General features: G+C 41.4%; 2 protein-coding genes and 1 pseudogene across 5 annotated transcripts; 1 reads left to right on the plus strand and 2 right to left on the minus strand.

Moving 5' to 3' along the window:
• Positions 1 to 11,785: 11,785 nt before the first annotated feature.
• Positions 11,786 to 46,001, minus strand: ELOC (elongin C). 4 transcript variants are annotated; one of them, XM_012450907.3, is made up of 4 exons: positions 45,934 to 46,001; positions 25,292 to 25,347; positions 21,285 to 21,428; positions 11,786 to 12,511 (listed from the first exon to the last, which is right to left on the minus strand). In XM_012450907.3, the coding sequence occupies exons 2-4, from the start codon at positions 25,293 to 25,295 to the stop codon at positions 12,321 to 12,323; spliced, it is 339 nt and encodes a 112-aa protein (XP_012306330.1). In that variant the 5' UTR covers positions 25,296 to 25,347; positions 45,934 to 46,001; the 3' UTR covers positions 11,786 to 12,320. The 4 variants fall into 4 exon arrangements, with proteins under 4 accessions (XP_012306330.1, XP_012306329.1, XP_012306331.1 ...); XM_012450906.3 differs by lacking the exon at positions 45,934 to 46,001 and adding an exon at positions 45,766 to 45,855; XM_012450908.3 differs by lacking the exon at positions 45,934 to 46,001 and adding an exon at positions 40,814 to 41,210.
• Positions 41,363 to 45,470, minus strand: LOC105716341 (heterogeneous nuclear ribonucleoprotein A3-like; annotated as a pseudogene).
• Positions 46,002 to 49,940: 3,939 nt separating the features above from the next.
• Positions 49,941 to 59,637, plus strand: TMEM70 (transmembrane protein 70). The gene is made up of 3 exons (XM_012450904.3): positions 49,941 to 50,227; positions 52,900 to 53,005; positions 59,002 to 59,637. The coding sequence occupies exons 1-3, from the start codon at positions 50,018 to 50,020 to the stop codon at positions 59,454 to 59,456; spliced, it is 771 nt and encodes a 256-aa protein (XP_012306327.2). The 5' UTR covers positions 49,941 to 50,017; the 3' UTR covers positions 59,457 to 59,637.
• Positions 59,638 to 66,438: the final 6,801 nt, after the last annotated feature.

A 66,438-nucleotide genomic window follows, 5' to 3' on the forward strand; every position in this document is an offset into this window, starting at 1 on the left:
GGGGGAGATACTGAGATAAACACTATCTCAAAAATAAAAATAAATAAAAAATAAGGTCGGGCTTGGTGGCTCACATCTGTAATCCCAGCACTTTGGGAGGCCAAGGTGGGTGGATCACATGAGGTCAGGAGTTCATGACTAGTCTGGCCAACATGGCAAAATCTCATCTCTAATAAAAATATCAAAAAAAAAAAAAAAATTAGCCGGGTGTGGTGGCAGGCACATATAATCCCAGCTACTTGGGAGGCTGAGGCAGGGAGAATTGCTTGCACCTGGGAGGCAGAGGTTGCAGTGAGCTGAGATTGAACCACTGCACTCCAGCCTGGGCAACAGAGTAAGACTCCGTCTCAAAAACAAACAAACAAATAAACAAACAAACCCCACCCCTACTCTCATTCCTGCTATCTTACAATCTAGTCTTCAAAAGATATCCATAGGACAAAAGTTGCCACTAGGCAAATAATGAAAACACAGTTACATTTGAAAACAAATAATGTAACTTCCAACTGTGGTTTCATAAGCTTTTGGCCTTTTATGATTCAAAGTACAGCCATTCCACCAGTCCATGTCACTTCATGGATGCAAATCTTTAGGAATAGGTTTTTGTAGATCCTATTCTTGTCCAGAACAGGAAAATCATATTTCAGTGTGATGTGGCAAAAACAGCAACACGTTGGAAGCACAATGTTTAAACCCTGTCTACTGTGAATGGAGTAACAGAGATGTTTTGCATTGTAAGAGAGCAGTTTTATGAAATCCATTTGAATTACAATTTTGATGCAGCTGTTTTCTTCAAAAAGCAAATGCTTGATGACTGCTTTACCAAAGAAAATTGAATAGAGGCTACCTTGTGAAATTACTGTTTTCACAAATATACCAGAAAGAAATATTTGAAGTCATGTTAAAGACAATTTGATTACTTACTTTTGTTTCCAAGGTTAGGCTTGCAACTTAAAATTTGGTTCTGTGACATGCCGGTTTTAGTTGTGCATCTTCTTCCAACCCAGCCTAGCCACTCATCTCTATTCAGTAGGTGTGGATAAAAAACATTTAGTGACTATTCAAAACACTGAAAGAAAAGCATCTCCTACCACCGAGGCTATTTAAAAGAACATTTATTACACGCTCTAAAGGCAGTTCCAGAAATGTTTGGAGCAACAACAGCCCTATTAAATGAAGGATGATGTTCATTTATATAGAAATATTATATATATTTCTTAAAAGATTTATGTTACAGGCACATCTCATGCATTAATTTCCTACCTCAATTTGCCATTTCAATATTCTGTATATTGTATATTTGAATACTTTAACAAAGATGACTTTCACTTCTTGATGTGGGTCTCTAAAATCTCAGCACCACGTTTGTTCTAATTAACCTGAACTACGATACGGATCTAGAATCTCACTGCAAATCAGCTTGTGACCTTAAACTCTCATGGGTTTGTCTTGAACATTTGTTTTTTAAAAAACCTCTAAACTGAAAATCAAAAGGGAATATGATGGGATTCAAATGGTGGCTTTAAGACACTAAAGAAACCTGAATTTTCAAAAATCGTTGAATGAAATTATGGAAAGACAAAAATTGGTTTTGATGGTCTGAAGGATTGCACTTTCCAATTCAAAATTATACTTCATGGAAGCACATTCTTGCAGTTTTCTAGGGCAAAAATGACACTACACTGATTTAAAAGACATTTGGTAAGTCTACATCAAAATTTAACATGCCTATAGTTAAAATACTACTGATGTATTAAAAAAAACACTAACAGTGGATCTAGGCCAGTTAGGATGTGTAGGTTGGATTAACCACAAGCATTACGTCACGTAAAAAGGAGAATCTGATGAGATCTTAGACAATTCTGATCACACCAAATTTGAATTATTATTCTTATTCTTTTTTTTTTTTTTTTTTTTTTTTTTTTGAGACGGAGTTTCGCTCGTTACCCAGGCTGGAGTGCAATGGCGCGATCTCAGCTCACCGCAACCTCCGCCTCCTGGGTTCAGGCAATTCTCCTGCCTCAAGCCTCCCGAGTAGCTGGGATTACAGGCACGCGCCACCATGCCCAGCTAATTTTTTGTATTTTTAGTAGAGACGGGGTTTCACCATGTAGACCAGGATGGTCTCGATCTCTTGACCTCGTGATCCACCCGCCTCGACCTCCCAAAGTGCTGGGATTACAGGCTTGAGCCACCGCGCCCGGTCTATTATTCTTATTCTAACCTGTCATCTTATGCATGATTTTCTAAATAATAAAGCAACAAAGCCTAGCTCAAATCTTACCATATAAAGTACATGTAGATCAAATGTAACAAGATATTTTTGTATTAAAATAACTGCAAGCATCTAATACTATAAAGAGGGTGATATGGTTTGGCTGTGTCCCCATGCAAATCTCATCTTGAATTCCCACATGTGGTGGGAGGGACCCAGTGGGAGGTAATTGAATCATAGGGGGCAGGTCTTTTCCTGTGTTGTTCTCATGATAGTGAATAAGTCTCATGAGGGCTGATGATTTTAGAAAAGGGGGGTTTCTCTGCACAAGCACTCTTCTCGTCTGCTGCCATGTGAGATGTGCCTTTTACATTCTGCCATGATTGTGAGGCCTCCCCAGCTGCATGGAACTGTAAGTTGATAAAACTTTTTTTTTTTTAATTGCCCAATCTCAGACATGTCTTTATCAGCAGCATGAAAACTGACTAATACAGTACATTGGTACCAGGAAAGTAGGGCGCTGCTGAAAAGATATCCAAAACTGTGGAAGTGACTTTGGAACTGGGTAACAGGCAGAGGTTGTAACAGTTTGGAGGGCTTAGAAGATGACAGAAAAATGTGGTCAAGTTTGCAACTTCCTAGAGACTTGCTGAATGGCTTTGCCCAAAATGCTGATAGCAATGTGGACAATAAAGTCCAGGTTGAGGTGGTCTCAGTTGGAGATGAAGAACTTGAGAACTGGAGTAGAGACTTTTGCTATGTTTTAGCAAAGAGACTGGAGGCATTTTGCCCTGCACTAGATTTGTACAACTTTGAAGTTGAGAGAGATGACTTAGGGTATTTAGCAGAGGAAATTTATAAGCAGCAAAGCATTCAAAAGGTGACTTGGGTGCTGTTAAAGGCATTCAGTTTTATAAGGGAAGCAGAGCATAAAAGTTTGGAAAATTTGCAGCCTGAAAATGTAATAGAAAAGAAAATTCCATTTTCTGAGGAGAAATCTAAGCCTGCTGCATAAATTTGCCTAACTAGGAGTGGAATGTAAATTCCCAAGACAATGGAAAAAATGTCACTAGAGCAAGTCAGAGGTCTCCACAGCAGCCCCTCCCATCACAAGCCTGGAGACCTAGGAGGAAAAGTGGTTTTGGGGCCGGTGTAGTTGCTCACACCTGTAATCTTAGCACTTTGGGAGGCCAAGGCAGGTGGATCACTTGAGGTCAGGAGTTCGAAAACAGCATGGCCAACACAGCAAAACCTCATCTCTACAAGAAATACAAAAATTAGCTGGGCATGTCAGCACGGAATGTGCCTGTCATCCCAGCTACTCAGCCAGGAGGCTGAGATAGGAGAATCACTTGAACCTGGGAGGCAGAGGTTGCAGTGAGCCGAGATTGTGCCACTGCACTCCAGTCTGGGTGACAGAGCAAGACTCCATCTCAAAAAAATGTGGTTTTGGCCAGGCGCGGTAGCTCACGCCTGTAATCCCAGCACTTTGGGAGGCCGAGGCAGGTGGATCACGAGGTCAAGAGATCGAGACCATCCTGGTCAACATGGTGAAACCCCGTCTCTACTAAAAATACAAAAAATTAGCTGGGCATGGTGGCGCATGCCTGTAATCCCAGCTACTCAGGAGGCTGAGGCAGGAGAATTGCCTGAACCCAGGAGGCGGAGGTTGTGGTGAGCCGAGATTGCACCATTGCACTCCAGCCTGGGTAACAAGAGCGAAACTTCGTCTCAAAAAAAAAAAAATGTGGTTTTGGGGTCTGGGCCCAGGATCCCTGTACTGTGTTCAGCCTAGGCACTTGGTGCCCTCTGTCCCAGCCACTCCAGCCATGGCTGAAAGGGGCCAATGTAGAGCTTGGGCCGTGACTTCAGAGGGTGCAAGCCTCAACCCTTGGCAACTTTCAAGTCGTATTGAGCCTGCAAGTGCACAGATGTCAAGAACTGAGGTTTGGGAACCTGTCTAGATTTCAGAAGATGTATGGAAATGCCTGGGTGTCCAGGCAGAAGTTTGCTGCAGTGGGAGGGCACTCATGGAGAACCTCTGACAGGGCAGTGTGAAAGAAAAATGTGGGATCAGGGTTAGGTATGGTGGCTCACTCCTGTAATCCCAGCACTTTTGGAGGCCGAGGTGGGTGGATCACCTGAGGTCAGGAGTTTGAGACCAACCTGGCCAATGTGGTGAAACCCTATCTCTACTAAAAATACAAAAAAAATTAGCCAGGCATGGTGGTGCATACCCACCTACTTGGGAGGCTGAGGTAGGAGAATTACTTGAACCTGGTGGAGGTTGCAGTGAGCCAAGATTGCACTACTGCACTCCAACCTGGAGAGTGAAACTGTGTCAAAAAACGAAAACAAAAATGAAAAATGTGGGTTCAGAGCCCTCAGAGTCCCTACTGGGGCACTCCTAGAGTAGCTGTGAGAAGGCCACTGTCCTCCAGACCCCAGAATGGTAGATCCATAGACAGCTTGCACTGTGTGCCTAGAAAAGCTGCACACTCAGCACCAGCCCATGAAAGCAGCTGGGAGGGAGGCTGTACCCTGCAAAGCCACAGGGGTGGAGCTTCCCACACCCATGGGAAGCCACCTCTTGCATCAGCATAACATGGATGTGTTTGACATGGAGTCAAAGATCATTTTGGAGCTTTGACTGCCCCACTGGATTTCAGACTTGCATGTGGCCTGTAGCCCTTTGTTTTAGCCAATTCTCCCATTTGGAATAGCTGTATATACCCAAAGCCTATACCCTCATTGTATCTAGGAAGTAACTAATTAACTTGCTTTTATTTTACAGGCTCATAGGTGGAGGGGACTTGCCTTGTCTCAGATGAGACTTTGGACTGTGGACTTTTGAGTTAATGTCGAAATAAGACATAGGGGGACTGTTGGGAAGGCATGATTTATTTTTTTTTATTTTTTTGTTTTGAGACAGGGTCTTGCTCTGTCACCCAGGCTGGAGTGCAGTGGTACAATCTCAGTTCACTGCAACCTCTGCCTCCCAGGTTCAAGCAATTCTCTTGTCTAAGCCTCCCAAACATCTGGGATTATAGGAATCCACCGCCACGCCTGGCTAATTTTGGTATTTTTGGTAAAAAAGGGTTTTCGCCATGATGGCCAAGCTAATCTCAAACTCCTGACCTCAAGTGATCCTCCCACCTTGGCCTCCCAAAGTGCTGGGATTATAGGCATGAGCCACTGTGCCTGGCCCATGACTGAGTTTGAAATGTAAGGACATGAGATTTGGGAGGGGCCAGGAATGGAATATGGTTTGGCTGTGTCCCCACTGAAATCTTGAATTTCCACATATTCTGGGAAGGACTCAGTAGGAGGTAACTGAATCATGGGGGCAGGTCTTTCCCATGCTGTCCTTGTGATAGTGAGTAAGTCTCACGAGATCTGATGGTTTTAAAAACGGGGAGTTTCTCTGTACAAGCTCTCTTGTCTTGTCACCATGTGAGATGTGCCTTTCACCTTCCACCATGATTGTGAGGACTCCCCAGCCATGTGGAACTGTAAGTCGATTAAACCTTTCTTTTGTAAATTTCCCAGTCTCAAGCATGTCTTTATCAGCAGCGTGGAAATGGACTAAACAGAGGGGAAAAAATCTAATTCTGACGTACCTGTGTCTGTCCTATAAGAGAGTACCATCATACAAAAATAGTAAATTTATAGAATAATTTGATGATTAAGACCATGAGACCTATCTCAAAGCAACTTTAAAATTTCCCTAGCTGGGTGAAGAGGTGTGTGCCTGCAGTCCTAGCTATAGGAGGTTGAGGCAGAATGATTGCTTGAGGCTATGAGTGGAAGGCTGCAGTGTGCTATGATTGTGCCTATGAATAGCCACTGCACTTCAGCCTGGGCAACACAGTGGAGACCATAAAAAATTACCAATTAAAAACTCTAGGGTGAAGGAACCAAACAAGAGAATAAGGATGATGTAAACGGAATATTCCAAAGGGCATTAAAAATTTGTCTTCTGTTTTCAGCTAGTGATCCACAAAGGAGGTAAAATATGTATGTGCCTAATTCAGGAGGTTAACGAAGTTAGTACATGAATGCAAAATAAGCTGGAGGTTCACTTGGCATTAAATATATTGGTATGAAATAGCACATACATCTTTTTTATTTTTTGAGATGGAGTCTCGCTCTGTCGCCCAGGCTGGAGTGCAGTGGCATGATATTGGCTCACTGCAACCTCTACCTCCTGGGTTCAAGTGATTCTCCTGCCTAAAGTAACTGGGACTACAGGTGCCTGCCACCATCCACAGCTAGTTTTTGTATTTTTAGTACACGGGGTTTCATCATATTGGCCAGGCTGGTCTCAAACTCCCGACCTTGTGATCCCCCCACCTCGGCTTCCCAAAGTGCTGGGATTACAGCCGTGAGCCACCGTGCGTGGCCCATACATTTCCTTTTATATCAGCAATTACTGACAATTGCTAAAACAGGGTTTTCTCTGTATAGCAGGCAATAAAAACTACAAGAATTCTAAATTCATTTAGCTAATATATTTAATAATGACTGTAATATTTTGTGCCTAATCCAGAGGCAGCAAAAAGCCCTATTTTCTCTCTAGTTCATAATTCTCATCTAATCTTCTGCAATGTTATAAAATCTTAGGTTTAAGCAACAGCCACAAACACAATCTTGTTCATCAATTTTTTAAAAGTTGGTATTATTCTATAGATAGATGTGCAAACTCCTAATTCTATAGATGTAAAATGGAGGCACAGAGACTTGTTCAAGGTCACATGGCTAATAAACACAAGATCCCAGACTTTCACACTCCCAGGTAGTGTGCTAATATACAATATTTCTAGGCTAATAAATATTTGTTTAAATAAATACACCATGGCCGGGCACAGTGGCTCACGCCTGTAATCCCAGTTGAGGCAGGCAGATCACGAGGTCAGGAGATCGAGACAATCTTGGCCAACATGGTGAAACCCAACTCTACTAAAAATACAAAAAAATGAGCTGCAGGCGGTGGTATGCGCCTGCAGTCCCAGCTATTCGGGAGGCTGAGGCAGGAGAATCACTTGAACCAAGGAGGCAGAGGTTGCAGTAAACCAAGATCACAACACTGCACTCCAGCCTGGTGACAGAGTGAGACTCTGTCTCAAAAAAACAAAACAAACAAACAAAAAAGACCATTAGGTTTAATAGTTAAGAGTTTAGCCTAATAGGAATATAAAGCCTTACAACAAGTACAACTGGCCTGGAATTAAACCAGATATTGCAAATAAAACACATTACGTAAAAGATTAATGGCATCTCTGACTACCAGACATTAAGTGTTCTATGGAACTTAGTTTCAGGCAATCAGAGGCTCAACTTAGCACTACTAAATTTGGATACATTAAAACTTTAATTTGTATGAAACTAATTCTATAGACAACAATTAAAAAAAGAATTTATTTATTTATTTATTTGAGATGGAGTCTCGCTTTGTTGCCCAGGCTGGAGTGCAATGGCATGATCTTGCTTCACTGCAACGTCCACCTCCCGGGTTCAAGCCATTCATTCTCCTGCCTTAGCCTCCCAAGCAGCTGGGATTACAGGCATGCACCATCATGCTTGGCTAATTTTTGTATTTTTACTAGAGATGGGATTTCACCATGTTTCCAAGGCTGGTCTTGAACTCCTGACCTCAAGTGATTCACCCACCTCAGCCTCCCAAAGTGCTGGGATTACAGGTGTGAGCCAGTGCACCCAGCCAAGAATTTTTTCTTTTACAGACAGAATCTTACTGTGTCACCCACTGGAGTGCTACAGTGTCATCTTGGCTCATTGCAACCTCCACCTCCACAGCTCAAGTGATTCTCCTGCCCCAACCTCCTGAATAGCTGAAACTACAGGAACACACCACTTTGCCCAGTTAATTTTTGTATTTTTAGTAGAGATGGGGTTTCACTGTGTTCCCCAGGCTGGTTTTGAACCCCTGGCCTCAAGTGATCCTCCCAAAGTGCTAGGAAATCAGGCATGAGCCACTGCATCTGGCCATTAAACGGTAATTTTATATTATTTCTCAGAATATGTGCACTATTTTCAAAGAATAATATTAATAAACAGCAAAATTACACTAAGATGACAGCTCCATGTATAGTAAGATGTCTCTAAATATATTTCTCTGTTATCATGAGCTGAATTTACCACCTAAGATAAATCCTATCTTTCAGTATCAACAAATATCTCCCTACTTTTAAGCAGAGAGATTGGCTGGGTATGGTGGCTTACACCTACAATCCCAGCAATTTGGGAAGCTGAGACGAGAGGACTCCTTGAGCCCAGGAGTTCGTGATGAACCTGAGCAACAAAGTGAGACTCTGTCTCTACAAAAGATTAAAAAGAAAAAAAATTACGCACAATAGTGCATGCCTGTAGTTCTAGCTTAGGAGGCTGGGAGGATCACCTGAGCCCAGGAGGCCAAGGCTACAGTGAGCAATGATCAAACCAATGCACTTCAGTGTGGGCAACAGAGCAAGACTCTAAAAATCAAAAAGAAAAAAACTGAAAAAGGCAGATTGATAATAACTGCATGAAAGATAAGCAACTTAAAAAGCACAACCTAAGCCGGGCGTGGTGGCTCACGCCTGTAATCCCAGCACTTTGGGAGGCTGAGGTGGGTGGAACACTTGAGATCAGGAGTTCGAGACCAGCCTGGCCAACATGGTGAAACCCTATCTTAAGAAGAAAAAAAAAAAAAAAAAAAAAAAAAAAGCATAGCCTAGTGTAAAAATCAAATAATTGAATAAAGCAAAGGATTTTGTGGTAACTTTTATGTAGAAAAAATAAGATCTGCTCATAATTTGAAAAGCAAACTACCAAGTGTCACAAACCTTAAGATTTCAGTGTTATGTCTTAAATTTAACCAAGTAAAAACTACCCATATTCAATCATATGGCAGAATGCCCTGAGACAAAGTTTAATGAATTCTCAGAAGAAAATTAAGTCTAAAAGAAAAGAAATTAAGGCTAAAAGAAAAATAGAAAAAAAAAAAAACTGGACCGGGCATGGTGACTCAACACCTGTAGTCCCAGCATTTTGGGAGGCCGAGGCGGTGGATCATGAGGTCAGGAGTTCAAGACCAGCCTGGCCAAGATGGTGAAACCCCGTCTCTACTAAAAATACAAAAAATTAGCCAGGTGTGATGGTGGGCGCCTGTAATCCCATCTACTTGTGAGGTGAGGCAGAGAACTGCTTGAATCTGGGAGGCGGAGGTTGCAGTGAGCCAAGGTTGCGCCACTACATTCTAGCCTTCGAGACAGAGTAAGACTCCATCTAAAAAAAAAATTAAGGCTAAAAAAAAAAAAAATCAAACACAAAGTGTTCATCACACCTTTCAGTCAACTCAGCCTTTAACATGCAAGCACCATGTGCTTCAAGATACACAGGTTTACCTAGTCTTTGATTCAGTTTTAATGCCTTCAGCTTAAGGTTACTTCAATATCCAACACATAAAGTAACGTATAAAAACTGGTCAAAGTTAAACTTTATTTCTAGCTATGACTTTGCCTTTTTTTTTTGAGACGGAGTTTCACTCTTGATACCCAGGCTGGAGTGCAATGGCGCGATCTCGGCTCACCACACCCTCCGTCTCCTGGGTTCAAGCAATTCTCCTGCCTCAGCCTCCCGAGTAGCTAAGACTACAGGTGTGCGCCACCATGCCCAGCTAATTTTTGTATTTTTAGTAGAGACAGGGTTTCACCATGTTGACCAGGATGGTCTTGATCTCCTGACCTCGTGATCCACCCGTCTCAGCCCCCCAAAGTGCTGGGATTACAGGCGTGAGCCACCTTGCCCAGCCTGACCTTGACTTTTGAAATCATCATTCAGGTTTGTATTTGGTATTATTTGTCACTGTGGCAGAATATAATTCTTGTACTTGATAAATAATCTTCTATACTAAGACATGTACCAGTATAGCTTAAGAAGTTACTAAGGCGGCTCTGGGCACACTGCCTAGAAGTTAGCCCTGCTCTGCAAGGAGCAGCTTTAAAAAAAAGTTACTAAAAATATGTAATTTATATTTAAATGCTTTCAATAAACTGGAATGTATAATGTTTAAGAGGAAAATTTACTTTTGTATATGGTTTTTGCAGTTTCCAGAAAAGCTGGTCCATATTAAGCCGGTCTTTTTTTTTTGAGATGGAATCTCGCTCTGTCACCCAGGCTGGAGTGCAGTGGGGCAATCTTGGCTCACTGTAACCTCCACCTCCCAGGTTCAAGCGATTCTCATGCCTCAGCTTCATGAGTAGCTGGGCTAACAGGTGTGTGCCAACATGGCCTGGCTAATTTTTGCATTTTTAGTAGAGACAGTTTTGCCATGTTGGCCAGACTGGTTTCGAACTCCTGGCCTTAAGTGATCTGCCCACCTCGTCCTCCCAAACTGCTAGGATTACACGCTTGAGCCACTGTGCTCAGCCATATTAAGCCAGTCTTAATTAAATAAGCTGAAGACTTAAGTTTATGAACCCTATAATGACAACTTTGTTCCACCTCTGAGGTAAAGACAATACTAAACCCATCTCCAGTGCTGCTTTTCCCATGCACAAAGATGCTGTCAGTATTTTTATTTTATTTTATTTTATTTTTTTAAAGATGGGGTTTCTCCATGATGGCCAGGCTGGTCTTGAACTCCTGACCTCAGGTGATCCACCCACCTCGGCCTCCCGAAGTGCTAGGATTACAGGCCTGAGCCACCGTGCCTAGCCCTATCAGTATTTTTTCAAAATAATTTTTGGCTGCTAAATAGAAAAGCTGAATGAGCTTGACTTCAGTAGAAGACCCATTGATTATGGGTATATTTATTGGGACTTTTTTTTTTTGAGATGGAGTTTCACTCTTGTTACCCAGGCTGGAGTGCAATGGCGTGATCTCGGCTCACCGCAACCTCTGCCTCCTGGGTTCAGGCAATTCTCCTGCCTCAGCCTCCCGAGTAGCTGGGATTACAGGCACGTGCCACCATGCCCAGCTACTCGGGAGAAGTATTAACTTTTTGTATTTTTAGTAGAGGCGGGGTTTCACCATGTTGACCAGGATGGTCTCGATCTCTTGACCTCGTGATCCACCCACCTCGGCCTCCCAAAGTGCTGGGATTATAGGCATGAGCCACCGCGCCTGGCCCTGGGACAAATTTTAATAAAAATAATTCATGTAGGATATCTTAAGTGGATTATAAGATTTTCACTGTATCTCTTCACATGTTATTTCATAATATCCAAATTCGATGGAGAAAGACTGAAATCGTTCAGAAAGGTATAGCTTTTAAGATCTGAATAAAGTTAATAGCGAGTTTTTTAAAACACACTTAAACTGGAAGTGTAATCACAATAAAGGATTACGAAGGAAGAATAAAAACTGCAAAGGAAGCTTTATAGTCAATGCAATACAGTACTTTGAATTATCCAAAATGTATAATGCACAAGAACTCTAAGTTATGTAGTTTACTTGTTGACCATCTAGCTACAGTTCAGTTACTTCTCCAAAAGCTGTACCTAGTACCTTCCAAAATTGTTTTTAAATAAAGTTCTTAAATCGTAACAATAAACAAAATGACAAGGTACACTTAAAGAATACTGCAGTTTATCAAAAGACATAAGAAATTTCAACTCATACTTGGAGAGTTATAAAAATCAATGTTTTGTCTAAGTTATAAACATGTTTATAATGCAATTATTTGCATAACTCTAGTAATGCTAACGGCGGCTGTAAGATCATAATAGATTTCTAAAAAAAACATTAAAAGCACAAAAGTACTTAGCCCCATTATTTCCCTGTAGAATGTGTTCATTTATGCCTAAATTTCAGTATTTACTATATCATCATTGCTGATTTTAAGTCACATTCAAAGGATAAGGCAAAACCACCTACGAACTGGCATATTTGTTTATTTCTCAGTTTGTGAAAATGTCCTTAATTTGTTGACGTAGCAAACGAATTTCAACTTTGCTATGCAAAAAACAGAAGATAATCTGCTTTGCACTGAACTTTATACAGTTCAACTGCATACAGGCAACATGCTATATAAGAAAAAATTACTAACTGAACTACAGGTATTAAATACTGAAAAGAGTTAACAGTTTATTATAATTTATTTTATTTAACAATCTAGGAAGTTCGCAGCCATCAGCAGTTCTAGTGCAATTTCAGGTGCAATTGGGAATTCAGGAATCTCAGTGGAGCTGTTAGTGTAGCGAACCTTGTACGTAAAATACATGCATACTTTTGATAGCACATGTGAAGGTATCTCTCTAAAATTGACCTCATTGGTTTCGTTCTCAGCAAATTGACCTGTAAAACAAAAGAATTATGTATGTTACTGGCTGAACTGGGTCCCCCAAAGTCATATGTTGAAGTCTCAACCCCTAGTACCACAGAATGTGACTGTATTTAGAGATAAGATCTTTAAAGAGGTAATTAAGTTAAAAAAGTTCATTAGGTGACAATCCATTATGATTGGTGTTCTTATAAGAAGAGATCAGGACAGAGATGGGCAGAGGGAAAATCGTGTGAAGACAGGGAGAAGACGGTCATGTACAAGACAAGAAGAGAGCCTCAGAAGAGACCAACTGTGCCAACACCTTAATTTTCAACCTCTACACTCCAGAATTGTGACAAAATGAAGTTCTGTTGTTCAAGCCATCCAGTTGTGGTTTTGGCAGCCCTAGAAAACTAATCATCATTAAAATAATTAGCACCAAACGAATTATGGAATTCTGATTTTTTAGTATTAACAACATAAAAAAAGTTTTTGGTTTTTTTTTTTAATTTTAATTTTGAGACAGGTCTCACTCTGTTGCCCAGGCTGGAGTGCAGTGGCATGGTTGCAGCTTACTGCAACCTGTGCTCCTGGGTTCAAGTGATCCTCCCACTGGGACAATAGGTGTGTGCCACCACACCAGGCTTTTATATTTTTTGTAGAGACAGGGTTTTGCTGGTCTTGAACTCCTGGACTCAAGTGAGTCCAAAACTTTAGGAGCCTGCCTCAGCCTCCCAAAGTGCTAAGGTTGCAGGCTTGGGCCACTGCACCTGGCTAAAAACATTTAAAAAACCTTTATTAAGATAGTACTTGAGGGCCAGGTATGGTGGCTCATGCCTATAATCCCAGCACTTTGGGAGGCCAAAGTGGGCAGATCACTTGAGGTCAGAAGTTTGAGACCAGCCTGACCAACATGGTGAAACGCCATCTCTACTAAAAACACAAAATTAGCTGGGTGTGGCGGCAAGTGCTAGTAATCCCAGCTATTTGGGAGGCTAAGGCAGAAGAATCGCTTGAATCTGGGACGGTGGAGGTTGCAGTGAATTGAGAACGCATCATTGTACTCCAGCCTGGGCAACAAGAACGAAACTCCATTTCAAAAAAAAAAAAAAAAAAAAAGATAGTACTTGAAATTCTTCAAGACTGAATTTTAAAATTCTAATTCTCTCTTTGTGGGTTGAAAACTTAAGTAGCTTTTCCCAAGAATCTTGGTGGCATGATTACTGAAGGGTAATAAGCAGGATAAAAAAGTAAAATCCTTTTTGAAAAAGGTCAGTCCAGGGAATCAAGTCTTTATGGATTATCAGGATCCCTGTGTTGCACTGAATTGCCATGTAAAAATCAAGTCAGGGTCCAGGTGTGGTGGCTCACACCTATAATCCCAGCACTGGAAGCCAAGGCGGGTGAATCACGAGGTCAGGATTTCGAGACCAGCCTGGCCAACAAAACCCAATCTCTACTAAAAATATAAAAATTTAGATGGGTGCAGTGGTGGGTGCCAGTAATCCTAGCTACACGGAAAGCTGAAGCAGGAGAATTACTTGAATCCAGGAGGCGGAAGTTGCAGTGAGCCGAGATTGTGCCACTGCACTCTAGCCTGGGCAACAGAGCAAGACTCTGTCTCAAAATAACAATAATAATAAATAATAAATAAAGTCAGCGCAAGTAACAGGTTTTCTGATTTGGCTTTTCTGAGAATGCGTGAATATATAAAATCACTTGGAATCCACGAGGTGGAAGTTGCAGTGAGCTGAGATCATGCCACTGCACTCTAGCCTGGGTGACAAAGCGAGACTCTATCTCAAAAACAAAACAAAGACAAACAAAAATCTATTTCAACTATTTAACTAAAATAATAAGAAAAATACTAAAAATAAATGGTCTGAGCATGGTGGCTCACGCCTGTAATCACAGCACTCTGGGAGACCCACTTGTAGTCTTGGGAGGATTGCTTGACCCAGGAGTTTGAGGCTGCAGTGAGCCATGATGGCAGCACTGTACTCCAGCCTGGGCAACAGAGGGAGACTCCTGTCTCAAACAAATAAGCAAAGGAAACATTTCAACAAAAGAATTCCATTGTTTCCCCCTTTAGTGTTTTTTTTTTTTTTGGAGATGGAGTTGTGCTCTTGTTGTCCAGGCTGGAGTGCAATGGCGTGATCTTGGCTTCCTGCAATCTCTGCCTCCTGCGTTCAAGCGATTCTCCAGTCTCAGCCTCCTGAGTAGCTGGGATTTCAGGCATGTGCCACTATGCCCAGCTAATTTTGTATTTTCAGTAGTGACTGGGTTTCTCCATGTTGGTCAGGCTGGTCTCAAACTCTCGACCTAAGGTGATCTGCCTGCCTCGGTCTCCCAAAGTGCTCGGATTACAGGCGTGGGCCACCATGTCTGGCCTCCTCCTTTAGTTTTTTTAAAAATATGATCATGTTAATGAGATGCATAAGACTTTTTTTTTTCTTGTTGCCCAGGCTGGAGTGCAATGGCACAATCTCAGCTCACCCCAACCTCCCGGGTTCAAGCAATTCTCCTACCTCAGCATCCTGAGTAGTTGGGATTACAGGCATGCGCCACTACGCCTGGCTAATTTTTTTGGTATTTTTAATAGAGACAAAGTTTCTCGATGTTGGCCAGGTGATCTCAAACTCCCGACCTCAAACTATACACCTGCCTCGGCCTCCCAAAGTGCTGGGATTACAGGCATGAGCCACTGTGCCTGGCCGACATTTTCCTTTGTTTAACAGCATTTCATAAACAGTTTTTCAGTCATTCCTCAAAATTTCTGTAGTTACATAAAGATTGTATCATTTAGCAATCTAGTACTAGCACTGTGTACTGAATATAAAATGCATTTAACATCCACAAATATATTTTGAGAATATAGTATTTTAAAACTTTTATATAGTATTTTATAAAATGCATTTAACATCTACAAATACACTTTGAAAATACAGTATTTTAAAACTTTTATATAGTATTTTTAAAAGTTTTAAGTATTTTATTTTAAAATACTATATAAAAGTTTTAAAATACTGTATTCTCAAAGTGTATTTGTAGATGTTAAATGCATTTTATAAAGTTTTATTTAAAAAGATATTTTGAAAAAGTGGGTACTATTTTAAGGAAGATAAAAAATAAAAAAATAAAAAGTATTTTGATAGTTTTATCGTTATATTTTAAAAAGTTTTAAAATACTATACTCTCAAAGTATATTTGTAGAGTTTTAAAATACTATATTCTCAAAGTATATTTGTAGATGTGAAATGCTTTTTATGTATCGTTGTTTGGGGGTATAGTGGAGGAGAGAGAAAGGAGTACATAAGAACTCAGCAAATAGTTCACAACAATGAGGTAAATGTTCGGTTTGCCAATAACTAGAACTCCCTTTTTCTTGAATACATGTCTGAAATATTGCCAATAGGCACTTATTAAAGCCTTTGATACTAGACAAACATTAGTGATTTTAAAAGGTGAGATTCATATAACACAAAATTAACCTTTTTTTTTTTTTGAGACGGAGTCTTGCTCTGTCATCAGGCTGGAGTGCAGTGATGAAACCTCAGCTCACTGCAACCTCCGCCTCCTGGGTTCAAACAATTCTTCCACCTCAGCCCCCCAGAGTAGCTAGGACCACAGGCGCTTGCCACCATGCCTAAGTTTTTTGTATTTTTAGTAGAGACGGGGTTTTACCGTGTTGGTCAGGATGGTCTCGATCTCTTGACCTCGTGATCCACCCACCTCGGCCTCCAAAAGTGCTGAGATTACAGGCGTGGGCCACTGTGCCCAGCCAAAATTAACCATTTTGAAGGGTACAATTGAGTGGCATTTAGCATATTTACAATGTTATTCAACTATCTCTTCTATATAGTTCCCAAACATTTTCATCATTCCAAATTAAAACCCAGTAACCCATTAAGCAGTTATTCCTTGTCTTCCTCACCTCCTAGCCTCTGGCAAACACCAATCTGTTTTCTGTCTCTATGGATTTACCTATTCTGGATATTTCATATAAATGGAATCACACAAATATGTCATATTTTGTGTCTGGGTTCTTTTACTTAGTATGCTGTGGAGGTGCATATGTGCTGTAGCATGTTATTTATCAGTACTTCATTGCTTTCATGCAAACAGTTTGGAGCTGAATGTTTTCCTGATCCTTCCAAGATAAAAATCTTGTGTTTAAATTAAAGAAGATCAAATTTATAAAAAGCAAAAGCTCTTTGTTTCTAGCTTGCTGTTATAAAATGAAATTAATTTTCAATTAAAATTCTGTTGGCATTTGTGATTTTTTTCCCCCTAAAGTACTTCCTTGCATTGTCCTGTGGAAAAGCCCAAAAGCAATTCATCAGATTATCATAGCCATGGGGTGGGTGAGTGCGTGTGTGCTGGGGGCTGCAATTCAACCAAGGAGCAGATTGCCATGGGGTATGTGTGAGTCTGTGTGTGGAGTCGGGGGTGCAATTCAACCAAGGAGCAATAAGTATCTTTAGCACCCAGATTGGGGCCCCTAATTACCATTTTCTACCAAAACACAACAGAGATTTCTGGAGAAACAGCTGTTTTCAGGATTGGGGAACAATATACATGACACACCTAAAATATCTTATTACAGAAAGTAGTATAGCTCTTCAAGACTAACGGAGCCACGTCAAAAGGACACAGGAGCTAATACAATGTGGCTCTTTCTGACATAAAAATGAAGCAAGTGGCTGAGTATCAGTAAGAGTGACTGCAACAGACAGAAAAACATCAAGTATAAAGTCATGGGTTCATGATGACATGTAAACACTCAAAACAAAAACAAAACACTCTTTACTATTGGATGATGCTTAAGAACCAATCCATTACTCTGAAAAATTATATTTAAAAGGAAAAAAAAAATCAAGTCTTTATTGTCTTTCCCATACAGAATGTATTTCAATGTAACCAAATAGTATCTTACAGGAAAATTCTAGCTAATAAATGCAAAAAATTTTACAGAATTGGAAAATCACCGTTTTGTAATCTCAAAGTAAATCTCAACAACAATCACAATGAGTGCTAAATCAGAGTAGGGAATTTTTCATGAATAAATCAGCCTTACAACCCTGGAACCCACTGATCAAGCTTGACACTGCTAAAAGACGTGATACAATAGGAATACAAGAGTGCTACCTACAAAGGATCCTTTGCCCAGAAAAATGAACCAGGGTCTAATCAAGTCTCTGGAATTTTAACTATGAGTTTACAGAATAAAACTCAAATATAATTCAATCTGAAATATAGATAGCATTCAAATGACCTTGCTTCTCTGTAAAGTTAATGGCCTGCCTGGAAAAAAAAGAAAAGGTACAGGGGAACTACTGCAGATTTTGCAATTGAAATGGCACAACATCAGGTTTGTGCTTGAAATACTCTTAAAAAAGTAGGGATAATGAAATGACTTAAGATTGGCAAAATAGGCTGGGCGCAGCGGCTCATGCCTGTAATCCCAGCACTTTGGGAGGCCGAGGCAGGTGGACTGCTTGAGGTCAGGAGTTCAAGAGCAGCCTAGCCAACATGGTGAAACCCTGTATCTACTAAAAATACTAAAATTAGCTGGGTGTGGTGGCGGCATGCCTGTAATACCAGGTACTCAAGAGGCTGAGGGAGAAGAATTGCTTGAACCTGGGAGGTGGAGGTTGCAATGAGCCAAGACTGTGCCACGACAGTCCAGCCTGGGAGACAGAGCAAAAGATTGGCAAAATGTTAATAACTATTGAAGCTGGATGATGGATACATGGAGGTGTATTACACAGTTCTCTTTACTTCTGAGTAGGTTTTAAAATCTCCATAGTAAAAACATAGAAAAAGAATTGTGGCCAGGCTCACACCTGTAATCCCAGCACTTTAGGAGGCCAAGTCAGGAGGATTGCTTGAGCCAGGAGTTCAAGGCCAATCTGGGCAACGTCACTACAAAAAAAAAAAAAAGGTGCATGTCCGTGGTTCCAGCTATTCAGGAAGTTGAGGTGGGAGGATTACTTGAGCCTAGGAGGGCTTGTGCCACTGCACTCCAGCCTGGGCAACAGAGCAAGACCCTGTCTCAAAAACAAAAAAACCCAACAACAACAATAACAACACAACAACCAAAACCAGAAAGAAAAGAATTGCACGGGGTCCCAAACAGCCAAAACAATCTTGAAACAGAGAAACAAAAGTGGAGGCTTCATACTTCCTGATTTTTAAACTTACTACAAAGCTACAGTAATCAAAACAGTGTGATACTGACATAAGGACAGACATATAGATCAATGGAATAGAATTGAAAGCCCATAAATAAATACACACATCTACAGTCAACTGATTTTCAACAAGGGTGCCATGGAGAAATGGTTTCTTCAACAAATGGTAGTGGGATAGCCACACGCAAAAGAATGAAGCTGATCTCTTACCTCACAGCATAAACAAAAATTAACTTAAGACCAAAACCCTAAATTTCAGAGCCAAACCCATAAAACTCCTATAAGAAAACACAGGGTTACATCTGACAACAGATTCTTACATATGACACAAAACCAAAGGAAAAATAAATCACACTTCAAAATTAAAAATGTGCTTCTACTTTGGGAGGCCGAGGTGGGTGGATCACTTGAGGCTAGGAGTTTGACACCAGCCTAGTCAATATGGCAAAACCCTGTCTCTACTGAAAATACAAAAATTAGCCAGGTGTGGTGGGAAGTGCCTGTAATCCCAGCTACTCAGGAGGCTGAGACAGGAGAACTGCTTGAACCTGGGAGAGGGTGCAGTAAGCCCAGATCATGCCACTGCACTCTAGCCTGGGTGACAGAGCGAGATTCCATCTAAAAAAAACAAAAAACAAAAAACAAAAAAACCCATCAGATAGGCTGGGTGTGCAGGGGCTCAAGTCTATAATCCCAGCACTTTTTCAGGCCCAGGCGAGCTGATCGCTTGAGGCCAGGAATTTAAGACCAGCCTGGCCAACATAGCAACAACCGTCTCTACCAAAAATATAAAAAAAATTAGCTGAGCGTGGTGGTGTGCACCTATAATTCCAGCTACACAGGAGTCTAAGGCATGACAATCATTTGAACCTGGGAGGTGGAGGCTGCAGTAAGTGGAGATTGTACCACTGTACTCCAGCCTGGGTGACAGAGTGAGACTATCTCAAAACACAACCACCACCAACCAACCAACCAAAAACCCACTAGATAACCACTTCACACCCATTAAGATAGCAGTAATAAAAAAAGACACTAACAAATATTGGTCAAGACATATACAAACTGGAAGAATAGGACACTGTTGGTAGAAACGTAAAACAATTCAGCCACTGTGAAAACAGTTTTGTGGCTCCTCCAAAAGTTAAACAGAATTGTCATATGATCAAGCAACTGCACTCTTAAGAAGACACCCAAAAGAACTGAAAGCTGGTATTCAAACAATATTTGTACACAAATGTTCACAGAACTACTCATGGTAGCGAAAATGTGTCAACAACCCAAATATTTGTCAACTGATGAATAGATAAACAAACTGTAAAATATTCACATCTGGATGAATGGAATATTATTCAGTCATAAAAAAGAATGAAGTACTGTACATACACCACATGAATGAACCTTGAAAACATGACAAATAACAAAAGCCAGATACCAAAAGGCCATATACTATATGATTCAATTTATATAAAATGTCCAGAACAGGCAAATTAGAAAGCCGACTGGTGGCAGTCAGACACTGAGGGTAGAGAATGGGAAGGGACATTGACAGCTGATAGAGTAATATTGCTTTTGGAGTAATAAAAATGTTTTGGAGCTAGACAGAGGCAATGGCTGCAAAATATTGTCAATATAGCAAATGCCACTAAATTGTACACTTTAAAACAGTTGCTTTTATATTATGTGAATTTTACTTCAAGGAAAAATGTTAAGAATAGATTTGGAAGGTGGCAACTTTTATTGATAAACTTTTTAATCTAGCTAGGAACACAAATCACCAGTCTGGTTAAAAGGCTGACTATGGAAACTAATGTAGGGAAACACTTTCTTACTACAAAATAATCAATTCGGTCTTGTTGAAACTTACAGGATACATGACGGAAAACAGAAAATGGCAGAAAATAATTTTTTCCCAATGCAACATAATCATGCCAAAGGCTGGGCGTGGTGCATGCCTGTAATCCCTGCACTTTGGAAGACCAAGGCGGGCAGATCAACTAAGGTCAGGAGTTCAAGACCAGCCAGGCCACGGATTACCTGAGGTTGGAAGTCCGAGACGAGCCTGACCAACATGGAGAAACCCTGTCTCTACTAAAACTACAAAAAATTAGCTGGGTGTGGTGATGCTTGCCTACAATCCCAGCTTCTCAAGAGGCTGAGGCAAGAGAATCGCTTGAACCCTGGAGGTGGAGGCTGCAGTGAGCTGAGATCGTGCCATTGTACTCCAGCCTGAGCAACAAGAGTGAAACTACTTTTCCAAAAAAAAAAAAAACGACCAGCCTGGCCAACATAGTGAAAACCCATCTCTACTAAAAACACAAAAGTTAGCCAGGGGTGGTGGCACATGCCTGTAATCCCAGTTACTTGAGAGTCTGAGGCAGGAGAATCACCTGAACCCAGGAAGTGGAGGTTGCAGTGAGCTGAGATTGCACAATTGCACTCCACCCTGGGTGACAGAGTAAGACTCTGTCTCAAACAAAAAACAGAAACATAATCATACAACGTTAGAAGGGTTATTCTCTCTCTTTAAATGCTGAATCATTTAATTTAACTTAAAAATATCCACCAAACATTAAAAGTGAATATATGAAGAAAAAGACAGAACTGTACTTACCTGGGCCACTCAACATGGCTTTTATTGTGCCTGATGTTAATGCATGTTCTCTTTTTACAATAAATTCATGGCCATCAGATGATATCAATTTGACATACATGGCATCAGGGCCTTCACAGCCACCATAGGTTTTCTCCTCTCCATCTAAAGTAAAGTAAGTAGTGAAACAATTTATTAAAAATAAATAGGTTTGGGCAGGTGTCGTGGCTCATGCCTGTAATCTCAGCACTTCGGGAGGCCGAGGCATGCGATCGCCTGAGGTGAGGAGTTGAAGAGCAGCCTAGTCAACATGGTGAAACCCCGTCTCTACTAAAAATGCAAAAATTAGCTGGGCGTGGTGGTGCACGCCCATAGTCCCAGCTACTTGGGAGGCTGAGTGAGGCAGGACAATCGCTTGAACCTGGGAGACAGGTTGCAGTGAGCTGAGATGACGCCACTGCACTCCAGCCTGGGTGAAAGAGCAAGACCCTGTATCAAAAAACAAAATAAAATAAAAAATAAACAGGACTATTACAGAGGTTTATATGTGGAGAACTCAGACCAGAAACATTTCTGGAGGGTAGTATAATAGTCACCAAGACTTGACAATTTTTAACTCCTTGTTTTATAATTCTCTAAACATCTTCCAATGTCGGCATAAACTGTAGATTTAAGAATGCTACTTCAGGTGAAAATTTACTAGTATTTTTCAAGGAGGTATTAACAGTTTTTTGTAACCAAAGCAGCCCATTCAAATTTGAAGACTAAGACAAAATATTTAAATAGTATAACTTTAATTCTATCACCTGAGATATATTTTTAGAAATAAAAATGCATAGCACATTTATGAATCAGTGTTTACATACCATGTGAGCTCAGCTTCCTTTGATGAGCCCTAAATTCTAAAAGTTACGACTTCTTTTTACTCAGCATTTTACTCTTGATGGTTAAAAATAATGACCAAAATATGTATTTAAACAATACTCAGTTTAAACTGATGCATGATTAAACGCAATTAATATGGACAAAATTTTGCTCTTTAAAAAAACTCAAAGCTGACGTGGAGATAGAGTGCGCAGATGTTACTCTGCTACTACCATCGCTGCTGTACTGACTTCAGTCACAGTAGCCAAATACATAGACAGTAAAAGTTACATATGCGAGTTAAAGATCTCCTTAATTTTTACAATTTTGTATTGTAACATAATTTTAATTTTTATAATGATCAACATGTGAAATAAAATATCTTAAGGTTTATCCTAAAAACTTAGGAAGCCCTAAAAAGAATGAGAAGGATGAAGCTGAAATACTGTTCGGCCACAAATCTCCATTTATTAATTCAGAAATCTCTAAAATTAAATATCGAAATCTCTCATGTGCTACCACTGCCAAAAATTGTTTGAGTCAGATCACAAGAAAACAACCAGACAAATATGAATCGAGGAACAGTCTTTAAGAGACTAAAGAGACAAGTTAATGCAGTATGATCATTTCAAAAACTTTATCAGTCCATCCGTCCATCCATCCACTCGCCCATTTATTATTCATTCATTCATTCATTCATTTATATTTTTTGAGACAGAGTCTCACTCTTGTTGTGGAGTACAGTGATAAAATCTTGGCTCACTGCAACTTCCACGTTTCGGATTCAAGAGATTCTCCTGCCTCAGCCTCCGGAGCAGCTGGTATTACAGGTGCCCACCACCACGCCCAGCTAATTTTTGTATTTAGTAGAGACAGGGTTTCACCATGTTGGCCAAGCTGGTCTTGAACTCCTGACATCAAGCGAAATCAAGTGATCCGCCTGCCTCTGCTCCCAAAGTGCTGGAATTATAGGCATGAATTGCTGCACCCGGCCTACTTACTTATTTGCAGTTTATTTTTTTTAGGAGATACTTATTTTGCTCTGTTACCCAGGTTGGAGTGCAGTGGCACAATCATGGCTCACAGTAACCTGGAATCCCTGGGTTCAAGGGACCCTTATGTCTGATTTCAAAGTATCTGTAGCTGGGACCACAGGCGTGCACGACCATGCCTGGCTTTGGTCACTGTTATTTTTAAAAGGGCTTCCATTCCATGTAAAACTTGTAATAAATATGTACGCCTATTTAATTCTCAGACCCAGCCAGGACTCCAAGAGGACTGAGATGGAGTTTTGTCAACTCTACAATATGAAAACATACACACACACACACGAACACACAAACGCACGCGTGTGTAAAAGCGAATGTGGCAAAACGTTAACAATCTGGTGAAAGCTATGTTAGTATCTTTTTTTGTCTAATTTTTCATAAAAAGCTGGGGGACCCATAAAGATGTAAGTAGCTTCTAACTTATGGACTATTCAAGTATACAGGTATTTAGCAGTTTTTGCCAACCTCTAAGAAGAAAAATAAAAATGGTTATTTCAATTCATGCTTCTATTATTTTTAACAACAGAAATCATTTTGTTGGAAGAGTTTCAAATTTCTTAAGGTAAAATTACTCACTAGAAATCACAAATTGGAGTTAGCACGATATTATTACTGATCTGCCTGTCAGGAATATACAGTCATGCATTTCTTAACAATGGGGATACCTTCCAAGAAATGTATTATTAGGCAATTTTGTCATGACGCAAACATCTTAAGAGCATGCTTACAAAATCTAGAGTATATTTACACCGAAGCTATATGATATAGACTACTGCTCCTACACTACAAACCTGTACAGCATGTTACTGTCTGAATACTGTAAGCAACTGTAACATGATGGTATTTGTGTATCTAAACATAGAAAAGGTACAGTAAAAATATAGCATGAAAGATTTAAAAAGGTATGCCTGTATAAGGCACTCACTAATTTCCAGTTTGCAGAACTGGAAATTGCTCTTTGTGAATAGGTGAGTGAGTAGTGAGTGAATGTGAAGGTCTAGGACATTACTATACTACTATAGACTTTGTAAATACTGTACACTTAGGCTACAGTACACTTATTTTTTCTTCAATAATAAATTGACTGTAATTTTTGGTTTATAAACTTTAATTTTTAAAACTTTTTGACTCTTGAAATAACACTTAAATACACTAAACAGTGTATTTATATAGATATAAATATGTATTTTTAAAAATTCACTTCCCCAAAGAACCTCAAGCATTTTATTTATATATTTATTTTATATTTTAGAGACAGGGTCTTAACCTGTTGCCCAGCTGGAGCGCAGTGCCACAATCATGGCTTATTTCTGCCTCAAACTCCTGGGCTCACTCCAACTCTCTTGTCTCAGCCTCCCGGACAGTTGGGCTCACGGACGTGAGCCACTGTACCCAGCGCTATTTTTCTTTATATTCTTTTTTTTTTTGAGATGGAGTTTCCCTCTTGTTGCTCAGGCTGGAGTGCAATGGCATGACCTTGGTTCACCACAACCTCCACCTCCTGGGTTCAAGTGATTCTCCAGCCTCAGCCTCCCAAGTAGCTGGGATTACAGGCATGCGCCACCATGCCTGGCTAATTGTGTATTTTTAGTAGAGATAAGGTTTTTCCATGCTGGTAAGGCTGGTCTCAAACTCCCGACCTCAGATGATCCGCTGGCCTCAGTCTCCCAAAGTGCTGGGATTACAGGTATTAGCCACCGCACCCAGCCTGTATTTTTAATCTATATGCTTTTTTTCTATTTTAAAAACTTCTAAATTTTGTTCTACTTTCAAAAGTTTTTTGTTAAAAACTAAGATACAAACACACGTTAGCCTAGGCCTACACGAGGACAAGATCATCAAGATGTCACAGTAAGCAACAGGAATTTTTCAGCTCTATTATAATCTTTCTGAGACCATGTCATACATTGGTCCAACACTGACTGAAACATCATTATACAGGGCATGACTGTGTAGTAGACATTAGCTGTTGATGTGGACAACTAATTTCAGTAAACTGAAATTTACTTTGTTTACTGAAATTTTACTTGTGTTCACTGATTTTGAAGATCTATCTTTGAAATGAAAAATCAGTTTCTACTAATTAAAACACAAAATTAATTATCTTTAACTTACCCATTTTGTTCTTATGAAAAATTCTACTTTGCTTCCCCAGGAACTTTAGCAGTTTCCTGAAAATATAATAATATCATATTAAGATCAATGCTGCATGAGATAAGTTTTCCATTCACTGTTATTTAATATGTCCTCAGTGTTAAAAGTTTAAGAACTCTCCCTCCTGGTTACACTAAGAGCTCACCATTCCAACACAGCAAAAACACTGCACTTTTATGGATCAATTGAAGAGCACCAAAATGCTTTGTGAGCTTGATCAGTTGGCACTTTTAAATTGGAAAAAGATTACTTAAAATAGAAACATAATATATAATCATTATAAATTGACTGGGGATGGGGTTGTTGAAGAGGTTGTAAAGTATGACATGTTAAAAGCAACAGACATGTAAAAATGTTCATTCCATTAAAATACATACACAGAACGTAATTATCAAGACAAAACTGCTATACTGAGATGTTCTAAGGCAGAGGTCCTTTATTCTTTTTCTGGGTAAAGGCCTCTGTTGAGAATCCGAAGAAAACTATGGGTCCTATTGTATAACAAAGAATTTGGCTGGTTTTTTACCTTCATTTTGAAAGGTGGTCTCTAAATCCTTGTAATTTCCCTAGTGATACAAGTCTTTGCTATTCATCATGGGTCCTGGTAGTTTGTTAACCAGGTAACTAATAGTGGGTTTCTGGATAAACTAACAAGAGGACTCAGGAAAAAGGGCTTTGAAGTGCCTTTTTTGACATCAAAATGGTCTCCATTTGGAGGGGTGCTGAAGACTGAGCTCAACCTTGTTGCTTAACACTCACCAATCGTGTCTACAGAATGAAAACCCCAGGAAAAACCCTGGACACCAAAGCTCAAGTGAGCTTTTGAGGTTAGCAATGCTCTGTACACCTTGCTATGCTACACATCAACGTGCTGGAAGGATGATGTATCCTCACTTAACACAGTCAGGACACAGCAAGTTCTGGATCCTGTATTTAGTACACAGTGGCAGACAATAAGCACATATTTGCTTGGATGAATGACATGATAAATCAAGGGCATAAAGTAACTTCCATGAAAATAAAAAAAGACAGGGCTGGGTGCAATGGCTCATGCCTGTAATCTCAGCACTTCGGGAGGCCGAGGTGGGAGGACTGCTTGAGCCCAGGAGACTGAGACCAGCCTGGACAACATAGTGAGACCCTGTCTCTAAAATAAATAAATAAAAAAGAGAAGTCTTATATATTTTTATGCTTCCATCTCTTCCATATTCAGGCTACCTAAGTTTTTGAAATTTAATCATAAAGTGGTTAAAAATTCACAATTTTTAATATTTTCACAAGATAACAAGATGACTGCTAAAGGAAATGGTTTCACTTTCCCAGTAACTTGTATTTTAGCAACACACTACAGCATTTATTCAAAGGAGGATCTTATTTATATCGATTATTTCTTTTTATGTCATTAACAGGAAAAAAGCATTTCCTAACTATCCTGCTCTAGAAAATTCCTGATCAATTTTAGTTCTACCCTTAAGGGTCAAAGAAATGAACCATAAATACTTCAGAGCAGAAAAGAAACTTTCAAGTAACCTCTCTAATACCTCAGGTTTGAATAATGCCATCCATGTAGAGAGGCTAAACAGTTTGTTTCACATAGTGACAGAGCAGGAACAGAAATCATCTTAGTCTAGAACACTGGCTAAGCAAGAAGACAGATATTCAAAGTACTATCTCTTTTTTTTTTTTTTTTTTGAGATGGAGTCTTGCGCTGTCGCCAGGCTGGAGTGCAGTGATGCAATCTTGGCTCACTGCAACCTCTGCCTCCCAAGTTAAAGCAATTCTCCTGTCTCAGCCTCCTGAATAGCTGGGACTACAGGTGCACAACCACACCTAGCTAAATTTTGTATTTTTAGTAGAGATGGAGTTTTGCCACGTTGGCCAGGATGATCTTGATCTCTTGACTTCATGATCTGCCTGCCTTGGCCTCCCAAAGTGCTGGGATTACACGCATGAGACGTTTGAGAGGGAGTCTCGTTCTATTGCCCAGGCTGGAACTGCAGTAGTGTGATCTCAGCTCACTGCAACCTCTGCCTCCCAGGTTCAAACCATTCTCCTGCCTCAGCCTTCCCAGTAGCTGGGATTACAGACATCTGCCACTGTGTCCGGCTAATTTTTTTATTTTAGTAGAGACTGAGTTTTGCCAGAGATTAAGAGGATGAAGAAGAGACCCACCCTTTCTCCCGACATTGAAAGGGAAAATCAACATTAAGAGTTAAAATTCTGGCCACGCACAGTAGCTCACGCCTGTAATCCCAGCACTTTGGGAGGACAAGGCAGGCAGATCACGAGGTCAAGAGTTCAAGACCATCCTGGTCAACACGGTGAAACCCTGTTTCTACTAAAAATACAAAAATGAGCTGGGCGCGGTGGCACGTGCCTATAGTCCCAGCTACTCGAGAGGCTGAGGCAGGAGAATCCCTTGAACCTGGGAGGTGGAGGCTGCAGTGAGCCAAGATTGCACCACTGCACTCCAGCCTAAACGACAGAGCCAAGACCTTCTCAAAAAAAAAAAAAAAAAAAAAAAAGACTTGAAATTCCTAATTCTCAAGAAGTTAGAAATATTTAAAATATTATTAAGTTTGCACTTAACCTTTAAGTTATCTAAAGAAATCTAAGTTTGAGGAGACAGAAATCTCAGCTTGAATATCTATTCCATGACAGAGTTGAATTCTGGAAATATAAATTGGGCAGGTAAAAGCCAGCAGTCATAGGGGAACCGTTGGATTGAGAACAGTTCTGGGCAGAAGAAAGAGCATGAACAAAATGGCCTAAGACATCATTATGCTTTCAGGGTATTATATATAAACATTACTCCCTTAAAGTTTTTTTGTGTATGTGTGTGTTTAATAACAAATACTTAGAAAATCTAGATGAGCCTAGGGCTTACACTGAAATTAAGTGTTGAATCTAGTAACAGTGAATATAAGATATCTGAAGCCTATCTTTTCTCTGATTTGAAATGTTACCTTTATCATATTCTATGTTGCTACATGGATTTCTAACTATCTTCTGTACATGAAAGGAGTAAGTCCCCCATTTTGTTCTCACATGTTTCTTGGTAGGTCTGTCTACTTTTAGGTACTTTTACGTTTCCATCATGAATGGGGTCTGTTTTACTATGGTATTTTGTGAAAGGTTATTGCTGGTGTTGTGAAAAGCTTTAAAATTTTCTAAGTTGATTTTGTATCCCACCATTTTTTTGCAGAACTTGTATTAGTTTTAATAGTTTTTCAGTTGATTTGCCTGAATTATCTAAGTAGATAATAGGCACTCTGCAAATCTGTTCTTTGTATCTTTTTGTCTTTTTACATTGACTATTTAGGATAAAATAAGGTTAGAACAGATCACTCACAAAAATGCACTACAGATTCAAGAACCAAATGTAAAAAAATCCATGAACTCTGGAAAAATAGCAGAAAAAAAACTAGCTTAGACAGGTATAAAAACGCTTGATGGGCTGGGCGAGGTGGCTCACACTTGTAATCCCAGCACTTTGGAAGGCTGAGAGGGCAGATCACCAGAGTTCAAGACCAGCTGGCCAACATGGTGAAACCCTGTCTCTATAAAAATACAAAAATTAGCCAGGCATGATAGCAGGTGCCTGTAATCTCAGCTACTAGGGAGGCTGAGGCAGGAGAACTGCTTGAACCCGGGAGGCGGAGGTTGCAGTGAGCTGAGGTCATGCCACTGCATTCCAGCCTGGGTAACAGAGTGAGACTCTGTCTCAAAAATTTAAAAAATGCTTAATGGCTGGGTGTCGTGGCTCACTTCTGTAAACCTAGCACTTTGGGAGGTCAAGGTGGGAGGATCCTTTGAGCCCAGGAGGTTAAAGCTACAGTGAGCTGTGATCCTGTCACTGCACATCAGCCAGGGCAACAGAACAAGAGCTTGTCTCAAAACAAACAAAACAGCCCAATTCCAAAGATAATCAGGAAAATGCAAATTAAAACTTTAAAACTTGCTAAAAAAAAAAAAATCAAGTAGGGGGAACTGGGCAATAATAAATAAATGGCACCAAGTTTAGAAGGGTAGCAATAGAATAAATTTTTAAACATACATAGAAGGAAATTCTATTTCTTGGTCTTACTTTAGGGAAACACTAACATTGAATGCAAAGGCAAGTAGAACATTTACCACAATGGGTATACATGAAAAACTTTAAATGCCTTAAAAGGTTCAGCAATTAGGGAATAAGCTAAATACAATTATATGCATCTTTATGAAATATTACGGGGTAGCAAAAAAAAAAAAAAAGGCAAATTAGTACATAGAAAGACCACAAAACAAATTTAAAATAAAAGAGGTTACAAGGGCCAGGTGTGGTGGCTTATGTCTATAATCGATCACAAGGTCAGGAGTTCGAGACCAGCCTGGCCAATATGGTGAAACCCCGTCTCTACTAAAAATGCAAAATTAGCTGGGTGTGGTGGTACATGCCTACAATCCCAGCTACTTGGAAGGCTGAGGCAGGAGAATTGCTTGATCCTGAGAGGCGGAGGTTGCAGTGAGCCGAGATCACACTAGTGACTAGGGAGGCTGAGGTGGGAGGATTGCTTGAGCCCATAAGGTCGACACTGCAGTGAGCTGTGATTGCACCATTGCATTCCAGCTTGAGCAAGAGTGAGACCCCGTCTCAAAAAAATAAAATAAAATAAAAACAAATAGAGAATGGTCTTGAAAGACACTCTCCAAACTAATAATAATCCTTACCACTAAGGTAGAGATAGGAAAAAAGAGGAGGTCAACAGAGAATAAAGGCTTCTCTGAAATATTTTTATTTTTCCATCAGGAGAATATATTTATGTACATTATCTATTATTCAAAATTGACTTTTAAAAAGAAACAAATATGTAGAACCAAGGAGGTCATAATTGGAATAATGCTCAGCCTGGTGATTAGTTCCTGTCTGTTAGAATGTGACTGATTTGGAAAACAAAGTAAATTACATTAACCAAAAATAATATAACGTTCAGGGCTATCTGAAGGGGCAAGGAGAGACTTCATAATACTGACAGATGTAGAACGTAATTCTATTGCATAATAAGACAACAAAATATCCTGCCTTCAAAATCTGTTTATACTGTGATTGAATTTACCTCTTTTAGGAAGAAGTGAAACTCTCATTCTGACCTATTTATAACTCTTGCCCAGGTAGTTTTGTTTGTTTTTTTTAGACAGAGTCTTGTTCTGTAACCCAGGCTGGATGATTCTCCTGGCTCAGCCTCTTGAGTAGCTGGGATTACAGGCATGCGCCACCAAGCCTGGCTAATTGTTGTATTTTTAGCAGAGACAGGGTTTCACCACGTTGGTCAGGCTGGTCTCCAACTCCTGACCTTGTGATCCGCCCACCTCAGCCTCCAAAAGTGCTAGGATTACAGGCATGAGCCACTGTGCCCCGCCTTGTTTTTTTAAGAGGCAGGGTCTTGCTGTCGCCTGGGCTGGAGTGCAGTGGTGTAATCACAATCACTGTAGCCTCAAACTCTTGCCTGGGTAGTCTTAATACCTTTAGCCAATAGCCAATAGTCTCCTCTTCCTCTTTTTTACCTCCATTGTGGAATTTATAGTTTTCTTTGCTATGGATACAAATACTTCAGAGCTGCCTTGCTTTTTCAGACGCATTTTGTCCCCCACAACTAGCTGTAATTTTGCAAAAGGCAGGGAGGTTCTCCCCTTTATGACCCATGCATCCAGCACAATGGTAGTTACACAGTAAAGTTAATAAGGCAAAACTTCATACAATGATATATCTACTGCTGATATATTGATAGTATTATCCTGAGCTTTCTAACAGAATAAAGTTACTAAACAGCACATGCTTTTGACCAAGATTGACTTATGTTTTACCTTGATGTTGGCATTTAATAAACTTAGAACTTTTACACAAACATAATTAAAATGGCTACTTCTAGAAAACATTTGTTTAGGCCAGGTGCAGTGGCTCATGGCTGTACTCCCAGCACTTTGGGAGACCCAGGTGGGTGGATCATGAGGCCAGGAGTTAAACACCAGCCTAACATGGTGAAACCCTGTCTCTACTAGAAATATTCTAAAAGTTAGATGGGTGTGGTGGTGCAAGCCTGTAATCTCAGCTACTTGGGAGCCTGAGGCAGGAGAATTGCTTGAACCCGGGAGGCGGAGGTTGCAGTGAGCTGAGATCGCGACCCTGCACTCCAGCCTGGGCGACACAGTGAGAAAAGAAAGGAAAAAGGAAAGGAAAGGAGACATCTGTTTAAATTTATTGGAATATTTTGGATTTTTTTCTTTTTTGAGACGGAGTTTCACTCTTTCTCCCAGGCTGGAATGCAGTGGTGCGATCATGGCCATAAATTGTTAATACATGCAAGTGTATGAAACATGTATTCCTGTATAAGATTTCTGGAGTTTCATGTTTCCTAGAACAAATTCAGTTATTTGAAGATGTTAATTATTTGTTATGTCCTCAAATTTCCTAGTATTAAAGCTTGCTCTCGGCTGGGTGCAGCGGCTCATACCTGTAATCCCAGCACTTTGTGGGGCTGAGGAGGGCAGATCTTGAGGTCAGGAGTTCGAGACCAGCCTGACCAACATGGTGAAACCCCATCTCTACTAAAAATACAAAAAACAAAACAAAATAAAAACTAGCCGGGTGTGGTGGTACACACCTGTAGTCCCAGCTACTTAGCAGGCTGAGGCAAGAGAATCGCTTGAACCCAGAAGGTGGAGGTTGCAGTGGGCTGAGATCATGCCATTGCACTACAGCCTGGGCGACAGAGGGAGACTCCATCTCAGAAAAAAAAAAAAAAAGCTGGCCGGGCACTGGTGGTTCATGCCTGTAATCCCAGCACTTTGGGAGACAGAGGCAGGCAGATCACGAGGTCAAGAGATCGAGACCATCCTGGCCAACATGGTGAAACCTCGTCTCTATTAAAAATACAAAAATTGGCTGGGCATGGTGGTGTGCACCTGTAGTCCCAGCTACTCGGGAGGCTGAGGCAGGAGAATTGCTTGAACCTGGGAGGCGGAGGTTGCAGTGAGCCAAGATCATGCCACTGCACTCCGGCCTGGAGACAGAGCAAGACTCCATCTCAAAAAAAAAAAAAAAAAAAAAAAACTTGCTCTCTTAGCATAAAATCTCTGAGTTTCTGTTCTGAGCTTGTTCTAGTTTTGTCTTCAGTGGCAGTGGGTCAAAAAAGGAAGCTGTCTGTTTCATTTAAAGTAAAAGTACTTCTCTCCTGAGGGAAGCTCTAAAAAAAATTAAAATTAAAAAACAAAATAAAAGCACTGATCTCAATTTCCAATTTGTTTCTGATAGCTAATACTTACTAACAGCTGAACTGTTCTCCCAAATGATCAAACTTTTAGTAATGAAATAACGACTCACCTAATAATAACCAGTAATCAATGTTATTATAATATCTCATTAGCAGGGTCTCTATTTCTAATAACACACCCTCACATATGCCAGTCCTATGATCTGTCATGTATTGTAGGGCTTAAGGAGTTTTGATTAGAAGAAATCTCTGATACTTAAGAACTCTATTTTAGACCGGCCACAAATGATTAATCAGAAATATTACATATGGGCCGGGGGCGGTGGCCGATACCTGAAATCCCAGCACTTTGGGAGGCCGAGGTGGGTAGATCACCTGAGGTCAGGAGTTCGAGACCAGCATGGCCAACATGGTGAAACCCTATCTCTACTAAAAATCAAAAATTAGCTGGGCGTGGTGGCTGTGCCTGTAATCTCATCTACTCGGGAGGCTGAGGCAGGAGAATGGCTTGAACCTGGGAGGCAGCAGTTGCAGTGAGATGAGATTGTGCCACTCCACCCCAGCCTGGGTGACAGAGCAAAACGTCATCTCTAAAAAAAAAAAAAAAAAAAAGATATTATTTGTGGCAGTGTGGATTGCAACAGACAATCACAGTAATGTTAGGTGGTCCCTGGAGAGTGAATGATGGTTCTCATTTATATTTTGGCGGGCTACAGTTGTCTCATATCAAATTATAAATAGCAAAAATAATAAGCATAGATTTCCTGAATCCTTATACTGGAAAAGTGAGTCAAAGTGTATGGCAAGAAAGGACAGTCTCTTCAAAAAAGGAAGCTGGAACAATATCCATATGGATAAGAAGCAGCTCACTGTTACACCACACACAAAAATCAATTTCAGATGGTTCACAAAATTCAACTTAAAACGCAAATAAGGCTACTAGAAGAAAACAAATTATTTTCATACCCTCAATGTAGGCAAAGATTTCTCAGAGGCTAGGTACAGTGGCTCACACTTGTAATCACAGCACTTTGGGAAGGCAGGAGTTTGAGACCAGCCTGGCACTTCAGCCTGGGTGGCAGAACAAGTGAGACTACGTCTCAAAAAAAAAAAAAAAAAAAAAAGCACAAATTGATAAATTGGATTTCTCCAAAATAAAAAACTTCTGTTCAAATACCATAGCTGGGAGCTGTGGTTCACACCTATAGTCTCAGCACTTTGGAAGGACAAGGCAAGCCAACTGCTTGAACCCAGGGGTTGGAGACAAGTCTGGACAACAGGGTGGTGAAACCCTATCTCTACAAAAAACAGAAAAATGAGCTGGGCATGGTGGTGCATGCCTGTAGTCCCAGGTATTTGGGAGATTGAGATGGGAGAATCAGTTGAGCCCAGGAAGGTTGAGGCTGCAGTGGGCCCTGATGGTTCTACTGCATTCCAGCCCGAGCAACACAGTAAGTCTGTCTCAAAAACAAACAAAAAGAAAATCCCTCATAAACCAAAAATAAAAATGAAAAGTCAAGCCATGAGCTGGAAAAAAAAATTCACAACACTTATCTGACGATGGATTTCTATCCAGAGTAAATAAAAAAGTTCCTGTATATCAGTAAAAAGAAAATCCAATTAAAATTGGGCCAAAGAATTGAACACATTAAAAAGTGCTCAACAGCCAGATGCAGTAGCTCACACCTGTAATCACAATGCTTTGGGAGACCGAGGTGGGTGGATCACCTGAGGTCAGGAGTTTGAGACCAGCCTGACCAACATGGAGAAACCCCATCTCTACTAAAAATACAAAAAATTAGCCAAGCATGGTGGCACATGTCTGTAATCCCAGCTACTCAGGAGGTGGAGGCAGAAGAACTACTTGAACTCGGGAAGCAGAGGTTGTGGTAAGCCGAGATCACACCACTGCACTCCAGCCTGGGCGAGAGAGAAACTCCCTCCCCCCGTCAAAAAAAAAAAAAAGAAAAGTGTTCGACATTATTACTTATCAGTGAAATGAAACTCAAAACTGCAGTGAAATACTATTATACAGCCACCAGTATAGCTAAAATTAAAAAGATTATCAACATTAAATGCTGGAGAGGATGTGGAACAAATGAACTCTAATACAATGCTGATGGGGAGTCCATCATAATAAGAGAATGGATAAATAAGCTGTGACACATTCATTTCATACAGAGCAATACTATTCACAATATATATTTTTTTCTTATTTATTTATTTTACTTCTTAATGGACTGTGATCACAGAATACTATTCACAATAAAAATGGATGATCTACTGACACAACATGGAAGAATGTAAAAATGTTACACTAAGTGGAAAAGCCAAACAAAAAAGTATACACTGTGTTATCCAATTTATATAAAATTACAGAACAGGCAAAACAAACCAATAGTGAAAGCTCAGCAGGTGAATACAGAGGAATATTCCGGAGTGGTAAAATGTTGTCTTGCTAAACATTTGTCAAAACTAAATGGTACAACTGGGATTTCATTGCATGTAAGTTATACATCAATTTTTAAAAATAAAGCTAGAGTTAAAAAATTATCGATAGCTTGGCTGGGAACAGTGGCTCACACCTGCAATCTCAGCACTTTGGGAGGCCGAGGCAGGCAGATCATGAGGTCAGGAGTTAGAGACCAGCTTGGCCAACACAGTGAAACCCTACTAAAAATGCAAAAATCAGCCAGGCGTGGTGGTGCGCACCTGTAGTACCAGCTACTTGGGAGGCTGAGGCAGGAGAATTGCTTGAACCTGGGAGGCAGAGGTTGTGATGAGGCGAGATTGAGCACTGTACTCCAGCCTGAGTAACAGAGTGAGACTCTGTCTCAATAAAAAAATAAATATTGATAGCATTTCTGAAGTTTATTTTACCTTAACTCCAAAGACATCATCACTCTAGCATGGTTTTCTGCCTAATTAAGCTTTTGAAAGTGACACTGGTAATAAAATAAAATGAACCAAAATTCTCTGGATATGCACATGCTAACAGAGGAGGAAGAAGTTGGTGTCCCAAAGAAAGTAAATATGAGTACAAATCTGCAAGAGAAAATCTGTTATGTGAACAGCTATAAAGGAAAGCAGCTTTTCATCTGGGTCTCTATGGGTGTATTTTTACCAGGCAAAACTGGAAGGAGAAGGAGATCCAGGCAAAGTGAACAGTATGAGCTGAGTCAGACAGCTTGGGGCACACGATATAACTCAGTCTTGTTGGAAATCAGTTTACAAATTCATTCATTCAATAATATTTACTGAGGGTTAGTATGCTAGATGCTTGCCTAGGCACTGGGGACAGAGATGAACATAAAGATCGTAACCTTGGGAAGAATGGTGGGGACAGAAAACCAAAACAAAATAGTATAAACAGGATGGTGAAGAACTAACATTAACAGAGACCTGTAGAAAGCAAGGAAGTGAGTCATGGATATCTGAAGGAAGAGGAAGAACAGCCAGGAGACCAGTCTGGCCCTCTAGAGGAGTGAGTCAAGGAGAGAGTGTAGGAAAATCGGAAAAGAGGTGAGAGATTGAAGTTGGACTTTATCAAACAGGGGAACGGTGATACATAAGGAGCACACACTGAAATACTGACCAAGCCATGGGTCTTTTTTTTTTTTTTCTGAGACAGGTTCTTGCTCTGTCACCCAGGTTGAAGTAGCGGTGCAATCCTGGCTCAGTACAGCCTCAACCTCCCAAGCTCAAAGGATTCTCCCACTTCAGCCTCCTGAGTAGCCTGCTACCAAGCCTAATTTTTTTTTTTTTTAAAGTAGAAGTCTCCCTTTGTTGCCCAGGCTGGTGTTGCTGAGCTCAAGTAATCCTCCTGCCTTGACCTCCTAAGGTACTGAGATTACAGGTGTGAGTCACCACACCCAGCCCAAGACATGGGTCTTGAATGCCTAACAGTAAACAACACTACAGCAGAATGTATTCGTTCTTTGCTACATTACCCTGTTTCATCACGCCTATCCTTTTGCTGCTTTCTATCATTTCTCAAGACTTGATTTCAGCCCTCCGTATAATGTAGTGCTTAAAATCAATCAATTTCGGCCAGACACAGTGGCTCACGCCTGTAATCCCAGCACTTTGCGAGGCCGAGGCAGGCAGATCACCTTAGGTCGGGAGTTCAAGACCAGACTGACCAACATGGAGAAACACCGTCACTACTAAAAAATACAAAATTAGCAGGGCTTGATGGCAGGTGCCTGTAATCCCAGCTACTTGGGAGGCTGAGGCAGGCAGATGTTGCAGTGAGTGGAGATCATGCCTTGCACACCCCCTTGGACAAGAAGAGTGAAACTCGTCTCAAAAGAAAAAAAATTAGTCAAGTCTTAGCTATGTCACTGTGGGAGAAGTTATGTAATCTTTCTGTGCCTAGTTTCCTCAACGGTAAAATGAGGATAATATAGCATCTCCTCATAGAGCTGTTCTGAAGAATAAATAGCTTTATTCTAGTGCCTAAGCATACATTAAAAGACTGGTCATTATTCTATTTTTGGACCAGGATGTATTGAGGGCCTACTATGCACTAGGTACTTCTCTACACGCTTGGGAGGAATCTGTGGACAAAATAAACCCAACAACCTCTCCTCCACCCGTACCTTGGAATTTACATTTTAGTCTTGGAGTTGACACACTTTCTATAAATGACCGGAAAGCAAGTATTTTTTGCTTAGCAGGCCATAAGGTCTCCATTACAACTACTCCAACTCTGCCACTGTGGTGCAAAAGCAGCCACAGAAAAGATGTAAATGATTGAGTATGGCTATGATCCAACAAAACTTTATTTATGGGCAAGAAAGGTAAATTATATATATATATATTTTTTTCCCAAGACAGAGTTTCGCTCTTGTTGTCCAGGCTGGAGTGCAGTGGGGCAATCTTGGCTCACTGCAACCTCTGCCTCCCGAGTTCAAGAAATTCTCCTGCCTCAGCCTCCCAAGTTGCTGAGATTACAGGTACACACCACTATGCCTGGCTAATTTTTTGTATTTTTAATGGAGATGGGGTTTCACCATGTTGGTCAGGCTGGTCTTGAACTCCTGACTTCAGATGATGTGCCCACCTTGGCCTCCCAAAGTGCTGGGATTACAGGCCACTGCACCCAGCCTATAATTTTCATGTTATAAAATACATACTTACTTTGAATTTTGTCCAACTATTAAAACTTTTAAAGACCATTCTTAGCATTCTTAACTTGCAGGTAGTGGGCCAGATATGGCCAGTGGTTGTAACTTGCTGACCCTGGTCTAGCAAGTTCTTAATCTGCAGTCCCCCACTCCCAAGGTTCATAGATAAGCAGTAGAATCCCAAATCCTTGCATCTGTATGTACAATTTTGTGCATATGTGCAGTTCAGGTTAACAGGAATGAGAAGGTACAGTGCTTTTATCAGATTTCCCAAACGGTCTCTTATCATAAAAGTCCATTCTGGCTCTTACCATTTCATGACTAGATCCATCTGAAACTCATCCTTCCTCTACAACCACCTATAACTCACCTTCCCATGTTCATTACACAGTCACCCTCACACAACACAGAACTTAAGGGCTCCAGAGTACTGCACATTCTCACTAGTCTGTCTGCCTCACCCCTGCAAATGACCTAATCATTCTCTCAGAAAGTATCTCCAAACTCCTTTGTTTCAGTTTTAAAGGAGCAGATATTCTCAACATATAATGTGTATTAACCTTAGACTCTACATATTATAATTAACAGAACCTTTAGAAAGATGGGCTAAAAAATAACCTGAAACCAATCACTTCGTTGCCTTGTCTCTCCATCTTCAGCGTACCTGTATTTATATAACATGTATTTTGTCCACCTTGCTGTTTCAAATATCAAATAAAAACCGTCCTTCCTACCAAAGGTCAGTATTTCCACTTAAGCACTGACTGCTATCCCCTCACTTAACTAAAGACTCTGCTATGGCCATTATTCCTATTCACACACGAAACTACCATCTACTTCTTAACCTACTCTGATCAGCCTTTTGGCCCACCAGTCTCTTTAACAGGTTCTTATCAAATTTCAACTATGTCACTTGATCACATGGTCAATTTTTAATCCTCATCTTATTCTTAGTAGTATTTTATACAGTTGACTACTTCCTCCATCTTGAAACTTTCTTCCTTAGTACTCCAGATGTCACACCCTTCTGGCTTTTCTGCTCCCATTACTCTATGCTTCTCTTCTGACTGGAGTGCTAGTAGTCATCTACCTCCTTCTCCATTTAACAATCTCTATTTGATGTCCGCCAGACCACAGGTCATTATCTATAAAATATGGCTCCCAGATCATGATCTATATCTATATAGATAATATATATAGATAGGTCATTATATAGACAGGTCATTATCTAATATATAGACATTATCTAATATATAGACAGGTCATTATCTATAAAATATGGCTCCCTAATTTTTCTCCCAAGTGCCAGTCATCAATACCCAACTTTTCTACTGCATATATTCTCAGTTGTCTACTAGTTTTCAAACTCGGTAAGTCCCATACAGAACTCTTGATTTATCAATCTCAGAAACTGATGCTCCCTTCCCAGTCTTCCCAATTTCAGTATATGCACTGCTGTTTGCTTGGGCAAAACAACTGGTTATTTAAAAAACTTTTTTTTGTTTGTTTTGTACCTAGGAAGAAACCAAGATCCATGTGGCTCCAGCTTCAAATTACATTTCATATCAGACTACTACTCACTTGCAACTCCACATTTCTAGTTCAAGCTAACGTATCTCAACTGGACTATTACACAAGCCTCCTTAAGCTGATTTCCTTACTTTCTTCCTAGCTGGTCTGTTCTCCACCTCACCATCATATAAAGCACTAGTCAGATGTCACTCCCCTGCACAAAATCCTCTAATGGGCTTTTCATTACAGATAAAAAAAGGACTGTGAGGCTCCATTTTATTTACTTTCCTGCTTACCACTCTGATCTTGTCTCCCGCACTCTTCCACTCCAGCCACACTTTAAAGCCACACCTTTTTAAAGGTATTCCTTGAAATAGGTCAAGTTCACTCTTATCTCAAGGTCTTTGCATTTGTAGTTGCTGTTGTCTGAAAAGCATTTTTTTTTGAAATTTTGAGATTTTTTTCATTTGAAGGTAATCTTAATGCTATTAAATTCACAAATGCTAATTTAAATACCCAGTCCTATTTATCTAAAACACACATTGCAAACACACGAATATCTATTCTCTCCACATGTCAGTGCCCATTCACATCATGGTTTGGAAATGGGGAGAACAGATTCCCCTTAAACTGCAAGTTAGCAGGTGTTTCTTTACAGTTAACTTTAGCAGAATTCATACAAAATAGTAATTAACAATGATCTTCTTTACTTGTTAACTCATAAGGGAACACCTTCAAAACTGCATTTTGCATTTTGTTAAAGCTTCTGTACTAAAATGTAGAAAATCTGAACTACACAAATATTGAAAAGTCAAAAATTCCTTAATTTTTTATTCCTGGTGCCACTACTACAATTTACAGGGCAATATATATGATGCAATAAAAAGAAAAAGCCACAACAGATAAAAGACCTCAGGAACGTACACCTAATTGACGCTACATTGCATTAATCAATAGCTGCACTTTTTGCAAACTGTCTATGACAGTCCCGAACAAGAAGGGTTTCCTGTTTAGGCTGCAGTAACTTTTCTGACTGTGGAACATCGCTCCTTCTGTGGCAGATTTTGACATTTCCTCTAATGCATTTGGGACGACTGTCTCAAGGTAACCAGCAGCTTTCCTGACAACTCCTTGCTCTCTCTCCTGCTAAGAACTGTAGCCCTTTTCTGCTGCTACCATATCCACCACTTCTACCACCAGATCCATAACCACCACCATAGGGACTGTCCGAGCTTCTTCCACCAAAACCGCCCCCTTTCATGGGTCCATAATTTAATTACTGTTGTCCAGTATAATCTCAAAAATCACTATAGCTCCCACCACCACCAGTTACCACCGCCAGAATTTCCTCCTTCATTATAACAATCATATCCTCCACCACTGCCACCATATCCACCACCCTGGTTTCCCTATCCTGGCCCGCCACCACCATAGCCCTCTACTACTATAACCAGGACCATCACTATAGTTGCCACCACCACCTCCAAATCCATTATATCCACCATCACCTCCTCCATAACTACCTCTGCTGCCACCACCTCCACCACCATAGCTTCCTCTTCCACCAAAGTTTCCAGCATGGCCAAAATTACCTCCACCACCTCCAAAGTTTCCTCTGCGACCCATGAAATCACCGCATCCACCTCCACAACCTCTCTGTGATCCAGTAGACTGAATCTCTTGTTTAGAAAGGGCCTTTTTCAGCATCCACAGCCATGAAGGAAGGAAGTGACCTAAGTGACAACATGTCAGAGGGTAGTGATGATTCTGGATTTCATGGAGCTTGGCCAGTTCCACAAGAAATCTAGCAGAAAAAATGCAAAGGGAGCCTTGGCAGTCAAAGTGGCTACGGGAGATTTTGTTATTTTCTGCAGTCTTCTTTCAGAAAGGGAAAAGATTACAGCAAACACCTCAATTGCCATTTGGTTAATATGTACTATCTCGAAGAAGTTTCATTACTCCTGCCCTTGAGTTAATATGTACTATCTCGAAGAAGTACATATTAACTCAAGGGCAGGAGTATTGAAACTTTGAACAAGGTTTCAGTTCTTAGTTTGTAAGGTATATTACATTTTATATTCATTTATAGTAGCAGACAACCTTTTAAGATTGTTTCAATTAGTATCTGATGTTGATTTTTTTTTTGAGACGGAGTTTCGCTTGTTACCCAGGCTGGAGTGCAATGGCGCGATCTCGGCTCACCGCAACCTCTGCCTCCTGTTCAGGCAATTCTCCTGCCTCAGCCTCCTGAGTAGCTGGGATTACAGGCACGCACCACCATGCCCAGCTAATTTTTTGTATTTTTAGAAGAGACGGGGTTTCACCATGTTGACCAGGACGGTCTCGATCTCTTGACCTCGTGATCCACCCACCTCGGCCTCCCAAAGTGCTGGGATTACAGGTGAGCCATTGCGCCCAGCTCCTTAGGACTTTTTATGTATACCTGTTGACTGTTGTGTAAATTTTAGCAAATCTAAGAGAGTTAGTGTACTAAATCAGCAGATACCTAAATTTCTCAGCTTATGTGTCTAATTAAAATGAGGCTAAGATGGTATAGCAGTGTTTTATTGCTTTGTCCAGCTACAACTTGCCATTTTTTTCTCCATGTCTATCTTCCTGTTTCACCTTAGTTTATTCTTAGTTTTCCATTGAGATCTATTAAAAAACTGGCTTACATAATAGCACATTACTTGAAGAATTTGCCTGCTTTATACAGTTAGCACTTTTAAGATTTTTTTTTAGAGATGAGAAGACATTTAAATTGAAAAAAAATTCTCCCAATAGACATTCTATCAGTCCAAGTATTTACTTCCTCAGTTTTGATCAATATTTTTTATTTGTGTATGTTAATCGTCATAAAAACAGTGATTTTGGTGTGTTTTGTATTTTGCCACTTTAATGGCTTAAGACATTGTACATTTTATTTTGTTTTTGTTTTTTTTCACCCATGCAGTTAAATTTTTCTAAGATAGAGCATTTGTGTTGAACAGTAACACTTTATACATGTATATATATATGTGCATGTTTATTTTGGCCTTTCTGGCGGGATGCTTTTAGACTTGTTTGCCAAAAGGCAGTTTTCTTTTTCTTTGCTGCAGTTGTTTATTTTGCAGAATAATAGTGTGTGCAAGTTTGTGAGCAAATGAAATACAGATATTCAATCCACTGATTTTGATTTTTATATCGTATCTATGCCAGAATCTGTATTTCATATAACTTATTTATTTTGAATGGAGGTAGTAAATTCACAGCTCTGTCTTGATTTTGCAATAAACCACTAGGTTCCATATTGAATAAATTTTTATCTAAAATATCAACCATCAGTTTTGTGTGTGTGTGTGTATGTGTGTGTGTTGGTACAGCTAATTCCTAATTTTAGTGTTAAACATTTGAGGAAAACCTTTTCTTATAGATGGTTGGTGTCCATATGGCTACTTTACAATAAAGAACTGTAAGTGATATTTGGAAACTGCAAACCTGGAATTAGGAGACCTAATTATTCCTTCAAGTTTTATAGAATATCACTTGGGAGATTCCAAAGCCATAGCTATTACATGGCAAACCTAGGGTAAGAGAGGTAGTGTGAGTGCTGGCAGACCAGCTGCAACTTTCCTATACAACGAAAAAGGCTGGTGAAACAAATACAGTCCAGACGTTTTAAAATCATATGTTCTCAGGGATCTCCACAAACTAGTGGGTGTCCTGGCTGTCTCTGTTATAGTCTTTCTATAGGTGAGGCCTCAAATGAACTGCAGCTATCCTGGTGTTCCCATGGTGGCACTTTGTATGAAAAAGGGCATGTACTCCAAAATATTTTTGTAGGGTCTTTGGTCCATCACCAAAGAGTATGAAAGAATCCAATATAGGATTTTTCTTACTGATAGCGGTTACTCATTGTAGTAAAATAAAATATGATCCCAGAGGCGAATCTTGGAGGGAAAAAAAGGGCTTTTCCACTTCGCAATTATGCCCTATGTGTGGCATTTCTGAACAACAATTTTATCAACTGTATCATGATCACCAAAATTCACAAGAGGAAATCCTCCTTTTTCCACTCTGCCTATCTTCCATAACTTCTATGGTTTCAATCTTGACATACTTTTCAAAGTAGTCCCTCAAATTATACTCTTCTGTATCTTCAATACCACCCATAAAAATTTTCTTCACTGTTAGATGGGCAGCAGGCTTTACAGAATCATCTCTAGAAACAGCTCTCTTTGGTTCCACCACACGCCCATCAACCTTGTGTGGTCGAGCACACATTGCTGCATCCACCTCTTCAACACAAGAGTAAGTCACAAAACCAAAGCCCCTGGAACATTTTGTTTGGGGGGCGGTCTCTCATTACCACACAATCTTGTGAGTGTGCCCCACTTCTCAAAATGTTCTCTTAAACCACCATCTGTAGTTTCAAAGCTCAGACCACCAATAAACACTATTTCTCAAATGCTCTGGTTCCTTTAAATCATGGTCCTCCTCCCCTCAGCGGCAATGGCGAGTGGAACAGAGTTACTAGGCGGGGCTTTACCTCAATTTTGAGATCGTACTCTCCTCTTCCAATTCGAGCTCAATATCCTAAAAAGCTTTTAAATTTTCATTATTTAGGTCTCTAGGTAATACATCAACTCCTCTGGGAGGTCTTCCTTCCACAATGATCCCACCAAAATTAGACACCCGCATCCCCAGTCACCTAATCTTCCTCTATTTTTTTCATATTTATCACTTCCTGAAACTATACTTACTTACACATATCCTTTCTTTCCTCAGGTTCTTGAAGAGTGGGCCTAGAATAGTGCCTAGCACTTAGTAGATGCTCAATAATTATTTCTTGAGTGAATGTAATATTATTTTCCTAATTGCAGAGGCTTGCAATTTCAGGCATTACTGGATGAGCTTTTTCTGATCTTATTTAATAACAGAACAATAAAGAATTTAGGTTAACAGTTTAACTGAAATGCATTAACACATAAATATGAGCATAGCTGGCCAGACTTGGAGGCTCATGCCTGTAATTCCAGCACTGTGGGAGGCCAAGGCAGGAAAACCACTTGAGCCCCCAAAACAAGTAGCTGGGTGTGGTGGTGGCCACGTATAGTCCCAACTACTGGGGAGGCTGAGGTGGGAGGATGGCTTAAGCCCAGGAGGTTGAGGCTGCAGTGAGCTGTGATCATGCTACTGCACTCCAGCTTGGGAATGGGAATGCAGAACAGGTGAGACTCTGACTCAAAAATATATATGAGCATAATAGCAAATATTTCCCTGATTATTTTCCAGTACTAAAAAATCTACCAAAAAAACAAGCTAGGCTGGGTGGGGTGGCTCACGCCTCTAATCCCAGCACTTCGGGAGGCCAAGGCGGGCGGATCACGAGGTCAGGAAATTGAGACCAACCTGGCCAACACGGTGAAACTCATCTCTACTAAAATACAAAAAATTAGCCAGGCTTGCTGGCGCATGCCTGTAGTCCCAGCTACTCAGCTTCGGGACACAGCTTGACTGTGTCTCAACAAAAAAAAAAAAAAAAAAAAAAAAAAGGCAAATATAGTGCAGTTTGAAAGTGAGCTTCTAATACTCTATAAAGAATTCTGAGGCCGGGCGCGGTGGCTCACACCTGTAATCCCAGCACTTTCGGAGGCAGAGGGGGGGTGGATCACTTGAGGTCAGGAGTTCGAGACCAGCCTGGCCAACATGTCGAAACCCCATCTTTACTAATAATAGAAAAATTAGCCAGGCGTGGTGGCACGTGCCTGTAGTCCCAGCTATTTGGGAGGCTGAGGCAGGGGAATCAACCTGGGAGGCGGAGGTTGCAGAGAGCGGAAATCGCACCACTGCACACCAGTCTGGTCAACAAGAGCAAGAGACTGTCTCTCCCTGCCCCCAAAAAAGAATTTCGGTTGTTTTCTACACTAAAAGTACTGTGGAGTAGAAATGCTCACTCTGTAAATGACACAAACTCCACAGTTATGTTACTAAACAATCTCAGCTCCTTAAGAGAAACTCAATGGGAACAATATTTTACCCTAATTACCTCCTTTCAGACAAGACTGCGTGGGTGGTAGATGCACGAAACCCCCAACTCATGAAGTCGAGCATAGATCGCCCAGCAAGTTACCCAGAAGGTAAACTTGTCGGGATAGAGCAGCTGGAAGAAGCGAGAGAACTCTCCTTGGGCTAGAGACTGACTTCAAGAAAATAACGAATCTGAGCGGACACGAGGAAAGCAAAAAGAAAAAGCGACAGGGCTGCCATGCTCCTAACTCCACCCTCCCGCGCTCAGCCCGGAGAAGGCCCAGTATCGCTGGCTACTGCCCCTCCTTCCACCTCTTCCCAAACCCACCAAGCGGCGCCAGGAAAGGTCCTGCCGCCCTCTTCTCCCCTCCCCCAAACCAGGAGCTGGGGAGGCCCAGGGAGGTTAAGAGCTTCCGTTCCTTCCCCGCCCAGAAGTGAAGAGGTGGGAAGTGGAATTGCGAGTTCGTCCTGTCTCGGCCTCCCTCTCCCTCCACGCTTACCCGGAGCTCCGTTTCCACCCCAGCCCGAGACTTACTCGTCAGCCCGGCAACCACCGCAGCTGGGTCCCCGCGTACCACCACAGCCCCTATTCCAGGGCCGCCCCCCCCACCCCCAGCAGCCAGCTGCCGTGGGTTCCGGGGCAGTAGGAAGAATTACTTCCGCTGGGTCACACCGCTTTCTACGACGCGCGGGAGATATGTACCTGGTGAAGCGAGGACGCAGAGTGTTTCGCTACTTCCGTCTGTAGGAAGTGCGTACGCCCTACTCTCTTCTCCTATAGTAGGCCAGCCTATGAACGTCACCGGCAAATTTCGACCAATCCGAGTCTAGCTCTTCTGGATTCCCAGAATGCAGCGCCGACCCTGATCCTATATCTATAGGGACGCATCCTTAGAGAGGCTCTAGGGAGTCCGAGACAGCACTGCATTCTGGGATTCGTAGTTTCTTTGGTGGATACTGTCGCGTTGCGACCAAGGCAGCCATGCATCCTGGGACTTGTAGTTTCTCGTACTGCGTGTTAAGATTTTGATGGTTTTAGAGATTGTCCTTGCCTCTCATGTAGGGGTACGCTTGGAGGTGGGCGACTGCAGAGCAAAGATTGAAAAGTGGGAGGGCGGTTTATTTGCTAACGAGATCGTGCTCTTTATGAAGCAGCATCTGCCCCTTGTGAAAAATAGCTGTGCGTGCTGAAGAGCCAGCACAGCAATAACTAGCTCAATCGGCTGGCCTCATTTCCTCTCTTCCCGGTAGAATTCAATGTTAACTGAAAACTAACCACGCCCCCACTCCGCCCCCGAGGGTCCTGCCTCTGCCTCTGGGTTTGCTCAGCTATCTTGGATTCTGAGCTCACGCACAGAAAATCCAAGAAGTTTTGGGAACTTCTTTCTCACTCCACGCCCCACTTCACACCCCCTGCTTTTCCTGTGGTAAGATATACAGGCACCTTTCCAGGAAGGCTGAAACAGCTAAATAAAGTTCTGCATCTACTGTTTTCCAGGAGTGTCGCCTGAAGAGAATGTATGTAGGGCCAAGACAACATTGCAAGTTGCTCAACAAGGCACTCTGTGTGCTCAAAAAATAGATAATAGGCTATCTGGAGTTTATCGAACTAATTGAGAATTTGCCTGAAAGGCTTTTTTCTTTTTTAAATTTTGTTGATTTGGTAGATAGAATGCATTGGTTTCTTTTTAGAATTAATTGGAATAATCAAGGAGATTGTCCTGTATGAACTTTTCAAAGACATTGTAGAAATCAGAACAAGTATTTTTTGGCTGTAATGGTAGCTCGAAGTAGAGTTTGGTGGGGAGGACAGGCGTGGGGATGCAGATGAAGAGGCTGTAGGCCCATTTTCTTTTTCTCCTTTTCTTCTTTTATTGAGAGGGAGTCTTGCTCTGTCATTCAGGCTGGAGTGCAGTGGTGCAATCTTGGCTCACTGCAGCCTCCACCTCCCAGGCTCAAGCAATTCTCGTACCTCAGCCTTCTGAGTGGCTGGGATTACAGGTGCGCACCACCATGCCTGGCTACTTTTTTAGCGTGTTTTTCGTAGAGAGCCGGGTTTCACCATGTTGGCCAGGCTGGTCTCAAAGTCATGACTGCAAGTGATCTGCGCACCTTCACCTCCCAAAGTGCTGGGATTACAGGCATGAGCCACTCTGCCCGGCCTAAAAACATCCTTAGAATCATTCTAAAATCCCATTAAAGTAATTTATATTTAACAAATGTCTCTAAATTACCGTAACTGGAAAATCTCGCTAACATAAATTAACAATTCTATGTAAATCTATAGTATAGAGTTTTCTTTTTTTTTTTTTGAGATGGAGTTTCGCTCTTGTTACCCAGGCTGGAGTGCAATGGGGCTCACTGCAACCTCCGCCTCCTGGGTTCAGGCAATTCTCCTGCCTCAGCCTCCTGAGTATAGAGTTTTCAGAATATAATCTCATTTTATCAATTTAGAAATTTTGAGAAATGGATCAAATGTTTTTATTTTCATCTATTTGCAATATCTGTAGGGGAAACAGCTTTACAGAAGATAAAGAAATTCTAGTTCTCTCAATATATTTAAGAAAAACATTTTTATATGAAAAATTTAAATATATCAGCAAAATAACAGAGTGAATATTTATTGTGAATGAATTACCATAAACAGAAGAGTTTTTAAAATGTAAGCAGGCCAGGTGTGGTGGCTCAGTTTTATCCCAACACTTTGGGAGGCCCAGATGGGAGGATCCCTTGATTCCAGGAGATCAAAACCAGCCTGATCAACAAAAGGAGACCCTGTCTCCACTAAAAATACAAAAATTAGCCGGGCATGGTGGCACGGCCTGTAGTTCCAGGTACTTGGGAGGCCTAAGTGGGAGGATTACTTGAGCCTGGGAGGTCAAGGCTGCAGTGAGCTATGATCATACCACTGCACTTCAGCCTGGGCGACAGAGCAAGACCCTGTCTCAAAAACAAAATAAAAGGTGGGCACTGTGGCTCACCCTTGTAATTCCAGCACTTTGGGAGGCTGAAGTGGGCAGATAGCTTGAGCTTCAGGTGTTTGAGACCAACCTGGGATATATGGTGAAACTCCATCTCTACTATTTAAAATATATATATATATTAAAATTAAAATAAACAAATATAGGTAGAAGCTAACTTTTTATAAAATAAAGTTATTCATGTAGAAGTGTTATTATCTCCTTCTGGATACTCCCTTCAATAGTAGACAGTATTTGGAGTTGCCAACATGATCATATTGTTCTATTTTATTTATTTTTATTTGTTTTGAGACAGGGTCTAGCTCTGTCACCCAGTGCAGTGATGCAATGAGGGCTCACTGCAGCCTCAACCTCTTGGGCTCAAGTGATCCTTCTGCCTCAGCTTCCCAAGTAGCTGGGACTACAGGCAGGCACCACCATGCCCAGCTAATTTTTAATTTTTTTTGTAAAGATAGGGTCTCATTTTGTTGCCAGGCTGGTCTCAAACTCCTGGAATCAAGGGATCCTCCCACCTGGGCCTCCACATATTACTGGAATTGCAGGCGTGAGCTCCCACCCCTGGCCACACATTATTTTAGACTATGAATTTGTTCCTCTCCGGTGCAATATGCCAAATCTAAAACAGTTATAGTTCTGTAATGGTAAACAAAAGTATGTCGCTATTACTAAGATGCTCATCCTTTAAGACTAAGCTGAATGTGAAGCCAGTCTGGAGACATTCTGAGGCAAAATTAATCATATTCTTTGTACTTTTGTGGCATGTTTGTTCTTTTTTTGAGATGCCGGGTCACTTTGTGGTCTAGGCTGGACTGCAGTGGTTTGGTCTTGGCTCACTGAAGCCTCGACTTTGAGCTCAAGCAATCCTACCGTCGTCTCAGCCTCCTGGGTATCTGGGACTACAGGCACACACTACCATGTGCCGCTTAGTTTTATTTTAGGTTTTTGGGTTTTGTTTTGTTTTGTTTTTGTAGAGACGGGGTCTCCCTGTATTGCTCAGGCTGGTCTCAAACTCCTGAGATCAGCGATCCTCCTGCCTAAGCCTCCCAAAGCTGTGGGATTACAGGTGCAAGCCACCAAGCCCGGCTACATTTTGTATATTTCGGTGTCTCAATTATATTACAATATATTGTAGCCCATTTTCAGGTGTTTCCTCCACTATTTAAGCACCGTGCGTTCCCAATTTTATCTAGTATCTTTGTATCCTCTGCTCCTAGCTCAGTCCTGGCAATAGGCACTCAGCGCCTCTTTAACAAGTAATGAATCAGTGTGTATATGGATGTGAATGATTTCCGAAGACAAATCTGATAAGACGTATCAATATTACGTGAACAAATTCCATTTATTTTCCTTCAACCCGATGATTGAATTAAGTTATCATTCATTTTTATTCAAATAGCATATTCTTCCTTCTGTGCCAACAGGCTAGAATCATTTTTAGGGCTTAAAAAGTGTCGTCCACAAGAAAAAACGATTTAATCCTGGATTCTAGGCTTTGTCATTCTCACACAGCCCTCTGCCCTTCTCCTCTGCCCTTCCACACTGTTATAAATAAGATAGAACTATAGAACGAGGAGCCGCTCAGCCAACGATAGAGCGGCGTGCTCACAGCTCACCCGGCAGGTTACGCCGACCGCCCGCCGGGAAGGCAGCAGGCAGGAGACAAATTCTGCGCACGCGCCGACGGCGGCCCGCCAGGCGTCCCGGGGCTGGGCCTGCGCCGCTTTTGCAGCAGTAGGGTGGAAAGCCCGGTCTCTTCCGCGTGGTCTACTGAAGCTGCGGCGTCCACAGCCCCTCATCAGTGGCGAGATGCTCTTTCTGGCGTTAGGCCGCCCGTGGGCGGTCGAACTGCGGCTCGGCGGGAGGAGGACGGCATTGTGGGCGGCCGCCGCGTTCCGAGGGCCCAGGGCCTTTGTCTCTCGGGCGGCCTTCTGCAGCAGGCTCTCGCGGCCGGTCGCCGGCGGGAGCACGGGAGTTTGGGGAGCCGCGCGACTTCTCCAGCGTCCGGGCCGAGAGCAGGTCGGACGTCAGAGGGCTGATGTCCCGAGTGAGGCGGGGAGGGCGGGCGTCGCGTCAGGCCTGGGGAGCCCCGGCGGCTCTCCTCGACCTTTCCCTTTGTCCTTGACGAGCGCGTGGGAGCCCCCTCTGCGGGGCTTGCAGAAGTAGCAGTCCGAGGGCCCCGGGATGCTCAGCATCCGCGATCTAGGAGAACGGCTGGAAAGTGCTTACTTTTATGGTGGTTCCAAATCCAGCGGTTTTGTGGTGACAGCTATATGTAGTTCCTTTTCTACCCTTGAGCAGAAGCTTAGAAGTGTAACTTTGCAAAGAAATTGGATGCAGCACCTTGAAATAGAACGGAGAGCCAGGTTAAACCTGACTTTGAACTTGTTCTACTTTTTTTAGGTAGCTATACTTTTAAGACTTACTTTGGTCTCTGGGAAAAGGGGTGATGCAGATGTTAATTCTTTTATTTTGATCTGAATAAATTGTCTCCCAATTCTACCCTGTAAAATATCAGGATTGGCAAACCTGCTTAAAACCTGGAAGAAATGCTTAAAATGGAAATTTGAATCTAATTAAATTTCAGCATTGAGGAATTAGGCATGGCTTTTACATTTTGAAGTGTATACACTGTGAAACTCATTTTCAGATGTTTGGGGAACCCTTCTGTTCCCTTGAAATTTGATGTAGGATTTCAAGTAAATTTTATTTCTTTTATTTTTAATTTTTTTGGAGGTGAAGTCTCGCTCTGTCGCCCAGGCTGGAGTGCATTGGCGCGGTCTTGGCTCACTGCAACCTCTGCCTTCCCGGTTCAAGCGATTCTCCTGCCTCAACCTTCCCAGTAGTTGTGATAACAGGCGCGCTCCATCACACCTGGCTAATTTTTTTGTATTTTTAGCAGAGACCGGTTTCACCGTGTTGGCCAGGCTGGTCTCAAATTCCTGACCTCAAATTATCCACCCTCCTCGGCTGGGATTATCCACCTTCCAAAGTGCTGGGATTACAGATGTGAGCCGCTACCCTGGGCCAAATTTTATTTATTGTCAAGAAATAAAAGAGGACCAGGGAATACACGGTATTTACAAGGTATTTAGAGAAATAGTTGATCTCTTTTTTAAATACTAACATATAAATATTTTTAGAAGTCTTTAAGAAAAGACTTGGACTTTAAATATAATCTGAGTTTGCAGAGTTTTATTTTAGTAGAATTTTGTTTTTTTTCAGATGGCGTCTTGCTGTGTTGCCCAGGCTGGCCTTAAACTCCTGGGCTCAAGTGATCCACTTCAGTCTCCCCAGTAGCTGGGGCTGCAGATGTGTTCCATTATGCCAGCTAAATGTATGTATGTATGTATGTATTTATTTTAAAGATGGGGTTTCACCATAATGGCCAGGCTGGTTTTGAACTCCTGACCTCAGGTGATCCACCCACCTCGGCCTCCCAAAGTGCTAGGATTACAGGTGTGAGCCACCAATGTATTTATTTTTTGAAAAGGTGTTGCATTTAAATAGAGTGGAATGATGTCCTCATTAACAGTGGAGTAGAAGAAACTTCCACTATTTTTACTTGTTCAGCGTCACTCTAGACCTAGAAACCTGAGAGCTGGGATGCAAACCTAACAGACTCCAACTCTGCGGTTTTCTACTTGTGACTAGAATTAAGGCAAACCATTCTGTCAGCCAATTGATTTCTTTAGCTCTAGATTATTTGGGAGAATTCCTTATGTCACCTCACATGACAAGTTCTCTTCATTACAATTTTATTTTTTTGGGACAGCGTCTCACTTTGTTGCCCAGGTTGGAGTGCAGTGGTGTGATCTCAGCCCACTGCAACCTCTGCCTCCTGAGTTCAAGTGATTCTCCTGCCTTGACCTCTCGAGTAGCTGGGATTATAGGCATTCTGTTGGCTGGACTGTTCTTGAACTCCTGACCTCAAGTAATCCACCCTCCTCGGCCTCCCAAGGTGCTAGGATTACAGGCATGAGCCACCCCGCCCGCTCTGTTCATTACAATTTTTTGGGTTTTTTTTGAGACCGAGTTTCACTCTTATTACCCAGGCTGGAGTGCAATGGCACAATCTCGGCTCACCGCAACCTCCGCCTCCCGGGTTCAGGCAATTCTCCTGCCTCAGCCTCCCGAGTAGCTGGGATTACAGGCACGTACCACCGTGCCCAGCTAATTTTTTGTATTTTTAGTAGAGACGGGGTTTCACCATGTTGACCAGGATGGTCTTGATCTCTTTACCTCGTGATCCACCTGCCTCAGCCTCCCAAAGTGCTGGGATTATAGGCGTGAGCCACCGCGCCCAGCCCTGTTCATTACAATTTTAAAAATAAACTTTAGGCCGGGCACAGTGGCTCACGCCTGTAATCCCAGCACTTTAGGAGGCCAAGGTGGCAGATTACTTGAGGTCAGGGGTTCAAGACCAGCCTGGCCAACATGGTGAAACCCTGTCACTACTGAAAATACAGAAAGTAGTGGGGCATGATGGTGGGTGCCTATAATCCCAACTACTTGGGGCGGGGTGCTGAGGCAAGAGAATCTCTTGAACTCTGGAGGCGGAGGGAGGTTGCAGTGAGCCGAGATCATGCCATTGCACTCTAGCCAGGGCAACGGAGCAAGACACTGTCTCAAAAAGAAAAAACTTTAAAAAATTTAAGGTTGATTGACCATAATGGTCTCTGTTTCAATAGATCCCTGTTCGTTGGGAAGGATATGTTCGGTGCTCACATATGCCATCTGACAAATCAGAAGATGGAAGGCTTATTTATACTGGCATTATGGCCCGAGCAGTGTTTGGTGAGTAATTGGAAGTGAGGATATTTGCTCTTTTTTTCTCTTTTTAATTGTAAAAATATTCTTACCATATGTTACTTGTTATGGCATCCCTTAATTACAAGACATAAGGAAAATTAGGTTTTCTTTTTTTGTTGTTGAGGTGTGTTGTTAAGATGCAGAGACATTTGCATTTTTAGATTTTATTTTTGAGACAGAGTCTCACTCTGTTGTCCAAACTGGAGTGCAGTGGCACGATCTTGGTTCACTACAACCTCTGACTCCCACCTTCAAGCGATTCTCCCGCCTAAGCCTCCTGAGTAGCTGGGATTACAGGCATGCGCCGCCACACTTGACCAATTTTTGTATTTTTAGTAGAGACAGGGTTTCACCATGTTGGCCAGGCTGGTCTTGAACTCCTGACCTCAAGTAATTTGCCAGCTTGGCCTCCTAAAGTCCTGGGATTACAGGCGTGAGCCACCATGCTTGGCCATTTTTAGGTTTTAAAAAGATGTTAGAAGGCTATATTATTTGTGATGTTATGACTAGGCACTCAGACATTCTTTGGTCATCTCTCACAGGATGTTTAAAAAATAAAAACAAAAAGTGTCTATGTAATGTTTGAATATGCAGCCTTAGCCCCCAGGTAGCTGGGACTACAGGTGCATGCCACTGCGCACAGCTAATTTTTGTATTTTTTGTAGAGATAGGTTTTTACCATGTTGCCCAGGCTGATCTCAAACTCCAGACCTCAAGTGATCCGCCCACCTCAGCCTCCCAAAGTACTGGGAGTACAGATGTGAGCCAGCATGACCAGACCATTGCCAGTGATTGTTAATTGAGCAACAAATAATTACCGATGTCATCATAGTATTCACTGTGAATTTTGTCAGGAACTTTGTGTCAGGGATGTTCCTCAAAGATAATACAGACTCCTAAGGTCTGGTAGAAAAGATGAATACATCATAATAATCATAATAAGTAATTTATAATATTAGAATAGATTTGAGTTCAGAAGGCAGATACGTTATTTTCAGGTTAGGGAGAGGATGAGATAGGATAGAGAGGATCAGGATAGAATTTTAGCTGGGTCTTTTAAGATAAGTAGGATATGAATATGAAGATGTACAAGAAGGGCACCCCAAGCTTGGAAGTCGTGTGAGCAAAGACATGAAGATGGAAAGTCCCAGAATACGTTTAGAAATAGCAGTTATTCACATCAGGCAAAATATAGTGTATATGTATATTAGTTTCCTCTGGTTTCTGTAAAAAATTGCTACAAGTTTGGTGAATTAAAACCAACTGATACCTTAATTTTATACTTCCAGTCTCCAGAATTGGGAGAAAATAGAAATTTTCTCCCAGTTCTGGAAAGTATAAAATTAAGCTATCAATGAGGCCTCCTGATGCCCTAGAGCCTTCAGATCTTTTGAAGCCTCCAGGGAAACATTCTTCCTTATGTCTTCCAGCTTCTGGTGGCTCCTGGCAACCCTCGTCATTCCTTGACTTGTAGCATGTAACTCCAGTCTCTTCCTCAGTCTTCACGTGGACTTCCCTGTGTCTGCTTGTCCTTTTCTGCATACACACCCTCACTGAATTTAGGGCCCATCCTAATCCAGCGTGATCTCATCTCAATCCTTAGGTAAATCTACAGAGAACTTGTTTCCAAATAGTCACATTGGACTTGAAGTCTGGGGAGACACTAATAACCCACTACAGTGTGACAAAAGTAAGGAGGGAAAAGGTATTTTTGGATGGGCTGAGAGTACTTTTTGTTTGTTTGGTTTGTTTTGTTTTGTTTTGTTTTTTGAGACAGAGTTTCGCTCTTGTTACCCAGGCTGGAGTGCAATGGCGTGATCTCGGCTCACCGCAACCTCCGCCTCCTGGGTTCAGGCAATTCTCCTGCCTCAGCCTCCTGAGTAGCTGGGATTACAGGCATGCGCCACCATGCTCAGCTAATTTTTTGTATTTTTAGTAGAGACTGGGTTTCACCATGTTGACCAGGATGGTCTCGATCTCTTGACCTCGTGTTCCACCCGCCTTGGCCACCCAAAGTGCTGGGATTACAGGCGTGAGCCACTGTGCCCGGCACTTTTTTTTTTTTTGAGACAGAGTCTTGCTCTGTCGCCCAGGCTGGAGTGCACTGGTGTTATCTTGGTTCACTGCAACCTCTGCCTCCCAGGTTCAAGTGATTTTCCTGCCTCAGCCTCCCGAGTAGCTGGGACTGCAGGTGTGTGTCACCACCCCTGTGTTTTTGTATATTTAGTAGAGATGGGATTTCACTGTGTTAGCTAGGATGGTCTTGATCTCCCGACCTTGAGATCTGCCCACATTGGCCCTTTTTTTTTTTTTTTTTAAATTTTATTTTATTGAGACGGAGTTTCGCTCTTGTTGCTCAGGCTGGAGTGCAGTGGTGTGATCTCGGCTCACAGCAACCTCTGCCTCCTGGGTTCAAGTGATTCTCCTGCCTTAGCCTCCCGAGTAGCTGGGATTACAAGCATATGCCACCATGCACGGCTAATTTTGTATTTTTAGTAGAGATGGGATTTCTCCATGTTGGTCAGGCTGGTCTCGATCTCCCAACCTCAGGTGATCTGCCCGCCTCAGCTTCCCAAAGTGCTGAGACTACAGACATGACCCACCATGCCCGGCCTGTCTGAGCATAGGTGGCAACTGGAACTCTATTGTTTCTCATGCAGTTAGCAATGTCATCGCAACTACCTGTGGGAAGAGGGAAATTTAAAATATCGTTAAATTTCTGACACGAGATAATTAGGCCTTCAGCCAATAGCAATGTATAAGAGTGTGTTTACTTTGTTATAGCTTCACCAATAGTTTGGTGTCAGACTTTTGTGCTTTTGCCAATTTAGGGGGAAACCAGTATCTTACTGTGGTTTTAATAGCATGTTTGTTATCAATAAGGTTTAGCATCATTTTCTATCCATTTAAGGGCCATGTACATTTGTGTCTTTAAAATATGGTTGTTCTCATATTCCAGAAGCCTTTTATGTATTAGTGATATTAACCCTTTGTGATATAAGTTGAAAATATTGTTAGCCGGGCACGGTGGCTCACTCCTGTAATCCTGCTTTTTGGGAGGCCAAGGTGGGCAGATCACGAGGTCAGAAGTTCAAGAGCAGCCGGCCAACATGGTGAAACCCTGTCTCTACTAAAAATACAAAAAAATTAGCCAGGCATGGTGGCGTGTGCCTGTAATCCTAGCTACTCAGGAGGCTGAGGCAGGAGAATCGCTTGAACCCAGGAAGCGAAGGTTGCAGTAAGCCGAGATTGCACCATTTCACTCCAGCCTGGGTGACACAGTGAGACTCTGTCTCAAAAAAGAAAAAAAAAAGTATTGTTTCGGTTTTTTCACTTGTCTCTTTGTTTATGGGTTTATGTCCATGTACTTTTTTTATGTAGTCAAACTATCAATCTTTCCCCTTGATTGCTTCTGTATTTTTGAGTCATAATTAGAAAAGTTTTCCCATTCTCAGATTATAAGGGACTTCATGGATGTTTTCTTCTTATGTCTGTATGATTGTATTTTTTACAATTAAATCTCTGAACTATTTGGAATTTTCCTGGTATATTGTATGAGGGATGGATTGAAATTTGTCTTCCCTGTAGCTATCCAGTTGTCCCAACACATATTATTAAAAAGCCCATCTGTTGCTCACTGATTTTCGGTTATATCTTTACCCTATACTAAATTTCTGTATGCAGTTGTGTTTATTTCTGATTTTCCATTTTGTTCTATTGATCTACTTACGCCCCATTAATACACTGTTTTAATTATAGGGTTTTCTATTATGGGTTTTTTTGTCTTTTTTTTTTTGAGACAGAGTTTCCCTCTGTTGCCCAGGCTGAGGTGCAATGGCACGATTTCAGCTTACTGCAGCCTCCACCTCCCTGGTTCAAGTGATTCTCATGCCTTGGTCTCCCAAGTAACTGGATTACAGGTGTGTGCCACCATGCCCAGCTGATTTTTGTATATTTTAGTAAAGACGGGGTTTGATCGTCTCAGGCAGGCTGGTCTCGAACTCCTGACCTCAGATGATCTACCCACTTCGGCCTTCCAAAGTACTGGGATTACAGGCATGAGTTACCACACCCTGCCTCTATTATGTTTTAATATTTGGAACGTTGTTTTATTTATTCATTTATTTTTTGCTGCTTTTGTTTTTCCAAATGAACTTTATAATCAATTTGTTTAGGATCTCAACTTTTTTGTTTTCCAACAGATGGTAATTTTTATAGGATCATGTTAAAATTATAAATTAAAGCTAAGATAAATTTACATTTTAAGTCTTTTTTTAATTGTGGTAAGATAAACATAACAAAATTTTTCATTTTAATCGTTTGAAGTATATCAAAGGCATTACAAAATTTTTTTTAATTTTTAATTTTTAAAGACAGGGTCACACTCTCATCTAGGCTGGAATGCAGTGGTGTGATCATAGCTCACTGCAGCCTTAAACTCCTGGGCTCGAGTGATCCTCTCACCTCAGCCTCCCAAATAGCTAGGACTACAGACATGTGCCACCACACTTGGCTGATTTTTTTTTTTTAAGCCAGTCAAATTTAGCAGTGTGGGGGTTGTATACCAACTTTAGTGACACCAATGTTCTGATAACTCATTACCATTAGACCAGCCTTGGCTAATTTTTTAAAAAAATTTTTGTAAAGACAGGTCCTCCTATGGTGCCTAGGCTGGTCTCAAACTGGTCTCAAGCAGTCCTCCTGCCTAGGGCTTCCAGAATGTGAGATTACAGGCCTGAGCGACTGTATTCTGCTAGAAGTCATTCATTTTTTATCTTTCTAAGGTAATAGGTGAAAATGGTATCTCAGTGTTTTATTTTTATTTATTTATTTATTTTTTTAATGTATTTATTGAGACAGAGTTTCACTTTTGTTGCCCAGGCTGGAGTGCAGTGGCGTGATCTCAGCTCACTGCAGCTTCCACCTCCCAAGTTCAAGCAGTTCTCCTGCCTTAGCACCCCCAGTAGCTGGGATTACAGGCTCACGCCACCAAGCCCGGCTAATTTTTGTGTTTTTAGTAGAGACGTAGTTTTGCCATGTTGGTCAGGTTGCTTATTTCATTGTTTTAATTTGAATGTCTTTCCTTACTAAAGAAGTTGAATACCTTTCCCATGTGTTTCTCTTTATTTTTTTTTTTTGAGATGGAGTCTCACTTTGTCGCCTAGGTTGGAGTGCAGTGTGCAATCTTGGCTCACTGCAACCTCCACCTCCTGGGTTCAAGGATTATCCTTCTTTTCAGCTTCCTGAATAGCTGGGATTACAGGCATGTGCTACCATGCCTAGCTTTTTTTTTTTTTTTTTTTGGTATTTTTAGTAGAGATGGGGTTTCACCATGTTGACTAGGCTTGTCTCTAACTCCTAACCTCAAATGACCTGCCTGCCTCAGCCTCCCAAAGTGCTGGGATTACAGGCATGAGCCAACGCTCTTGACTGTCCCATGTGTTTTTTAACCAGTGGTGTTATTTCTTTGGTGATTTGCTGTTTTAATCCTGGGCACTTAGCCTAATAGAATTTCCCATGTTTTAATATTTATGTTAGGTATACTGGAGTGCTTATTAATAGAGAGTTCTGTTTGATAATCTGCTATCTGAATCAACTTTTATAGTAGAGTATTAGTAAGGATCTTTAAGTAATATTAACTACTTTATTGTGGAACTGAGGTGGAGGCCACTTAAATGCTAAAGCAGATTTCCTGCCTGGAGAGGCAGTGCGTTCTAATGGCCAGTGGCATGGACGTTGAAGTCAAAATATGTAAAGTCCTTAAAACAGAGCTTGGAATGTAATAAGCACTGTATTTATGGTTTGATTTTATCATCTTGATCTGATACAGTAAGAAGAAAGATAGAAGAATTAGTGGGATAGATTGATTCTTTTTTTTTTTCTTTTTCTTTTTTTTTTTTTCTTCATTTGACATGCAGGTCAAAGGTTGATTCTTTCATAAATTTAAAAGTATTGATCCTCTCTTTTTTTTTCCCATTTAGGTGTGAGATGCTTCTCTTATTCTACGAGTCTGCTTAGCCTTATATGTCTGCCATACTTCGTTATACACAATAATGATTTATTTGAAAGTCTGCCTCTATCTGTTCGAATCGTATTTTGTGGCATCCTAGGAGTCTTTACGGTGATCTCCCCAGTGGTGCTTCACTTTGTTACAAAAAGCTATGTTATTCGATTGTACCATGATGCTGCAACAGACACTTATAAAGCCATTACCTACAATGCTATGCTTGCAGAAACGACTACAGTGTTTCACCAGAATGACGTGACGATTCCGGACAGTACACATATATTTACCTCATTTCATGCTAAATCAAAAGCACTGTTAATTAATCCAATGCACTTTCCAGAGCCTGATGACTTTGTCCATCTAATGGGTTATGACCAAGAATTCCCTGAAGAAGCCAGTGAAGAGAAACAGCGTAAAGATGAGAAATGAGCCTATTTTTTAATGTTGGTGCTTAAATGTGACTTATGTTTTAATGTATAGTAATAAAATTGCCTTTTGCATTCTGTTAGTGGCTGATTGTTAAAAATAATATGAAACTATCATCAAAGCTTTTAAATTTCAGAGAATAATGTTTGTTTATAATAAAACCAGCTCTGTTTGAAAACCAAAACGTAGTATCTTACCATTTGTGCTTTAGAAAAAGGTGTGTGAGGCTGGGCACGGTGGCTCACTCCTGTTATCCCAGCACTTTTGGAGCCTGTGGTGGGCAGATCATGAGGTCAAGAGATTGAGACCATCCTGGTCAACATGGTGAAACCCCATCTCTACTAAAAATATAAAAATTAACTGGGCGTGGTGGTGTGGATCTGTAGTGCCAGCTACTCGGGAGACTGAGGCAGGAGAATTACTTGAACCCGGGAGGCAGAGGTTGCAGTGAGCCGAGATTGCACCACTGCACTCCAGCCTGGCGACAGAGTAAAACTCTCTCAAAAAAAAAAAAAAAAGACGGGTGTGAATAAATATGTTCATGCTGGTGTAAAAGTTCTGTGTAACTGTGGGTGACTCTAAATTGGGCATCTGATGTCAGCAGCAAATGGGAGAGTTACTTTATTTTCTGTGTATGGATTTTACGACGTGTATGAATATTTTCCTACATTAAAAAAACATTCTCTCTTTTGAGGAAGACAGTCATAGGTGGTGTGAAGCTGTGGTCCACCTGCTCCTGCTCTTGACTCACTGCTGTTTGCTCCTGCCTATGGACCAAGTCGCTCAGGAAGCCTTGCAGTACCCATGGCTTTTTTTTATATTTATTTGAGATGGAGTTTCGCTCTTGTTGCCCAGGCTTGAGTACAATGGTGCGATCTCAGCTCACCGCAACTTCTGCCTCCCTCGTTCAAGCGATTCTCATGCCTCAATCTCCTGAGTAGCTGGGATTACAGGCATGCGCCACCACGCCTGGCTAATTTTGTATTTTTAGTAGAGACGGGGTTTCTTCATGTTGGTCAGAGTGGTCTCAAACTCCCGACCTCAGGGGATCCGCCCACCTCCACCTCCCAAAGTGCTGGGATTACAGGCGTGAGCCATTGCCAGGTTTACAGCCATGGCTTTTAAAGATACCGGGAAGCCGGGCGCGGTGGCTCAAGCCTGTAATCCCAGCACTTTGGGAGGCCGAGGCAGGTGGATCACAAGGTCAAGAGATCGAGACCATCCTGGTCAACATGGTGAAACCCAGTCTCTACTAAAAATACAAAAAATTAGTTGGGCATAGTGGCGCGTGCCTGTAATCCCAGCTACTCAGGAGGCTGAGGCAGGAGAATTGCCTGAACCCAGGGGGCGGAGCTTGCGGTGAGCCGAGATCGCGCCATTGCACTCCAGCCTGGGTGACAAGAGCGAAACTCCGTCTCAAAAATAAAAATAAAAATAAAAATAAGATACCGGGAAAACACCCGTGGAGCTGGAGGTGGCAATTCACTGAATTCAGATCACTCTAAAATGAGTCGCAACGTAAAATCCCCGTAGAAGGTGTGTGCTGACTTGATCAGAGGAACAAAAGAAAAGAATCTGAAAGAACCAGTTTGAATGCCTACCAAGACTTTGAGAATCATTGCAAGAAAAACTTGGGAAGGTTCTAAGACATGGGATTGTTTCCAGATGAGAATCCACAAGCGACTCATTGACTTGCACAGCCCTGAGATTGTTAAGCAGATTACTTCCATCAGTATTGAGCCAAGAGTTGAGATGAAAGTCACCATTGCAGATGCTTAAGTCAACTATTTTCATAAATTGATTACTGGTTGTTAAAGAAATTTTTAAAAACCCTAGATTTCAAGAAATTCACAAATTATGGGAGCAGTTTTAAGTCTCCTTTGGTTCGTAACACAGGTTTTTGCCTAACCCCCTGGCATGATTGCCCATAAGAACATTCATGTACAGTTGAATTGGTGGTTAGCTCTAAGGGAAATAAGTAGTGTTGTCTTTAGTGGTCTTAATTTGTTTCTCCAGCTGTGCACTCCTCCCTTGGTGGCACCCTATGGGTGTAGGAAAACCACTGATACTAAATAGGTGAAAATACATTGTGTAAAATTGCTATCTCTATGCTAGCCTTATCAAGAATATCCATTGTAAGATTTTTAACTCTGTTGTAAAGTCTTGCCAAGGAATTTCAGCCAGGAACAAGAAGCCTCAAACCACACTGTTTAGATCAGTAGTTATTTACTAAGTGCCCAGTACTGTGCTAGTTACTAAGATCACAGTTAAGAGCAAAACACCCAGCCTGTCTTTATGGAGCTATTTAACATTGTCTATGGCCATCATGATAGTAAATTTAAACTTTAGAGCGTACATGTGTATGAGGGATGTTGATGGAGAAGCAGCCGGGGCATCTGTTCAAAGAGAAAAAGATCACTCAAGTCCCAGGCTGCTAAAACTTACTCATAGGAGGTAAGACAGAAAAGCCGTCTTTCTGAAACCTAGAGCCTGCCCTCTGCTTGGATTGTCCAGCTCACTAGATTCAGAATCCCCATCCCCATTCCTCTGTACCATCTTCTGCTCAGGTTGGGCCTCTGCCTGCTTGCTCCTCTGTCCTTTGTCCTCTAGATATATCCTAGCAATGAATGAGAGATATCTTTCTGTTTTTTTTTTCATAGCAACCTACTAGATAAGGCAAGCTTGTCCAACCTGCAGCCCAAAACAGCTTTGAATGTGGCCCAACACAAATTTGTAAACTTACGTTTTATTTTTGAGATTTTTTTTAAGCTTAACAGCTATCATTAGTGTATTTTTTTTTTTTTCTTGAGATGGAGTTTCACTCTTGTTGCCCAGGCTGGACCATAATGGTGTGATCTTGGCTCACCGCAACCTCTGCCTCCCAGGTTCAAGAGATTCTCCTGCCTCAGCCTCCTGAGTAGCTGGGATTACAAGCATGTACCACCATACCCGGCTAATTTTTTGTATTTGTAGTAGAGACAGGGTTTCTCCATGTTGGTCAGACTGGTCTCAAACTTCCGACCGCAGGTGATCTGCCTGCCTCGGCCTCCCAATGTGCTGGGATTACAGGCATGAGCCACTGTGCCCGGCCATCATTAGTGTATTTTATGTGTGGCCCAAGACAATTCTTCCAATGTGGCCCAGGGAAGCCAAAAGACTGGACACCCCTGAGATAAGAGATATCTTTCTATAAAAAGTTATTCCATGATCAAATGTTCACGATTGGCTATATTAGAAAGTAGAAGGAAAATATGAAAACAGACTAATATGGAAGCTAAAGTAAAAAAAAAAAAAAAAAGAAAAAGTAGAAGGAAGAAAGAGGCTGATTGTGGTGGCTCTCTCCTGTAATCCCAGCTACTTGGGAGGCTGAGGTGGGAGAATTGCTTGAACCTCGGAGATCAAGGCTGCAAGGAGCTGGGATTGCACCACTGCACTCCATCCAGGGTGACAGAGCAAGACTCCTATCTCAAAAACAAGGAAAAATCATTCCTAGTTCCTCCAAGAAAAAATAGCATTTTTTACATTTTAAAGTTCTCTTCCAAGGTGTTGGAAACGGGTTTATAACACCAGGAAGAATTCACTCTGAGAAATGGATTGCTCAGCAAGGCCAGTTTACTTTCTGCAGAAAAGGTGCAACTCACCAGCAGTCTTGCTATGAGAGCACACCTGAACAAAGGAGACAGGGACATTTATAACTTCCATAACCTGAAGCAATTGCTCTACTGCTGTGTCCAGTTTCCATTGGCTGGAAAGGGACCTCACATTCTATGCTTGACCCAATTAGCCTAAAACTTGAAAATTTCCTAAATAGATAAGAGGGAAAGAAGGAAGAAGACAAGGAAAAAGAGAAAGCTAGTCAGGAGAAGGTCGGAAGGGTTTCCAAATAAGGAATGGCATGCACCAGGGTTTGGAGCTTGCTCAGTTCTGTTCAGACATGCTGGAGCAAGTCAAGGTAGCTGATTTAAGACATAGCTGATTTAGAGAATATACATGGGTATATGTTTATGCTAATAGCAGATAATGGCCATTGAGCAAGAGATTGTAACTCCTCATAATGTAGTCTAAGAGAGAAACTTTGAAGAACTTTCTCATCTCTCACACAGGATTACCTCTCTTTTTTTTTTTTTCTTTTTTTTTTTTAAATTTTTATTTTTTTAAAGACGGGGTTTCACCATGTTGGTCAGGCTGGTCTTGAACTCCCGACCTCAGGTGATCTGCCCGCCTTGGCCTCCAAAGTGCTTGGATTACAGGCGTGAGACACTGCGCCTGGCCTTACCTCTCTTTCTAACTTGTTTTGAGTACAATGTATTTCTTTCTTTACATGTTCTATATCCATGTGATCATTTTCTCACTGTGTAGCTGAGTGAAAAACTTGTTTTTATTGGTTGATATCAGAATAATTCTTCAGAAGACAACTTGGTAGTCTAGGGGAAAAAATACGCTTACACTAAGTGGGAAAGGTGACATCTCAAGGGCTTGATCTGGAATGAGAGACTAGGAAGGAGAAAAGATCGGCATGCATAGGATAATAGGGTGATTCATCCCTGAAATAATCAGCAGAACCAACTCAGGCCAAAGTTAAAAAGAGAAACATACGCACCTCCCTCATGCCACTTTACTACCCTACCCCAGGCAGAGTAATCCCAGGAAGACAGGGAAGGTAATGCATCTCTCACTGTCTCGGGAAGGTGAATCACTTTTTTGCATCTCAAAAGTCACCTATTTGCATCTGAAAAGGTAGGGTGATCCTAGCTGACATCTGGGTTATATCAGGTAATAACCCCGTTAACAATAAAATATTGCAATCCTTTTCCCTAATGTAGATCTCACTGTACTGAAAGGCTTTTGGAAGAAAAAGTAACAAGATGGCCATTAGAAATGAATGACAGTCTTAGTGTGGATGTATTTGTAAAAATTTTATTCTGATTCTTTTAGAACACCTTGTACTTTTGTTGTTGCTTTTATTTTATTGAGAATTTCAAACACACAAGTAGAAGATTACAGTGATCCTGCATGACTCTATCATCTAGATTCAACAATGACCAATTTGTAGTCAATATTGTTTCATCTAGACCCTAATCATTTGCTGTCTACTTTTTTGGGAAAGCAAATTCCAGTCATAACAATATTTCTTTCTTAAATATTTATTTTGATAACTCTACAAAATGAGGACTTCTTTAAAAATGTAGCCACAATTCCATTATCGGATCTACAAAACCAAAACAACCCCACAACCCTAATGTCATCAAATATCAGTCTGTTTAAATTTCCAATTGCTCCATAATTTTCCCACATTTGGTTTGATTTAAGATTCAAATAATCAGACCAGAATAAGGAGTTGGTTAAAAAAATTATATATATATATATCTCCAAATAAGTTTCATATCTTACATACACCAATTGTTTAAATATCTTTTAAGACTTCTAAAAGACATTTAGAAGACATTCAGACATGTCTTTTAAAAGATAGCCAGGCATGGTGGCTCATGCCTGTAATTCCAGCACTTTGGGAAGCTGAAGCAGGTGGATCACCTGAGGTCAGGAGTTTGAGACCAGCCTGGCAAACATGATGAAACCCCGTCTCTACTAAAAATACAAAAAACTAGCCAGGCGTGGTGACACACGCCTGTAATCCCCGCTACTCAGGTTGCTGAGTCAGGAGAATCGCTTGAACCCAGAAGGCAGAGGCTGCAGTGAGCAGAGATAGCACCACTGCACTCCAGCTTGGGCAATAGGAACAAATCCCTAAACTGTATTTTAACTCTTGTCTTGGACAAAAAAAAAAGACATTTAGACGTTGAGTCCACACTTCCCAGACTCAAACAATATTCCCACCTCTGCCTGCAGGGTAGCCAGGGACTATAAGTATATTTCACCATGCTGGTGACAGAGTCTCGCACTGTCACCCCAGCTGGAGTGCAGTGGCATGACCTTGGCTTACTGCAGCCTCCACCTTGGAGTAGCTGGGATTACAGGCGTCTGCCACCACGCCCAGCTTGTTTTTTGTATTTTTAGTAGAGATGGGATTTCACTATGTTGGCCAGGCTGGTCTCGAACTCCTGGGCTCAAGCGATTCACCTGCCTCAGCCTTCTAAAGTGTTGGGATTACAGGTGTGAGCTATTGCATCTGGCCAGGCCTCTCCATTTTCATTTTGTTTCCCTTGCAAATTTTCTGTTGAGGAAATAATTGTCATTTAGATCTTCTCATGCCTAGATTTTCTTTTTTTTTTTGAAATGGAGTCTCGCTCTGTCACCAGGCTGGACTGCAGTGGCAAGATCTCGGCTAGCTACAACCTCTACCTCTGGGATTAAAGCAATTCATGCGCCTCAGCCTCCTGAGTAGCTGGGACTACAGGCACGTGCCACGATGCCCAGATAATTTTTGTATTTTCAGTAGAGACATGGTTTCACCGTGTTGGCCAGGATGGTCTTGATCTCTTGACCTTGTGATCTGCCCACCTTGGCCTCCCAAAGAGCTGGGACTATAGGTGTGAGCCACTGCACTCAGCCTAGATTTTCTACTTCGTCTATCCCTGAACTGTATTTTAACCTGTTTCTCTGTCTTCTATATTTCCTATAAATTGGTAAGTAGATCTTAGAGCTTCATCAGAGTGAGGTTTGGTTATTTTGAACAAGACTACTTTTATAGATGATCATATTTGTTATTGTTAAATGCACGCTCTGAATGAAGAGATCCCCAAACATGCTTTGTGTGAGCAAAGCATGGCTGTTTATTCACTTGGGTGTGGGTGGGCTGAGTCCAAAAGATAGTCAGGGCGGGGCAGTGGGATAGGAGTTGGTTTTATAGGTTTGGGGTAGGCAGTGGAAAGTTACAGAAATTACAGTTTAGGGTGGTTTTCCCAAGCTGGGAGGGAGTCCTAGGGCCTGGAGTCACGAGGTTGACCAAGGTCAGTTACAAAGTCCAATTGCCTTATCAACTAAGGAGGGAAATAAGGGACAATAGAAGAATGTTTCAAGTCAATTA

Source organism: Aotus nancymaae, unplaced genomic scaffold, assembly GCF_030222135.1.
Source record: "Aotus nancymaae isolate 86718 unplaced genomic scaffold, 86718_ANA_hifiasm-v0.15.2.pri h1tg000036l, whole genome shotgun sequence".
NCBI classification, from domain to species: domain Eukaryota; kingdom Metazoa; phylum Chordata; class Mammalia; order Primates; family Aotidae; genus Aotus; species Aotus nancymaae.

Bases quoted from the DNA above. Each gene is read 5' to 3' on its own strand.
- ELOC (XM_012450907.3), bottom strand. The intron at 12,512-21,284 runs GTAAGTACAGTT...TTTGTTTTACAG, and splicing joins AGCCATGTTGAGTGGCCCAG to GTCAATTTGCTGAGAACGAA.
- TMEM70 (XM_012450904.3), top strand. From the start codon at position 50,018: ATGCTCTTTCTGGCGTTAGGCCGCCCGTGGGCGGTCGAACTGCGGCTC. The intron at 50,228-52,899 runs GTCGGACGTCAG...CTGTTTCAATAG, and splicing joins AGCGTCCGGGCCGAGAGCAG to ATCCCTGTTCGTTGGGAAGG. The intron at 53,006-59,001 runs GTGAGTAATTGG...TTTCCCATTTAG, and splicing joins TATGGCCCGAGCAGTGTTTG to GTGTGAGATGCTTCTCTTAT.